This window comes from Azolla caroliniana, unplaced genomic scaffold (genome assembly GCF_043228905.1).
Source record: "Azolla caroliniana isolate FFs.n. ecotype wild unplaced genomic scaffold, voAzoCaro1.0.p SCAF_11, whole genome shotgun sequence".
NCBI classification, from domain to species: Eukaryota; Viridiplantae; Streptophyta; class Polypodiopsida; order Salviniales; family Salviniaceae; genus Azolla; species Azolla caroliniana.
The window spans coordinates 3771735-3843624 of NW_028230446.1; the positions used below are offsets into that span (position 1 = coordinate 3771735).

Here is a 71890-nt window from a genome sequence, read left to right on the forward strand (position 1 = left end):
ACATGGTATCAGCATACCACGCGTTGAAGGTGATGCTACCACAGGCTCCGGTTGTGCAACCTTCGGATTGGACCAAGGATTTTCATGTGTTCGTGGACGCGTCCGATGTAGCAATCGGTAGCGTTCTGATGTAGCTAACTGAACCTAGGTGGTACCGGCCGATGTACTATGCCAGCCGGAAACTCTTGAAGGCTGAACGAAACTACTCTACGACGGAGAGAGAAGACCTAGGGATGATTTATAGTGTAACAAAGTACTTCGACTACCTCCTAGGACAAAAAATTTCGTTCCATATGGATCATTCGGCGCTGCTAGCTTGGTCTCGAAGCATCCTTAACCGGGAAACAAGCACGATAGACATTGTTACTACAGGAGTTTGAATTTTAGATATACCACCGGCCAGGAGTGCAACATGCAGTAGCCAACTATTTGAGCCGGTTAAAGTCCGGTGAAGTAAGAGACGGAGTCCGAAACGAGTTTCCGGATGCGTAGCTATTTAGGGTGACCGCGGAAAACACAGTAGACAAAACGGTGCCCGGTGACGATAAATGGCTCACTAACATGCAGCAGTTCCTGAGCACCGAACTACCTCTAGATGAATTGAACCGGGACAAACGGAAATGGTCAGCAGTCGAAAGCCGTCATTTTTTTGTATTACAAGACACGTTGTACCACGAGGGAGCCGACAGGATATGGCAACGTGCGGTCTGGAGCGACGAAAAGGACGCAATCTTATGGGAAGCCCATTGCGGAGTGGCGGGAGGCGCCACTATGTCGGGGACGCTACAGCACGACAAATTTGGAGAAGTGGATTATGGTGGCCAACAACCCTGAAAGACGTGATCCGGTATGCAAAGGAATGTGATCTCTGTCAACAGTTAGGCCAACCCACAGAACAAGCACGGATGCCGCACCAACCGGTATTGTCATTGGATCCTTTTTAGAGATGGGGTTTGGATTTTGTAAGACCATTCAAGCCACCGGCAATGCGAACCGACAACCGGTATATTATTGTCGCGACCGATTATTGTACAAAGTGGGTAGAAGCCAAAGCTCTTCAAAACAACACCACAGCATCAATAGCAAAATTTCTATATGAATACATTTGGTGTAGATACGGTTGCCCGATCGAGCTTATCAATGATCAGGGTGGTCATTTCCTCGGCCAGGTAGTGGAAAGCTTGACACCGTTCCACGTGGTTGTGCATAAACGGAGCACATTGTACTATCCACAGGCCAACGGGCCAGCGGAATCCACCAATAAGACACCACAAAATATTCTCTGGAAGATTGTCAATGAAAACCGGACCTACTGGGACACAAAGTTACAAAGCGCGTTATGGGAATACTGGACGGCGTACAAAACGAGTATTCGAACAACCCCGTTGTCGCGTTGTTACGCCCGCGCGTGGAGAAAGGCGGGACCACAGGGGGTCTTGGACTAGGGAGTGATGGAGCGTAGGAAGTCGTGCTTCACTGTTTCTGGGGTATCCCGGGGACACCTCGGAAGCAACCGAAGAGAGAGAGAGAGAGAGAGAGAGAGAGAGAGTGTGCTTAACACCGACTCACGCACACACACGCACACACACGCACACACAGCCCGACCCGACTCACGCCCTTATGTACAGGAAACGCAGGAAAGGGGGAGCACCCGGCACCAACATAGACCCGAATATACACAGACAGACCGAAACATATATATATATGTATAAACAGAAGAATACAATCCCGGCTTCGACCCGAACTGGGGTAGGTTACAGTAGTTGTCTGTTGCCAAGCCGCTGTCGGGGAGCTCTCAGCTCGTCGCGCCGAGCGGGGTCTTGCACAGGAGGCCGAACCAAGCAAACCCTAAGCAAACACGCAGAAGGAGAAGAAGAAGAACCTAACTCTAAACCTAACGGTATACCCTCTAATGCAAAATGGGCAACCCCCTCACAAAGGCCGCTCCCTTCCTTTTATAGAACAAGGAGAGGGATGCGTTACAATGTGGGATAAAATCCCGACTTACATGGGATCGCCTGTCCCGACTTACATATTCTTCAGCACCATAAAGGCGCCCTCGATATTCACACTAAATGTACATGGGTGCGTACACACGTTGCACCCCGCCGATGTAGCCAATGTTTCCCGGGTTTCGCCACTGGCCGAAATTCTTCACGACACCGTTCCAGTTAGCGTTCGAGTTGGAAGCGGTAATGCCGATGGAATTCCAAATTCCCAGCTTAAGGATACAGGTTTGGGAACGGTTAAGCGACAAAAAATCGGAGAAAATCCGCCTGGCAACGTTGTGCAAGTGGGAAGAGCATCGGATAGCAAGTATCTTACAATTAGAACTTGAGCAACGACGAAGAAAAACTTTCGTGGACCGGCATAGACGAGCGAATGAGAACGACTTTGGGATAGGCAAGCCCGTCTTAGTATTCCAGACCTGGATGGGCAAAATGTCGGGAAAGCTACGGTTCCGATGGACCGGCCCATATTGGATAACAAGAGAATTCAAGGGCTCATACCAACTGGCACGCTAGCTGGTGAAGTGTTGGACAAGTGGGTGAACGGTTTCCAGTTAAAACTATACCGATGCCGGAAAATCCGTTCGAGCAACCAAGCCCAAATGGGGAAGAAGTAACTGTGGAACCTGCGTCGATAACGGAGTCGGTACCTTTAGCTATGATGAACCAGTAGCCAGTTAAAGTAATAAAAAAATCCAAAAAATTATGAAGGGCCACCACGAAAAGTTGTGACATGAGCCATTTAAAACACACCATGCAGCGTACACACATTATTATGGTAAACGACATGCATGCGCAGAAATCAAGAAAAGGCGGTTGTATAGAATGGAGGCACAAAACATCCGGTTAACAAAAGCACTGTCATTTCGTGGAAACAAGATATTCAAAGAGCAGAGGCATGTACAAGTTTTCAAAAGAGCACAGGCGAGCACTAGCGGCAAGGAACTTCACCAGAGCAAAGAAAGCGAAGAAGAAGACACAAGACCAATGGCTCTCTCCGACGCGGCGAAAGATTGGCTCAATAGATATGGATTGGAGGGATTCCTCCAGATAGCAGAGGCGCCACTGCATGCAAAACCGGAGAAGGTCGCGTTACAAATCAACCTCGAGGAGATCACAAAGGCCATGGTGTAGTCCCTTACCGGCCTACCAGAAGGAGGCCTCTACTCCATCGAGAACCCCTCCACTGAGACACTGACGGAGTACTTTGGCAAGTACTCCATAGCCAACAAAGCATATCGCACACAAGGCGGCGATGACCCTCTTTTTTGGGAGGTGGCACGGGTGTTAATCGAATACGGATTTGTGCATCCTCGCCCATCGGCTATGCCTAAAAACAGAGCCGGTTTTATCATTGCAATGTACGAAGACGTGAAGGTGGACTAGCCGGTTATGGTGGCAAATTTCTTGCGGGCTTCCATTCACTCGGTTGTGGATGGGAAGAAGGCTTGGACCGCGGTGGCACAATGGCTCACCCTGCTGGTACCACCGCCACTAGCCATTCAAGCAAGAAAACGGGGTCGATCGGCAGAAACAACACCGGATAAACCGACGAAACGGCAGCAGCTCCTCGCCAAGCACAACCCCGGTTAGACAAAAGCGGGCTCGTCTCAACAGGAAACAAAGCAATTGGGCCAGAAAAAGCCGGTGGAGAAAGTTGTGCCGGTAGAAAAGCTAGTGGAAAAGTTGGCCAAGCCCATCAAGATCAAGTTGCGCTGGCAAGACCGGGAGACAGACACCTTGGCCCAATGATTGAGTCTCAATCTGGCCAAATGTGCATTTGGCGTAACAAGCGGCGCATTACTGGGAGATATAGTAAGCCAAGATGGAATAGGTCAATATACTACGCGAGTCGGAAACTCTCCACCGTGGAAAGAAACTACTCGACAACCGAGCGGGAGGCTCTTGGCATGATTTACAACATCAATAAATTCTAGCACTACCTATTGGGTCAGAAATTTCCATTTCACATCGACCATTCAACGTTACTATATTTAATGACATAACAGGAACTCACAAGCAAATTGGCAAGATTGACATTGTTGCTTCAGGAATTCGAATTCGATATTCTTCATAGACCAAGGGTGCAGCATGTAATAGTCGATTACCTCAGTCGATTGGAGTCAGGGGAGGACCGAACTGGAGTTAAGGATGATTTTCCCGATGCTCAAATTTTTCGGGTCAACACAGTAGCAACCACAGAGATGGGTGAGGATATGGCGGATGCATGGATTACAAAAATAACAATTTTTCTTAGTACGGGGCTACCACCCAATAATATGTCACTTGATGAAAGGAAGCGATTAGTTGTACGAAGCCGGAAATTCTGTCTCCTAAACGACACACTATACCACAAAGGCATTGATGGCATATGGCGGCGTACGGTTCGGCAGTTTGAGAAGGAATTTTACTGGAAACCCATTGCGGTATAGTTGGTGGACATTATGCAGGAGAAGCTACGGCCAAGAAAATATGGAACAGTGGCTTGTGGTGGCCAACAACCACTAAGGATGCAGTCGAATATTGTAGGCAATGCGACTTGTGTCAACAAATCGAGCAACCGTCAGAAAAGGACAGGATACCTTTTCAACCAATATTACCCATAGTTCTAGCCATACGTCCCAAACATGCCATACTCATACGTGAATATTCATATCATAATCATACGTGAAATGGCTCCAAGTATGATTGGAATCCATTCGTCTATATTTATATTATTATTTTATTACTCTAAAAAAAATTTAAATATGGAAAATAAAAAATAAACAAGATTTTTATAGATAGAAGTCAAGAGTCAAGACCATAAATTCATTGAAAACTAACAAAGTAGCATCCAAAGTTCTAAACATGAAAAAAAATTTATCCAAAGTTCAAACATGAACATTAATCTAGAAAGTAGCTCTAAATTCATAGTACTAATAGTTAATCTCATCTCCCTGCTCTTGAGTTGCATTGTCAATGTTAACATCTTGCCCATCATCATCATGATCTTCAAAATCCTCATTAACCATAGTTGCATGTTGTCTTTGCAATAGCAAAAGGCTATAACAAAACATAAGAAAACTACAATTACATTAATTTAATAAAACTACAATCACATAGTTGGTATGACGAGCACTTGATTCATTGTTCTTGATTTCAGTTATTTCCTTTTGAAGTGCTTTTCCTTCTCGGAGTTTATTAAGTTCTATTCGATTGCGCGCAACCTTGATTCAATGTAATTCATTTCTATGTCACTTTCTATGTTACTTTCTATCTTATGTTTCAAATTTCAATATCAAGAATTTCTATGGCGGAATGCCAAAAGGTTCAAGGGTGGTGGATTTACATCAACACAACAGCTCATGTTTTTAATCCTCCTCAAGGCATATATTTAGATGAAAAACGTGAACAACTAGTTAAATTCTCTACATTATTACAAATTCTATACAGCCAAGAGGTATCACTTTTCAGCACATTAAGACCTTCTCAATACCATGCAAGACAAACCTAAGACAAATATGCATCATGCAAACTGTTGTTTCTCTTCCTCTTTCAATTATTCAATTAAAAAAACCGAAAAAATGGGTAGGGAAGGGGCGGGGAAGGGCGGCATGTCTGGTTTTCTTATCCCTTCCCTTGCATCCATTATTTCATGCATTTGCAGTATATACAGCCTCACATTAAAGCTTATTTGCGCATACATACATCCATAATTCCATAATCCATTTAGTGTTTTATGAGTTCTTCGATTTTTGTTAGGATTTTGAGGGTTTTTTTCCCAAAAATGGGTTTTAGGGTTTTGATCTCATGTTATCATTGATCAATGGACATTGGAAACACACGATTTAACAGTTGTATAGACATTAGAAATACATGAATTTAACAACAATTTACCTGGTAAGGCGGCAGGCTATAGGCGGGTGAGCACTGAGCACTGAGGAATTAGGAATTGAGAATCAGTTGTTCATTTCCTCCTTCACAAAAATCTGATTCTCACGAATTTCTCCTCACTACTCACTCTCAATTCTCAACTCTCAGACTCTCCGTTATGAACAGTCATGAAAACCAGTCTTCAAAAAAAAAAAAACCAAAAAGAAAAAAAAAACAAACGAATATCGTGTACGTTCGCATACGACCACTAAATTGGACATACACAAATATTAGGAACTATGGTATTACCTTTAGAACCTTTCCAAAAATGGGGCTTGGACTTTGTCGGTCCATTTAAGCCAGTTGTTATCAAGACCGGAAATCGTTATATTATAGTAGCTACAAACTATTGTACAAAATGGGTCGAAGCTAAACCCTTACGGGATAACACGGCAGCGTCAACAGCAAAATTTCTGTACGAAAACATATGATGTCAGTTCAACTGTCCGATCAAATTAGTTAGTGATCAAGGTACTCATGTCATAAATAATATATGAATTATCTACATATTATGCAGTAGTACACAAAAAGAGCACTCTGTACTACCCTCAGCCCAATGGATTGGTAGAATCAACGAACAAAACCTTACATAGATTTTCAGAAAGATAGTGAATGAAAACAGAACTTATTGGGATCAGAAATTAAATAGTGTGTTCTGGGCCTATCCAACTTTATGTAAAACGGTCATCAAATCAACTCCATTCATAATAGTTTCAGGTTAGAAGTTGTAATGCCAATAGAATTTCAGGTTCTGCCATTACGAGTACAAGTCACCAAAAGACTAGACGAAGAATAGTTGAAAAGAGTTCGGAAAGAACAACTGCTCGTTTTGGAAGAAAGTAGGTTGCAGGCTATGTGTGCACTTGACCAGAAACAACGCCAAAGAACGGCGTTCGTAGACAAACACCAGAAAGAAAAAGAAAAGATGTTCGTGATTGGTAAGCCAGTACTAGTCTTTCAAACGAAGATGAGTTTTATGCCCAGAAAACTCCGATTTTGGTAGACAAGTCCATTTTGCATAGTCGACAACAAGAATGGCACATATCAGGTCGGCGCACTCTTAGGTGAAATTATGCCGAAATGGGTAAATGGTTTTCGGTTAAAACCCTACAGAGGATTAATGCTGAAAAACCCATTTCAAGTAGTGGACGATTCCGACACACCGCGACGTGGCACGGTCACGAATGTAAATAGTATTATAAAAAATAAAAACAAAAATAAAACTTTAACAGAAAATTAGTCTTGGCAAAGCTATAACAGAAAAAAACATCATGACTTCTTGGTGTCGTCTTTTTCAAACTATATATGGACAAGCCACAAAATCATGCATTATTAATTACAAGTGGTGGAGCTATTATTACTATATCTGTACTAGCACTATCATAAATAGAATATTGTCATAAATAGTATATTCTCTTTGCCTCAAAAAAATGAACCGTCTATTCCCTCAAAACCCTACCTCTTCACTTTCTCTGTCACAACAGCAGAAAAAGTTTCGAGAGCCCAAATTTTCTTCGTCTTCTCTCTACACACAAAAATCAGAAGTTCCATCGCTCACTAGTTCCGACTTATATCAAGAAGACAACATGTTGGTTCAAGTATCAGACGAACTGCGACAGTGGCTGCGCAACAAGAGATTGGACGGATACCTAGAGGTTGCAAATTCCAAACCCCACCCACGCGCCACATAAATCATCCAACAAATCAACATAACTAAGATAACCAACAAATAGGTACGTCGAATTCTTAATTTGAGGAGAGAAGGGTTTGATGCTCACCGATCTAGCCCATGTTGAGCTTGCTCCTCAACACTCCCCATCAACCTCAACTTGAGGTTCCTCTTGCTCTACCGGTTCTATCTTCTGGCTCCTCCTGGCCTCTTCACGCCTTGCTCACGCTCCTCGTCCGATCTAGTCTCGCGTTCCACGACTCTTTTGGTCGCTTCTTGACCCATCTAATTCCACACTCCTCAACGCCTACGGTCAACTTGTCCGCCCTTTAGGCCCTTCTTTGCTCCCTCGTTGTCGTGGCATTGGCCCCCCTTCGCCCATCCGCTCCTTTGTTTCGGTGTCAGCTTCGACCACCCTCTTATTCGCCTGACCTTCATATGATTCGGCTCTCCCAAATCAAACTTCTCGACTGAATCGGTTGTCTCTGATTCGTCTTCTATCTTGCCTTTGACCACATCTACCCACGTCCTGGTCCTAGCCTTCTCCTTTCAGTTAGCTCTATTCTTCTTGACTCTAGTGCCTCCACCGGCTCTTCCGGATGTTTCGACTTCTTCAGTCAATTCGGCATCTTCTTCAACTCTCTCCTTACCTTCGGCTTTAACTAGTTGGTTACTTTTGTTCTCCTCTCCAATTGTTCCACCTGTTGTTCTCCCCATCAAGTGTGGCACATCAAGATGTTGTAGCCCAAACAACTCTGAAAAGTGCTGCAACTTGTCCAGTCCAAGAGCCTTGGTGAAAATGTCAGCAACCTGCCGATCGGTGTGAATATACCAGAGTTCGACTTCACCACTTAGGACCCGCTTGCGCACAAAGTGGTAATGCACTTCTATGTGCTTCGTACGAGCATGGAATATCGGGTTCTTCGCTAGTCGCATGCTATTGAGGTTGTCACAATAGATCAGAATTGGAGTGGGAACTTCGATTTTCAAATCTTGCAGCAGCTGCTTGAGCCATATAGCCTCACATGTTGCGATAGTGGCTCCTCTATACTCAGCTTTGACGCTTGACAAGGTGTCGTGACTTGAGAGTAGGAGAGAGAAAGATAAAAAGATGATGATAGAAGGTATAGAGAGAGAGCAAGAGAAAGAACAGTAGGAACGGAAAAGAGTTTATATTATAAGAGAACAAAGGTTACAAAGAGTAGGCTAAGGGGTTGAAGATTGGTGTTGAACCAAATGAGTTGTAATGAATGAATAGACACCTATTTATAGGTCCTTATGGAGTATTCTAGAATTTTCTAGAATATTTTAGATATTTATGATATTTAATATAATCATGGAATATTCTAGAATGGTCCAGAATACTCTAAATTATAATTATTATGACTATACATCATATGCATGTTATTGTAATGATTAAAGGTCTAACACATAGACCAAGATGTTGTGGGTTTGAATCCTTATAAGCCAAAATGTATGTCTTCATGACATTATCCCCCCCTTTTTACGACGAGTTCCACAAATCGAAAGACAAGATTTTGGACTTGGCTTTATGGGGATATTTGTTGTGAAATGAAACAACCATGTCGAAGGCATTAGCAAGATTCTTGGGAGGCTCCCATGTCAGTTTTCTTGTTTTCTATCTACTCTCTCTCTCTCTCTCTCTCTCTCTCTCTCTCTCTCTTACATACTCATACACATATCTATTCCACTACACTGAATCACCTATCTGATTCTTACAAAAAGCATCCATTCGCGATTACCATGCCAAATCAAAGTTGTTCAAAGAATTTTCGATTGCAAATTTGGGTCCTCCATCTTATTTTCGAGGTTTACAAATTACATGTAATCATAATCTAGGAGCCCTTAATATTCATCAAAATAAATTCATTCATAAAATTTTGAACTAATTTGCTAGGTTAAACATTAAGCCTCATTGATCTACTATTGATTTTTCTTTTATCATGTTAGGAGCAACAATCACATGCTATAAAAAATAACATTAATTTGTGACATCCTTCTACAAACGCTGACATTATAGCATTACCATTGGCCATTGAGGGATCACGATTGCAAACTCTACTAAAGGAACTCGAAATATGCAAACCACTACAATCAAAGAACATCTATGATAATATATTGCGTATCTTGAATACAAAGCACTTCATAATACAATTGATCAAAGGAATCAAGTAGAGTTTACGCTAGAGTTTACATCTACAAATCATGTGTGTTGATTAGGGTGTGTTGGTTAGGAACCGAGTAGTCTCTACATTGCGACAAGTTTGAAGCCTATTGTGAAAATTTACATATCCAATTATTAACAAACTAATTAGGTTATGGGGGGGTTTTGAAATAAACCAATTCAAATTAAAATATAAATATGAAATGCACACCACCAATGATAATGTTCAACCACGACATATTAATAACCATCTTAAAACTAGACCTTATGAGACAATAAATATTCTCTCTCTCTCTCTCTCTAAATGAGATTCCTTTGTCAATGAGGTTTTTTTGCAACGCCAATGTATCATGACATGAGAGAAGTGTGGTGTCTCACCCTTCACACATTGTATTAAACATGTTGAACCTAATTACAAAACTATACTCTTCGCCAAACAAGGAAACCATACACATCGATACATGTTAGAGCCCATCCCTTTGTCTACCATTTGAACCATTGCTTTCATATGACTTAGTTCACACGCATTGCGATGTGCGACAAGGCGTTGGGGCACAAGTGATGAGTGGTCTCTGTCGCACAATTTGCTCAAAACGAGTTCGGGAGTCTGAGTATCACACTTTGATATAGTGCTTTGCCTTTGATCATATTCGACTATGTCCACACATCTTCAAGAAAACCAAATCCTTGCACAAATTTCTCTAACAATCACAATGTGCACTCTCATCCCTTTGTCTACCATTTGAACCATTGCTTTCATATGACTTAGTTCACACGCATTGCGATGTGCGACAAGGCGTTGGGGCACAAGTGATGAGTGGTCTCTGTCGCACAATTTGCTCAAAACGAGTTCGGGAGTCTGAGTATCACACTTTGATATAGTGCTTTGCCTTTGATCATATTCGACTATGTCCACACATCTTCAAGAAAACCAAATCCTTGCACAAATTTCTCTAACAATCACAATGTGCACTCTCAATTGCAACATTCATCTGTATGTAAAGTTCTTTAATGAGTATCACTACTCACTTTCACATGTATTACTTGAAATGTAATGTTTTCGATCACATAGGTCATATTTGACCTCCAAAAACAGCAATAGAATCTCTTCCATATTTCCATCAAAGAAAAATTTCAACTATAATCTATGCCTTCTTATCACGATTGCTTCTTTTTTATGGTAAACCCATTTACACCCAATAGTCTTTCTTCTTTTACTTTCGTTCCATCAGTGCCATATATGTCTCTTTCACCATCACTAATTACTACTTGTCAAAGTTGGCTAATAGAGTAGCCTCTACAAACCTGATGTAGTTTTGCCATCATGAATTAAGCGAAAGGTACCATACTACAGGGTATCTTTGGTTCTCTAAAGTCTTTCTCTACCTATGGCCATAAAAGTAAGGCTCTTCTTCATGCTTTTGTTCAGCTCGAGCTTGACCTATTCAAGTGTGCATCTCTATGAACTCCATCTTAATGGCTGACCTAATTACTTCATCATGGCTGGCCTAAGTGCTTGATCCAAAATCTGCTCATACGCTTCTTTCTCCAACGTTTTATCTTCATTAAATGCAACATCATAACTCATAAACTTCGATGATCCCAAATTCCGGAAACACATACAATTTTAAACATTTGAGGTATTTAGGGAAGGTGCATTGTTTGAACTTTGCATGTACTAAACTCCAAACCTGAAAATGTGAAATCTGGTATAATCAACTGACTAACCTTCATCTCTAAGGCTAAACAATATGCAACATTACCCACACATGTGAGAGATGGCACTTGCTCACACAAACACACTATAATCACTCCCCATGGTCAGCACTAAATTTTAGAATTGCTTAGGTTCAGACATGAAGGTTATCCTGTCGACCAACTATTGTCTACATTCAATCAACTTACCATAGACCTCTTGACAAATTGTTCTCTTGCCCTAAAGCTCTCTAATTACTCTCTTAAGGCTTGCCTCTAATTATTCTACATAACATCTCCTATTAAACCCTACAAATCTCCCTGTAAACCTCCCCCCATTTATATGCATTATGTAGTTTGCATTCCAATTTAGATTTTTATTTTTTCAAGTTGTGTTAGCTGCAAATTCCATCAAAAGAAACAAATCCCTATATACAATTTACAAATAATATGTTCAGACTAAAGCTTAAAGTGTAACAGTAGCTACATTCAACACCTTGTTCACACAGAGGCAAGTTTTTGTCACTCATTTCAATTAGGAAATTATATTAGGGAGGACGATCAAGGGAAGTGAACACGAACTAGGCATGTACAAGGAGGTAAAAGAATCAAACCGATCAGAGGCCTCCTTACGTCCATTTTGCCGATCGATCCTCCATGTCCTGGTGTTTAGAGTAATATGCAGTTGTGACGGTATCCACAGAAACCTGGCCTTCAATACAAATATTCATCGAGAACATTTCCCTCATTTGTAGTACTTCGTTTCAAAAAACAGTGCAAAATGTTTGCAAGTGAATCTTTGATTAAATAATTAACTAACAAAAACATTATATCTACATATACACACAAACAAATGCATCATTGGCAAGGAAAAATAGTACACAATATTGAGCAATAGTATGTATTATATATATATATATATATATATATATATCCAGATTATGATAATGCCTAAAGCCTGGTGCAACATCACCAATACCAATTCCTTACAAAATGGCTAAGAAAATGAATTTATGTATTCAAAGTGGGAACCTGTAGTATTATAAAACCTCCGGTGTAAGTGGATAGAACATATCCAAGAAAAACAGTCAGACCTCAATAAAGGCTTCCACGGCAATCCTTGGCACCACAGTGACATTGAGAGCCTTTCCCTACTAATAGCTTACAACGGTAGTCATATCCCAGCTCCTCGCCAATTTGTATCTAGAAAGAAACTCCAATGTTTGGATTAAGAATAGAAAATATCACAAACATTTTCAATATGATGGTCAGAAAATTTTATTACTGATTGAATGTTTTGGTCTATAACATTAACTAATTCAAGCCCCCAACCTGGGATTTGCCTATTTAGTGTAACCCTAGACAAAATAGGAATCTAGACAAACTAAAAGTCACACCCTAATAATTAACTCAAAAGTTGGAGGCTCTCACATTATTTAGAATCTACTCTTCAAGGGCTTCCATTTATATGAGACAAGTTGAGGTCCTCTTGAGAGAATTTTGGTAAATATAAGGGAGATTACTTTTATACCAAGCAAGAATCTGTTTAGACAGATTCCTTGGCACAGAAGAGATCTCCTTATGTTGATCCCCCACCATGTCCTACATTGATGGTAGATTCTTAGAATACGTTTACACCAAGTAAGAATCTGTTGGGATAGATTCTTGGCACATAAGAGATCTCCTTATGTTGATCCCCCACCATGTCCTACATTGATGGTAGATTCTTAGAGTAGATTCTAAAATATCCAAAATATTGCATCTTGTAACTTTCTTCCCCAAGTCCAAATTGCCCCATTCGTATATGATCAGTGTTCTCAAATCAATAATTAATGTTACAAAAACGTTTAACATCAACATATATCATAAACTTTGCATGAATGAATGAAAAGATTCCCCTTACATCATGATTTCTGGAGTAGAAACAAAGCATGTCAAATGACACATAACTAGCTAATTCCCCTACAGGCAATAACCACTTTTCTACTTACATCATGTGTTGCATATAGACCAACATGTGCAAGTCGACAGTCCATGCCCTCCACCAACACTTGATAGTTCACCAAATTTGGAGAGCAGCTACGGAGAAAATGAGACCCACAAGATTGAAATTAAAACATAAATAGAACTATAAAGAGAGATCCATTTCTCTATCATGCAGACAAAGTATAATTTTCCGATGCAATTACCTGTGATTGATAAACCGAGCTACATTGCCAAATTTTGTTGCATCGATGACAAACGGTTTTGGCTTGCCGAGATGGCCAACGTCAATATGAGTTTTGATATCATATACATAACTGCATCGTTCTTTATCATATCTTGTTTGTACCAAAAAATATTTCCAGATAAGTACATAGTTTCATAGTTATGATAGAGTGGGATAGTCAACATGATTTTCACATGAACAAAAAAATTCCATAAATTTAGTTTGTGCCAAGTTCATTGATTTGTTAAGCAAAACAAATATTTGACAAAAATATTGTTTCAACATTTAATGATTATCATCGTTTTCTTAGTTGTTTGTCATATATATGTACCATCTTGCACACAATTTTTCAGAAATTTGGTCTGTGCCCAAAACGAATGTATACATTGATATGCTGCACAACCAAATCGTTAACTGAAAATGGTGTTTGCGTATATAAAGATTTTGATCATTTTCTAAGTTTTTCGTGCTAGAGAAACAAAATATCATAACGAGGCTAAACGATACCTCTCTTGTCTTCTATTTTCCTCAGAATCATCAAGAACCTCCCCGACGTATTCACAAACAAAAGTTCCCCGTGGAATATGCTGTGCAGCTCTCACTGCCCACCCCTAAAGACAACAAGAGAGAAAAAGACTAAGATTTAATTTCAAAAGGAAACGTACTCTGCAAGTAGGATTAAGGAAATTACAGTACCTTGTGCCTTGTCTTATAGACTTCCAATTTCACTTGGACACCCTTCTGTAATACTCGGTTCCCACAATCTGCACTACATCTACATAAGGAGTTGCATTCATAGACAAGATGGCCTTCCTGCAATCAAGAATTACAACAAAAAATGAATTGATAACAACTTCTATGAATACGTAACAGAACTGCTAAACCAACCCCACCTCTAGGATCAGGCATCCTCTATCATCATAAGGGAATCTTGCAGTCATGGATTTCCCATGTACATCCTCTGCATCAGAATTTTCATTGTCAGCAAGGTATACATGTTCACATTTAGTGGGCAAACATTGGTGTTCTTGGCAGCTACACCCTGAGCGTGAAGTCTGCACTGGTAAAAAATCATACTTAATCATCTTGGTCAAATAAAACATAAGGGAAGGTTGTAAAAATATGTATACCTCTGTATCAAGTCCCAAAGAAGGATCTACTGTCCTTTTGGTGATATAAGAAAATTGAAGCCATGGTGTGAGTGTCTCAAAGTGGCTATTTGGATTATCAACACATACAGAACAAGTGCATTTCCCCATCACGTTGCTATCTAGGATACATGGGATTGGCACTCGTTCCTTTCCAAAACTTAGATCCTCACAAAGGATCATTTTATGACAAGATTTCTCTTCTACACATGTGAATGTTGTATGTTTTTCATCTAGGATAAAATGTTGGTTTTTCAAACTTTGATTACTAGGGAAACCTTCAAACTTTGTGCCATTATATCCTTCTAACTTTGCCATGCTCCAGTTCCTCTCATCTTTATTGTCTGTCTGTACTTCAGTATTAGCTTTACAGAATTCAGTATTCGCTTTTCCACTAGGAGGAGCCCTTCGTATATTAAGTTTTTGGGGCTTTCTCTTTTCCTTTTCCAATCCTATAATTGGTTTCACGTCTTCTGATATCCCTGTGAATAAAGACTCTTCATTAATGTTCTTTGATATCGTAGCTTGGACAGGCTTGTGTTCAGCTTGATGATGTCGTCCTAAGTCTGGAAGAAGACGAAACCGAAGACCACAAATTTTGCACTTGAATTTGTGTTCACTTTCGGGGTCACAAGAAGGCTGTTTCACCATTTCTTCAAGAATAGAAGGCTGTTTTGCTTTTTCACCAGTGAAGTTATTCACTCTATCACCAATCACTTTATCGGCAATCCCTTTCTCGACAATCCCTTTCTCAGAAATCCCCTTCTCGGCAATCACTTCATCAACAATCACTTTATTGGCAATCACTTTATCCGCAATCACGTCATCGGCAATCACTTTATCGGCAATCACATTATCGGCAATCACTTCATCGGCAATCACTTCATTGGCAATCACTTCATCAGCAATCACTTCATCAGCAATCACTTTATCGGCAATCACTTCATCAGCAATCACTTTATTGGCAATCACTTCATCAGCAATAACTTTATTGGCAATCACTTCATCGGCAATCACTTTATCAGCAATCTCAGTGTCTTGCTGAAGTTCTACATTGGTCACAAACTTTTCACCAGAGTGAAATTTCTTGTCTACATCAGCAATTTCCAATCCAAATGGTTGCCATTGGAAGAACCCATTTATCGAACCTACAGAAGGATCTGTCACAGGCCAGAAGGCAAAGAGCTGTTCAGGGTGATTGCAAATCACATGTTTCCATAGGCTCTCAAACTTTCCAAACTGTCCATTGCAAATTATACAAGTGGCTATAAGGGAAGACTTGGTTTGAGATACCATCTCCGAATGGTGTATCTTCCTATGCCTATACAGGCCTTTCTTATTTCTGAAAGGTTCATTACAATACTGGCAACTATACCCTCTAAAATACTGCTGAGCTTCTCTATTGTGACACTCTCTCCAATGTTCACCTAACACAATAAGATCAATAAAGTCTTGTGTACAAAGCTTGCATCTATACCTTGCCAAGTGTCCATTACGTGCTGAACTCACTTGCTTCAATAACTCAATATTTGAGAGGTGTTCTATGGACTTTACTTCACCTAGAAAAGGGACAAGAGAATTCTGCACTTGTGACAGATCTTTCTCTTTGACACAATTCTCTTCAACTATGGTTTTTAACGAGCTGTCAGCATGGTCGATCGCTACAATAAGAGAAGGAACAAGGGAATTCTGCACTTGTGGGAGGTCTTCCTCTTCCACAAATTCCTCTTCACCTATGATCACCTTAGAGCTCGTAGTATGGTCAACAGATCCTGTCAAACAAGGATCAAGAAAATTCTGAACCTGTGAGATATCTTTCTCATCAACACATTGTTTCAATTCTTCCATTTCAGTAGTTACAAGGTCATACAATGCTTCTGATGCTTTTAAATTTCCAGAAACTTCTTTGAGAACCATGTTAATCATTTGCTCACTGCTCTGAGCCTCCGTGTTAGATAGTCGAACCCTCATGTAGTCATGGGTTATGTTCTTGAGCTGTGATATATTAACTTCCTGCTTGCGATTTGGAGTTTTGCCGGAAATTTCTTTACAGTGTGCTCTTTCCTGACCCCTTTGAGAATATGGAGATGAACCTGGTATGTGTTTCTCACAGTATGAGAAACCGAGTCTTGCACGATGAGAACATTGAGCACCACTACCACACCACCCAATGCACTGGACTGTATTCCTATTCCGGCGTGTAGACTTTGTTATACTTTTTGAAGTTTCCTGGATTAATGAATTAACTTGTACATGCGTTTGTTCTATTATTCCTTTCAGTTCAGCGATGCTTGGTTCTGCTGACATGCCAATGTTAGACTTTGCAAGGCAAGTTTCAGATGAAGGTATTACAGATTTCTCTGTAGCTTCCTTTTTACCACACTTTTCCAAGTCATGTAGTGTATGCGTCGAACAGAAGACAGAACCATCCTTTGCTTTATGACGGCATCTTCTTCCATACTTTGTTGTCCCGTTACAAATGCCTACATCTCCATTAAACTCACCTATGTTGGATATGGGAAGCTTACCCTTCTCTACATTAGTAGAACTCGCTGAGGGTCCTTCATTGCAGCTGGAGGGAATATGCTTGTAACAATATAAAGCTCCTCCTTTAGCATACCTGTTGCATTGCCTTTTCCTTCTCTTAGAGAAAGCTAAACACCGGGATGATTTACTTTGTGGGTTAACCTCAACATCCCCTTTGTAATTATTTGACTTCAAACCCGAGTTTGGGGTCTTATTAATGGCATCCAAAGGACATGCTATGTCAACGTTTTTTATCATTTCAAGATCCATTGAAATTCCTTTGTACAACTCTGGTGAATCTGAAATGGTTTCTTGTGCCAGTTTCAATCGCTTGTGATCTTGTTCTGATTCCGTATTACCTCCATTTCCTGACCCACCATTCCCCTCACTCTCTTCAGGGGAATTAACCGATGCATCAAAGGTTCTTCGTCTAAAAGAAGAACATCGTGACTTGTCTTGATAAGAAGGATCATGGGAGAACCTTTTTTTCCATGATTGCCACTCCGAACCTAGGTTTTCTTGCTCATATTCACTCCAAAGTTTGTCCACTTCATCCCAACATACTGCACTCTTCAATTCCTATTTCCAAAACAGCATAAATTACTAGAATGCTAATTGTAACATAACAAAATTCCCATCTCGTGATATAACAGAGCATTTCTCACCTTGACAAGCATCTCTAAAGACCTTGCTGACTCTGCATTCCTGCATTCATGTTCCCATTCTAGAACACGAGTATTAATCCAGGTTTCTTGGATTACGGAAGATAAAATCATCTGAGAATTCCAAATTGCCAAAAATTAGTCCTGGAAAGGACTGCCAGAAAGATACACATCTCAGATGTGCTAACATCAAGACTCATAAGGTCACATAATATGTGAATTGCAATTGATCGCTCGAGAAACAGGTGCTGATTGATTGAAATGGAATAGATATAGATTTTAATTCCGAGGGAAGTTTGTTTACAGTTACTAATAGCTTCCATCAATAACGATCCTCCGCCAAATCATACATAGCAATAGAAGATATTTTACTCCCAAATAAAGGAAGTACAGAGGAAAGACCAGAAAAGGTAGATCAAGAGTTAGCCACCCCCAATGCACATTTGCCACAAGAGGGATAATGGACAGCACTTAAGAAATAACCTTACATACAAACTTTAGGCTGTTCTGAATTTCATTCAAACAAGTTTTGTTCCGATTTAAACATGTTTTTCAATGATGTGAAGGTTTCATATTGTCTAGCAATGTACTGCCATCTCACACTCATGTCATCAAGGCCCAAGGATGATCAGAAAGATGAGACAAAGGAAAGTGAAAGAAGATCAATTGAAAAAATGGAGGATGAAATCGCAGTCACATGGACTGTGGTCTCATGAGAATCTATTCAAATAAAAAATTTGAAGGAAATTCACAGTTGATGGAGATGTGGCAAGGGGGTGTGAGAAAGTGGAAAGTTCCATATAGGTTTTGGCCAAGGCTAAAGTGGATGATCACACTTGAAAATGACCAACCTACAAATAGGTGCACAAAGTAGGTTAGACAAGTCATGGAGAGAAACTCAAACAACTAGTTAAAAAACTGAAATTTCCTGAATAGATCCTGCATTGGAGAGATCAGTGCAGAAAACCAGAAGTGTCTGCTAGATGAAGTCTCAAACAAAACATGCACCCAAAGTTATAAACTATTTCAACAGTAGAGTTAAGAGGAATCGAGGGTTTATCAAGTAGTTCACATCAACAAACTTACAGTTTTAAGTTTCACCAACATAGTTCCTAATTCTTGATATGTAGAAGTTTTCGCTGCTTCATTTGCAACATCCTTCCAAAATCTCACATCCCGAGCACAATCCTCGACAGCCTGAATAAAAGCACTTCAGTAAGATTGAAAGCTGGAGCTTTTGCAAAGGAAAACTGGAGGTTTTTACTTCAGTAAGATTGAAAAGTGGAGCTTTTTAAAATTTCTGCATTGTTTCCAATATCTTAACTGTTACAGGAAGCTGATCGCTAATGTCCAGCATTGAGGTGGAAATTTTGCGTAGCATGAATGTTTTTGCTATATTTAAGTCAACAACTGAGTTCCGACCACTTTTGTGTGACCCGAAAGACAGCGGTTGAGGATTCTCTGAAATACAACAAGTTAGCTGCCAATCTGTCCATACAAAAGAATGATTCTTCGGGAAGAAAACCAAGATGTAGGACTTCCTTCCATATGTGGGCATTGCCTGAACAGTTTGGGCAGGACAGTCTTCAAGGCTGCATTGTACACCTGCCCGCCACTTCCCCCTCCACTGTAATATAGCAAAACATAAATGAATGATGTACGAATACAAGAACCATAAACCAGCTACACCGCAATCTAAGTTCAAAAGATATTTAGCTTCCTACTACTAATGATTAGAATTTTGTTAATACAGACACAACACAAGAGTTACCCATACATATATTTCTATATTACTACAATTACTGTCTCTGTGTGTGTGTCAAGATTGGATTTCTACAGCATTTGATAAATTTTCTTACTTCTGTTACTTATATGGCATAATAATTATGCATCATGTACCTGCCCAATTTAACATCAGAACAAGACATAAAAGGAGGTCAAAGCTCACAAATTTGATCACCTTGTAACTTGTCAAAGTCCCACTTAAAAGGTTTTCATACACAAACCCAAGCCCTAATAAGAGTACAAAGTTTAGAAGTTAAATTTTTCACCCATGTTTGTTGTACCAGTGTGGTCAGAGAACTGTGCATTCAATGCAGGGAGATTACCTTGAGGTTGATTTCCAATGCATTTGCCAATAAATATGAATGCGTCAGGAATACTGTGGGTTTTCAACTTCCCTATGAGAGGAATTCTAACATGTAATCTTGTGTAACTTGGGCTCATTGCACAAAGTATGTCAAACAAAGGAAGGTAAGGCCCTTTCTCCACAGAAAATGACCTGTGACATACTGATTCTTTATTGGTTAAAAAAGGGTGCAAGTGGGAGTCTAAGCTTTGTTCCAGACTAGATTTCAGAGAAACAAATTATACGCAGTAATAATCTTAAGCCTTCATTCTCAAGTAACCCCAACGCCGGCTACATTATCAATGGAGAACAAGAAGAAGGCATAGATTAAGCAAACTGACCATATAAAACCATGTCGAAGACAAGTTTCAAGCAAAGAGTAGTTTCAGAGAATTATAAGCTAGCACAAATTCTTATGCATGGTATGAAACATCAATGATACAATTCTCATGTCCCCCTGAACCATGTATATTTGACCTTAATTAGCCATAATTCAAGATAATCGGCCGCAGTGAAACATAATTAAACATATGATAATCGCATGTCTGCATCACTGGGTAGGTGCCAGGAATACCTTGACCCACAAAGGAGCTTTTCCTTCTTCAACACCTCGGAATACTGAGATCTCTTCAGCATTGATGCTGGATGAATCATGTGCTGTGCCAGAAGAGAGCGGACCATCTTCTTCTGAGTTTCCGATGGTTTGATTTTCTACATCCATCTCTACTACATCTGGAATCCTTACTATCAGTTTTGTATCAGGATCGCCTCGGACAACATCCCCATTAGCAGTGTCTATTCCATCAACAATCATGCCTTTTCCATCAACCACCATGTCTTTCCCATCAACAACCATATCTTTTCCATCAACAATAATGTCTTTCGCATCATCAACAACGCCTATTTCACTGACGACAATGTCTTTTCCATTAACAATAATGTCGTTTCCATCAACAACACTGCGAACCATATCCATATTTTCTGCAGAAGATGAACAAGAAGACATCTATGAGTTCTTCTTTGACCCTGCCCTTCAGCTTTCACCCATGGCTGGATGCCTGAAAACAACAGAATTGGATGATTAACGCGAGGAATCTGAGCGACCCACATGAGGGAATTGCAGATTAGAGAGCCCAATTGATTCATATTTGAAAGAAACAGAAAAAACATCATTTGGATATATGTATGTACATATATATATACATATATATGCGAGGAATAGTGTCATAAAAATGAAAAAGAAAAAAAAAAGGAAAAGGAGAGTAGGAAGCAGGGGAGGCAGGAAAACCCAAAAGAAGAAACCAAAACAGAACCAGATTGGGTTGAAGGGTTTAGGGGGACTTACACAAACAAAGGTATGTTTAGAGAGGCAGGGGAGGAGAACAAAATTTGTTGGGAAAGACTATTATGGTAAATGTCTTCTGGGGGGGGGGGGGGGGGGGGGGGAGAGGAGAGTATTGGTGTTATTGGGTTGGGATGGGGTGGGGGGGGGTCCTTGGGAGAGACAAAGAAAGCACAGAACAACAAAAAGAAACAAAAAAAATAGAGGGGAAGGTGCAAATCTTGTGACCTTCTTCTTCTTCTTCTTCTTCTTCTTCTTCTTCTTCAAGGCTAGCTATGGTTATGGTGATAATACAACAAACACACTCCTCCCCCAAAGCCCCCCCCCCTCCCCCCTTCCTTCTTCCTTTCACTAAAAGAAAAGAGAATTATAACAAAGCAGCACAAAAAATACCCTCACATTCTTCTTTTTCCCCACTTCCAAAGAAAAGAAAAGAAAAGAACACATTAGTCTCTTGTCCTTCCTTAACACACACAAAAAAAGAAACTCTTCTCTGGTTTTATATGCGTAACATATTCGCGATTGGCCCCTCGCATTGTCCACGGGATCTCTTGCCATCTTCAGATGACGCCTGCACACCCCACCATGTAAGACTGTGGTGGATGGGCAGAGATTGTGAGAGATCTTTGATCTGCAAACATATGGGATGCATGGTTTGATGTAAGTTGTTAGATGTGACGCTATGAGTAGAAACATGGGGATGCACCATATAAATAAGGCAACATGCTTAAGAGAGGAACATGTAACATGATCTCATTTGAGTTATCTAGCATACCCCTTGAAGCAAATGATGGGAGTTTGACATGATTATCATTGCTTCAAAGAAGAACCAAATATTATAATTCGGTGTCAAATATCTTAAGTTAGAATGTGGCCACACTATCAACCTTTATTTCCATTTCCATTTCCATTTACCAATGGTTATTGGATGATATGGCATGCCATGAATGACATTCAGTCCATGGGGGCATTAGTGGCTACAACTAAACGCAGATCGATTCCACAAATGCTGAGGAGACAACAATTATCTCAAGATGGGTATATATATATTAGCCCATTATTTCCGTGAAATGGTTGTTTTTCTTAGGGAAAAGGACTAATGGCATTGTCTATTGCATACGCTATGGAACATCAGGGATATAGCTATTCCATGGCAAACATTGATGTGCATGCAATGCCTTCCTCTTGCCAATGAAAGGTGAGCATTGACACGAGGTTTATTGGTTTACATTTAATCTTATGCGAATCTTCCATGTTTCAACTATCCAAACTAGTCAAAGGGATTATGTGACATTGGCACAAGTAGTTCTAGTGCACAAACTCATATCCCAAAATGGTTCCTATGATGTGTATGCTAGTTTGGAACCATCATCTATCCAAAAGAACTCCTCTGGTGATGAAAGAGAAGGCGTCCTAATGAACTAAAATGTCCAAAATTCCCCAACCAAGCAATACACAATTCATGTTGATCACATGGTTGCACACCCCAAATTTGCAACATGCATTGGTGAACCACACATTGATAATCAAGTCAAGAGAAAAAGCAAATGGAGTCATGAAGGATTTTCTAGTTGTCGAGGCCACAATCATTTTCCTTTGGGATAAATTACATTGAACAAAAGGCCTCACAACTACACCAATATAGGATTCCTATCTCAAGATTTTGAGTGCCCACATATTGAACCTACAACTTAGGAATGTATAATTCTCAATGACACAATCCTCGTTTGCAATTAGTTGCATGTTCTACACGAAATACGTCTCATAGGTCCTACAAGAAGAGCATTGGCTTCACCATTATGATTGGTGAGAAAACTGGACATGATAACTACAACAAAGTTTGCGATATTAAGTCTAGGCATGGAAGGAAGCAATGTTCCAATTTGATTGCCAATGAATCATGAGTAATATGGTGCACATGCCTTAACAATGTAATAGCACTTACGAAGAAGCATCAAGTCTTCAAGAAGATCGATGCATACATGCACTAATTTCTAGATAAATTAATGCTAGTGAACTTGATAATCCACTAGATTGTCCACATTCAACATTTTGTAACATAATGTGATTTGTAACATTGTTAGTTGAAATCGTGTTGAGGGAAAGCACAATCAAATCCATTTGACTATAATCGTTACTCACGGTTAGCCCACTAAGAATAGTGTCGCACCATGAGATTTTCAAAGCATTTACTGTGACATTTATCCAAACACAAACTTAAATAGCAATCACTCAGATAAAATGATCACCAACGACCGTTCATGCATTAGAACCAAATATCCCTATAGTTCATCAGGTAACCACACTCTCGAACATAAAGATGAAATGTGATCTCTCTTCTTGCCTCAAGTGTAATGAGGCAAATGAGATAGGGATCACTTCTTATACATGTTATATGTAACCAAAGTTTCATGTTTCATACACATCCATGCCTAAATGCTAGATATCCATTGTGAGAGGTCAAACACATCACCATCATTATCTTGGCATCCAACATTAAACCCTTCCTCATGGACAAAACAATGTACAAATATTTGATCCTGTACAAGTATGCGATTTTGACAACAAAAAATAGCATATATATCACTTTGCTTGCCCGTATAGTACCAAAATGACAAGGGATATGATGTGCAAAAATGGGGTACATTGCCCACAGCTAGGGTCACTAAAGACACAAAAGCCATGTGCAGTAACCTACAAAATACATTATATGTTTCGAAATTTCTGATCTTGAATATAGCTTCAATGCCACTAGATACCAGAATTGTCTCAAATCATTATCACATCATGTAGAAAAACAAATTTAAAGAAGAAGAAGATATGACATGACACCTGCCAATCTTCTAGGAAACAGATTTCATTCTGCAGGCTAAATCATAATTTACCAGAGACCATCAAATGTACACAAAGTATAATACAAATGTAAATCTTTCTTACCACTTTCATGGTGAAAGAAGTAAACTAAATGTTGTTCATACACATATATACTGATGTCTAGGTTATGAGGTCCAGGTTGAATGTCCTTAATTTGATGCGTATAGATCCATATCCATTGACATTGCAAGTCTATCCACAAAGACTAGGCCCTTTTACGCTGCTTCATTCTTGGAGCACACTCAGGGCAGTACCATTTCCCTTTCGGTCGAGCTATAATGCCCACACACTCATAATGAAACCATTCAATTTTGCACTGCAAACATGTGGATCCAGTGATTAGATAGCAAAACAAAATATATGACTAGATATGAATGCACATTTACCATCATAATAATTAATACCACTGAAGAGAAACATTCATACTAGTACATTTTATCATACAATATTACTATTCCATACACTATTCAAATCCTCATTATTACATGTGACCATTTCATTGATTTTTCTTTAACACACTCCGACACATACATCCATGATGAATTCTTTACGTTTTCTACTGACATCATTATCATTACTAAATTTTTGTTCTACAATAATGCATTCTGATTCAAGACATATATCTATCCATACATGAACGTCATACAGCTTCCTGATATGGTGTTAAAAGCAAGGATTTTCTACTCACACTATCATTATCGCATGCGACCATTTCACCAAATGAGACTCTATTACAGAGGCAGTATGTTGGTTCATTTGGATCCACAGGTAGATCGAGGTCCATGCTTACTGGTGGTTCTACCACCTGATGACACCTAAATAATTGTAAATCAGACAAATCAATCAACTCATAGATATAATTATCTGTATGAAGAAGTCTTTCAAATTGCAAAGATCAGAAAAAGCAAATACTTTTTATTATCAGCTCCAATCTCACCAATAACACCTCCCTTCCCAGTTGTTTTATGCACCTCAAAGCTTGGTTCAAAGATGGATGGAAACATCGGCTCACTCTCTGTCATCACAGAATGACCTTAATGTCATGTGCCTCTATGGAGTCCTTGCTAATCATTCATATAGAACATGAAAGAACACAAACTATGCTGACTGAATTTCTTCAAATACTTGTCCAGCCGACGAATGTGTCCATCCACCTATCAAAAAGGCCACAAATTATCAGAGTCCAAACTAACAAGTATAAAAGAAACCACTAAGACTGATCACAGATTTCGGTAGGGAAAATTCCAAGATACCCCAAAGGTTTTGCTAGTTTCCTCAAATGCCCTGGTCAAACCCCTCTTGAGCAATTATATGTGCTATTTCCTCTTTGGTTGGTTTGGTGATTTATACCATAACATCAAAGTCATAAAACTGAGAACCAAAGTTCACTTTCCCTGGTCTCCACCCTGTCCCAAAGATGGTATTGGGTTTCTCATAGCCGTTCATAACTTCTCTGTCTCTCTACTAATATCAATCTTTACTTTGGTTCTATGGATCATGTTCCCCCCGGCATTAATATATTATCATCATCTTTGGGGGTTGATAACAGGCATCAAGGAAATAACAAAAAACTTTGGGGCATTGGGGGAAATAAAGAAAATTAAAAGATACTTCAGAATCTTTGCATTGCTTATTTTTTTGATAACATAGAGCTTTATGTTAATAAAATTCTAGTGGCTTAGCTCTGATTACAAAAGGAAAATTGCTATATACATACGGCACTAAGTTTCAAATATTGACAATGGTGAATAATAGTAATTAATGGATTCCTTACTCTCATGTAGGCTTCAGTTGCTAGCTCTATCTTCTTATCAGCAATTGCCTTGCAAATTTCAGTTGAATTTGTAATTTCGTTTGAAAACTGTGACACTTGTGCTGCACCATCAGACACAAACGCCTTCTTTGCATCTTCTAATTCCTGTTCAAACCGATCTTCCAATTGCTTCTGGCATTCTAAACAAAAATGGTCATGTTTTAGAAGGATAAAAACTGGTCTTTGAACGTTCATGAAAATTGTATAATAAAAGGTAAAAGACAAAAAGAATCTCTAACTACCCTGCATAAGCCCCTTTAAGGGAAACATGCAAGTTAATAGTCAAATTCCAAATCAATTCCTGATAAAAATCTGACCTACCTTGGAAATGCTTATCCAGCTTCCCTATTTCAGTGCAACTGTCACAGAGTTCTGAAGGAAGTGATGCAATACCTATTCAACATGATGAAATTGCCAACATCAAAACAATGTAGATTCCAGACATTAACATTCATTGCAGCATAGGTAATCTTTAACTCAATTTAATTACATGAATATCCGAAACAATAAAATATTTTCTGAGATTATATCATCCTGTATCATCAAACATATGTTTTGTTAGAAGGGCCGTATCTGGAATACCATGAATTTCCTTTATTTCCCAAATGCCCTGTGTTTGCGTTACTACCCTAAAGTCCCCAAAAGAGACAAAAAAGATGGGATTAATTGGTCATATAATTGGTCAAATACTGCATATAACTGAGGGAAAAGGGATTAGCTAGCCATGTAGTTGATCAAACAGCACATTGAATTTGTCTTTCAAGGTTTGGCCTAGGGCATTTGGAGAAATAACGAAAGTATAGGGAAATTTGAGGAGACAAAGAGAAACTCGGAGATATCTGAAATTTGGGGGTTCTTTCCTAGAAAAAAAATTAGCTTTCCTTTACAACACATGTTAAGTTGGCTCTCTTGATGAATCAAATGTTTCACATTAATCATCTCTAACAGAAATTAGCTGACATCAATCCACGGAGTTCAATTATCTGAGAATGAAACGCTATTTCACAATCCATATTCTGTGATGCAAAACACTGGATTCCGATTACAAAACACTGCAAATTTGCACAACGAATACATGTTTTTATAATGTTCAAACAACCTTCTATAGGTTAAATGCGTGTATATACACAAGTACCATACATGCATAAACCTAAAAAAGGAAACCCTGATCGCAGAGAATGGAGCAGCAAAAGAGAGATATCGAGAAGAAGGAGCGTACTCTTGATGAATTCATCGAGGTATGGCATGGCGGTGGATGGAGAACCTCAGCATAAAAAGCCCTAAAAAAGGAAACCTTGTTCTCTAATCACTGTCTCCTCCTCCTCCTTCTTCTTCTTCTTCTTTCTTCTTCTTCTTCTTCTTCTTTCTTCTTCTCTGTTGCAAGATAATGATAGTAAAAGCCTATCTATGGAAATAGCCCTCCTTTTATAACTAAATTACAAAAATAGCCCCACTCATTTTCCTCAAGACTTCAATTCTAGGAAAGCTTCTTCTACTATAGCCATTCAAACAAAGAAACACATAAAAGAACACAATCACTTGTAATATGATCATTAGCATTATTGATGTTCGCTCATAACACATCAAAATCCGTATCATTAGCATTAATGATGTCTGCTCGCTGGATCTTTGTGTACGATCACTGTCTCGGTGATTTCTTTGTCGTTATGTGTTTACCGTATTATTGTGCTACTATTGGGCTATATCCAAACTTAATGTGTTTACCGTATCCAAACTTAAGGTATGATCCATGGTTGTTCTCGGTGGTATGAAACATTGACGGGGGATTGGGATCCATCTCTCACATTCGTTAGGAAGTGGTCAGGTGGACTAACACCTTTCTTCCTTATTTAATTTCTTAATTTTGCTTAAAGTTATTAACATTCTATTAGTCGGTATGAGTAACAACAGGTCGCGATGAACTGTTGTAACGGGTCGCATTGGCCTACAACATGTCACCTTCTATGCTAGTAAAGTGCTACAAGACGCAACCTCACGAGGCTGGCCCTTGTGTGGGCGCCCATAACTTGGTTGCAAGGTGTCTAAAAAATAAATAAACACACATGCACACACAATTACCTGGTGTTGTGTGTATTTACCCTCGATTTGGGATGTGCTTTTATCCTGATCTAGGATGTTATTTTTTTCTTTCCACTCTAATTTTGATCGTGCATATTTTTATCTTTATTTATTTATTTATTTTCAAGTATATTTTAATGTTGACCTAAATGATGTATATATATTATGAAATGCACATAAAGAGACTCCAAACCAACTTGCTTAGCTTCTTACTTCTTGCTCAATTTATAGTCGATAGAAAGGTACCCATTTGGGTTGTCTTAGCTTAGTTATATGCATCCTAAAAAGGGTGTGCTAAAAGGGTGGCCCAAAGGACCACATGTACACGACAACATGAAGGCATGCGTGCTAAAAACGGTGTGCTAAAAGGGGGCACAAAGGAACACATGCACACCACAACATGAAGGCATGCACTTGCAACAAAGGGATACCACATTTCCCCCTAAGAGAAACAAGGAGTTTTATGACATGGAGAAAGTACGGGTGCTAGAAGATGGGCCTAGGGTGGCATAGGGCTTGATGGGGGCAACATGGGCAGAGGTGAATCTCGTTAGAGCAAGTAAGTAGTGGATTTGATAGCGTGAACTATGGTGAAGGGGCCGATCCATCGGTGCATGAGGGATTCATTGAGACTGCGCCGATAGACCGGGAAGTAAACACGGACTTTGGTGCCATATACATAATCCGGGGTAATTCAACCCACGTCGTAGTGCCGCTTTTGGCGCTGTTGTGTGATTTGTAGGTTTCGAGAGCTGGCTTGTCGAAGGAGGGGGAGCATCTGTTGGAGATAAAGCCCCCAAGTGGCGTTATCCATGTTGGTAGGTTTGGAATGGATGATTCAGGTGGGAAGCGAGAGTCGCACCCATAGAGTGCTCGAAAAGGGTTGCTTTGTGTTGACGCATGTATGGATGTATTGTACACGTGGGTGACGAAAGGCAAGATTTGATCCCAGGATTGGTGGCATGGATTGATGTACGTGGCAATCTCTTGCTTGAGGGTCTTGTTGAGGCATTCGATGAGGTCATTTGTCTACGAATGGTATGGGGACGTAAACACCGCAACGACATTGAGGACATCCCCATGGAACTAACGACATTGTTGAGCGGCAAGCTCAATTGGAGCCGGATCGGCTGAATAAGCCTGAGCCGGCAAGCGAGACGGATTGGTAAGCCGGCAAACAACAGAGACGGTGAGCTGGGGAGCCAATTAGCCGGATCCAATGGGTAACCGGAAGCCTAGTATTAGTTTAGACTACTAGGCAATTATAGTCTCGTAGTAAGTGTCAGATGCTCGTGTGAGCATTAAAGTACGCGGTACTTCTGTCAGTCCCACGAGGACTTGTATAAATAGTGCTACTGAGCACAGTTGTAATGACAAAGTAATTATATCGTTTTTGAATATAGCTTTTACGTTCTGCTCTCTTTGTCTCTCACGCGTACTCTGTGTATTCCCTACTTTTCTCTGTTTCTAACGCTTCCGCAAGTAATCGTTTACATGGTATTAGAGCGCAAGGGTTGAGAACCTCCTCTACACCCGAAAAATGCCTGAAAGCAAACCCTAACAGGTCATAAAATAGCAGACAGAGAAGTGATGGATAAAGGGATGGCTAGCTCGCTCCATGTGGAGAAACTCGACAGATCCAACTATGCATCTTGGTCGTATAAGATGCACTAGTACCTGCTTGGGCATAGCTACTGGAGTTTCGTCGAAGGAGCCAACGTAACAGCACCTGATGCGGCACATAAGGACTTCCCAATGTGGGAACAATCGGCAAGCAGAATGATGTACTGCTTCGCGTCTAGTGTCGGAGACCAGCTGTTGAGCCACATTCGAGATGCCAAGACGCCGAAAGAGGCTTGGGGGAACCTGAAGAAGGTGTTCGCCGCGAGCACAACAACCCGGAAGCTGCAACTCCGACAGGAGTTGAGCAATGTCCGATAGAAGGACATGTCGGTGGCGGATTACACGGCCCGGATCAAAGAGATCTGTGACTCGCTTGCCTCTATCAACGTTACCATAGAGGAAGACGAGATGGTACAGGTCTGTCTGGGGGGCCTGACGTCGAAGTTCAGAGCGTTCCGAACGACGGTGTGTACAAGGGAGAATACGCCATCATTTTTTGACTTACAGTCGATGCTCCTTGTAGAGGAGAACCACGCCGGAGCATCAACTAGCACACCCACTGACAACCGGATGTTATACACAGAGGCGGATCGGTCCCGTGGGCGTGGTGGACGAGGCGGGTCGACACGTAATGGAGGCAGCCGGCAAGAGCAAGAATGAAGGCACAGAGAACGTGCCGACAGCAGTTCCGGGACTTCCACAGGCAAAGGGAGTCATGGCGACACCGGAAGACGGCAAGAGAAGTCTGCAACGGAATGTTGGTACTGTGGCAAAAAGGGCCACAAAGAAAGCGAGTGCTGGAGAAAACGGGCCGATACAGACAAATCCGGATCCGGCAAGGCCGGCAAGGATGGTTGGCAAAGCTCACACTACGCGAAGGGATCGGGAGGATCCAAGAACGGTAATGGGCCAACCTTGGTGATGAAGCACGAGGCGAACTCGATGAAGAAGACCACTTCCAAATCGGAGGAAGTCTGGTATGTTGACTCCGGTGCGTCGAACCACATGGCGAGCCACAAAGAGTGGTTCTCCTATTTGGAAAAACCGGATCAACCAGGAGTAGTCGAAACCGGAGACGACACTCTTCACCCAATCGTGCACGTCAGAGAAGTCCCTTTGAGCCACGTTGGACAGAAGGGGAAGCTGATGAATGTATTACATGTTTCGACAATCATGAAGAACCTGGTGTCAGTTGGATAGATCGTTGACCAGGGGATGCAGTTGCGGTTTACGCACCTCGGGTGCTTCATCGAGGAAGAGGGCCAGATTATTGCGCAAGGGCGCAGAGATGGGAGGATGTTTATCCTTGACACCAATGACATCGGCACCGCTTTGTTTGCAAAAGGACAATTAGGGTTTATGGCTTCCGTAAGGAAAATTAGGGTTTATGGCCTAATTTTCTGACCGATAACGATCATTGTATCTTGGCCGATCATCGTCCCGAGACCGGTGCATCGTGAGGTTGTATCTATCTTACTGGAGTTGTGACTTTGTTTAGCAAATTATATTCTCACTAGTCAATCGTATGTGCCTTTGAATGACAGATCAGACAATGTGTGCATAATGTGCATTCCACTTTAGAATCTCACCCCATCAACAATGAAAGTCTATAGTATTGTTGTTGTGTATGTGCAAATGTGCTTGAGACTAAGTGTAAGTGTGAGTATATGCGTAATTGTATGAACACATGCACATGTGTGTGCATGAGGGTAGATAGGAAAGGTGTGAGATAATTGTGTGTGTGAATGGATGGAGGGGTATGCACCCCTATGTATCCAACCCTCATTGTACTATTTGTTGAGAATCAAGCTCAACTTGGTCTAGTGTGTGAACTCACCTTGAGAGTGAAGAGACACTCCAACGGTCAAGAGTCACCATTATGTCACCACTTTGTATTCTAGCATGATTCTATGACACATAACTTATGAGCTTTCACATTCCCCATGCTCCATGAGCCTTGTAGTTAATGAAGAGAGAGGGTGACTACATAAAGCACCCTCCTCCCACCTTGTAAAATGTTGACTCTTTCTCCTTTGCTAATATACTTAACCTTGCATATACTCTGTGTGTGTGTCTCTCTCTCTATCTCATACACACATACACACATAGTTCACACCTATTCCGCTTCACAAGAATCCATCTCTTGATTCTTTACACTATTTAACCCCCTTGTGGGGCATGAATGGAATATGAAGAATCTTCCTCTCAATTTCCCTCTCTCTCTTTGACGTCTCTCTCCCTCTCTCACCCTCACTTAACCCCCTTGGGAGGGGGGTGGAGCCATTCTAGATTCCACCCCCTACCCCATCAACACATTTCCACATCGGTTGGCCAAACTCACACTTCACAACCAACTAAGACACACATAATCTCATCAAATAACTGAGTGCATATTGTGGACGACGCTCGATATTGATTTCGAACATTGAGCATGACCACTCCCATTGTATGGTACAATGTCTCACTCTAATGCTCATTTGTGATTGTCAAGACTTGCAAGTAAATGTAAGCATTTGCTTGCCATTTGGATGATCATCAAGAGACATATGGCATCACTATGCGGATCATTACCATTATAGGTCATGCAACTCAAACGTGAATGGATGATGCCAAAATGGATACAGAACTAGAGTTGACACAAGAAGCAGAAGTCAAGATGAATGTAGAAATTGACGAAAAGGAAGAAATGAAGTTAGAAGCGTGCACATCAAACTATGGAAGCATTTTAACTGCTCGAGCAACGATGGGAAGCAATGAACAGTGCGGTTATTGAGAGTTGTTGGCAACTCATGGTAGATTTTAAAAAGGAGTTGCTCATATCTATGGGTGCACCTACAACAACCATTATGGCATCGAGAGGTTCATTAAGTCGGAAGCAACAAATTGGTGCGAAAAGAGGAGCCATACCCAACATTTCACAAGAGCTTATTGGCAGCTCCCCAAACACAACCAAAACACCCACTGGTAGACTACAAAGAGGTGCTCGTTGTGCTAAGAGCCGGTTCCTAATATGTGAGACTAAGAAGGTTCGGTGCTTGCAGTGTGATGGTTTGACATTGAATTCAAGAGACTCTAATGCAAATTGTTGCAAAAATTGTGGGTGTAATCTTGCCATCCTCTTAACAAGAGCCTTGATATTTTAATTTTTTTATTACATTACATCATGTGATTTTTTAGGTTTGTGATTTCTAGAGTTTGTATATATACAACTCCAAGATTTTGATCTTTGAACATGTATAGTTCAATTGGTGGCTAAAATTGTTGATATTTTGTTTAAATTCAGTGTTGGACAAAAGTTTTGGTGAGTTTTTATATTTAAAATGCTGAAAATTTGTTTTTTTGAAAATGTTTTTGATATTTTGGGGTAATCTTAGCATTGTTTTAAACAATGGTCTCTTCAAAAATTTCAGCCGGGTTAGGTTAGGCACATGTACTCGGGTTAGGTTCATGTACCCCGGTTAGGTTTAGGTGTGACAGAAAAGCTTGTCAGAGTCGGGTAATCATTGTAACGATCATCTCGTTGATAATCATCTCGCCGATTTTGATTTGATCAATAACAATCATCGTATCTTGGCCGATCATCGTCTTGAAACCGGTGCACCTACCAAATCCTATCATGTTATTGGTCACCATAAGGTTGTATCTGTCTTACTAGAGTTGCAACTTTGTTTAGCAAATTATATTCTCACTAGTCAATCGTATGTGCCTTTGAATGACAAATCAGACAATGTGTGCATAATGTGCATTCCACTTTAGAATCTCTCCCCATCAACAATGAAAGTCTATAGTATTGTTGTTGTGTATGTGCAAATGTGCTTGAGACTAAGTGTAAGTGTGAGTATATGCGTAATTGTATGAACACATGCACATGTGTGTGCATGAGGGTAGATAGGAAAGGTGTGAGATAATTGTGTGTGAATGGATGGAGGGGTATGCACCCCTATGTATCTAACCCTCATTGCACTATTTAACCCCCTTATGGGGCATGAATGGAATATGAAGAATCTTCCTCTCAATTTCCCTCTCTCTTTGACGTCTCTCTCCCTCTCTCACCCTCACTTAACTCCCTTGGGAGGGGGGTGGAGCCATTCTAGGTTCCACCCCCTACCCCATCAACACATTTCCACATCGGTTGGCCAAACTCACACTTCACAACCAAGTAAGACACACATAATCTCATCAAATAACTGAGTGCATATTGTGGACGGCGCTCGATATTGATTTCGAACATTGAGCATGACCACTCCCATTGTATGGTACAATGTCTCACTCTAATGCTCATTTGTGATTGTCAAGACTTGCAAGTAAATGTAAGCATTTGCTTGCCATTTGGATGATCATCGAGAGGCATATGCCATCATATGCAGATCATTACCATTATAGGTCATGCGGTTCAAATGTGAATGGATGATGCCACAATGGATACAGAACTAGAGTTGACACAAGAAGCAGAAGTCAAGATGAATGTAGAAGTTGATGAAAGGGAAGAAATGAAGTTAGAAGCGTGCACATCAAACTATGGAAGCATTTCAACTGCTCGAGCAACGATGGGAAGCAATGAACAGTGCGGATATTGAGAGTTGTTGCCAACTCATGGTAGATTTTCGAAAGGAGTTGCTCATATCTATGGGTGCACCTACAACAACCATTATGGCATTGGGAGGTTCATTAAGTCGGAAGCAACAAATTGGTGCGAAAAGAGGAGCCATACCCAACATTTCACAAGAGCTTATTGGTAGCTCCCCAAACACGACCAAAACACCCACTGGCAGACTACAAAGAGGTGCTCGTTGTGCTAAGAGCCGGTTCCTAATATGTGAGACTAAGAAGGTTTGGTGCTTGCATTGTGATGGTTTGACATTGAATTCAAGAAACTCTAATGCAAATTGTTGCAAAAATTGTGGGTGTAATCTTGCCATCCTCTTAACAAGAGCCTTGATATTTGATTTTTTATTTATTACATTACATCATGTGAGTTTTTAGGTTTGTGGTGTCTAGAGTTTGTATATATACAACTCCAAGATTTTGATCTCTGAACATGTATAGTTCAATTGGTGGCTAAAATTGTTGATATTTTGTTTAAATTCAGTGTTGGACGAAAGTTTTGGTGAGTTTTTATATTTAAAATGCTGAAAATTTGTTTTTTTGAAAATGTTTTTGATATTTTGGGGTAATCTTAGCATTGTTTTAAACAATGGTCTCTTCAAAAATTTCAGCCGGGTTAGGTTAGGCACATGTACTCGGGTTAGGTTCAGGTACCCGGGTTAGGTTCATGTACCCCGGTTAGGTTTAGGTGTGACAGAAAAGCTTGTCAAAGTCGGGTTAGACGTGACAGATTTGATGGTCAGAGCCGGGTCAAATGGTGACAGAGGCTCATTAGAGCCGGGTTGGGTTTTAGGTGTGCGCTTTTTTGTGGATAGGGATCGAACGGTGCAGATCGCACGCACCATTTGAGACATGTCCTGCACCGTGCGTGACCCGGACCTGCCGGTTTCCTCACCAAAGCCTAATAATTATGATTTGGTTGCAAACCGAAACTAGCGGATGGATGGGGTAGAATGTACTTAGTTGTATGCTTATGTGGACATATGTGAGAGAGAGAGAGAGAGAGAGAGAGAGAGAGATGGCAATGGCAATCTCTCCTTTATCTCTTCCCTTCTCCTCCCCCAACCACCCAACAACAGTTGGGTGTTCCTCACATACCCAAATCAGGAAAACATGTATGCCAAGGATCAGCAACAGAACCCACTTCTCCAATCAGTCCAAAACCCTAACTCTAACCCTAGCCTCCTCTTCTTCTCCTTCGTTACCTTCGGCCTCCGCCGCCGCGGCCGAGTGTCCTGGGATTACAGAGACAGGTAACTTCACAATCAGTGATGAAACCCTATCCTCTAAAGGATTCAAATTCCACACTACCCTAGAAGGAATAGATCTGGATAGCCTCAACACTCTGTTTGTGAAGGTGGGTTTCCCTCGCCGCGAAAAAGGGAAGCTCGAGATGGCCCTCCAGAACACCCCATCCCTGCTTTGGCTACAGGAGGTCAGGTCACAAAACCTTGTTGCCTTTGCTAGAGCTACTGGAGATGATGTTTTCAATGCTATCATTTGGGATGTAGTTGTTGACCCTTCTTACCAAGGCCTTGGTCTTGGTAAAGCTCTCATGGAGAGGCTTATGTTTGCTCTCTTACAGAAGGGTATCACTAACATTTGCCTCTTCGCAGAGCCCAATGTTGTGAGTTTCTATAAACCCCTTGGCTACATCTCTGATCCTCAAGGCATCAGAGCTATGTCGATCTCGAAGAAAGGGAAATAAGGACCGAGAAATAAGGACGTTTCGAGACAGGAGACTGCCTTTGTTGTATAAGTACATTATATAATTGGAGTTCCTTTTAAGCACTGCTCATATGTGTTTTGTATGAGTGACTTGAGATTATATGAGATTTGATGCCATATTTACTTGCCATGGACGTGAAGGTTTTGTTTGGAATATCTTGGAGTCCTATCGCAGTTTCTAGAATATGAGGATGCCATAGGTCTCCGGAAGATCTTGGAATTCTGTAAAAGGAGCTATTTTCTAGTTATGCATCATATCATCATTCTAACATGTTGCAGAAATTTCCCTTGAAAGCTGGCCAAGAATCAAAGATATCGGCAGCATCCAATTCATTCTCATGCATTTCAATGTTTCTAAGCTAAGGTTTTCATGTCCATGAAAGAAATGGTGTATTGACACCAACAAAATGACTTACAGGCTCAATGTTGCGACCATTGCCAGATAAGAAACACTTTAGGGTGCATTTGTGCATGCTGACATGATAACAAATGCATAATGGAAATCTAAGCAGCATTGGATGATAACGAGACAATTGACCTTGAGGAGAAGCTGACAAACGAAACAAATACATGACATGCATGCAAGGAAACTATGAATGCATTATCATGAGCTGCATGAATGAATTAATCCTAATGATAATGTCTTTTGTTACCCTCCTACCCGAAGGCTTATACATTGCTTTCTTTAGAGCACCATCCAGATCGAGATGAAGGTTTCTTTTGAAAAATGAAGGTTGATTCACATGCATTTGCAAGGCATATCTATATGGGATGGTGATTCACAAAGACTCGATCAAACCGTGATACATATTAACAACGATGCAGATTTTGAGACATAAGTTATTCTTATATATATGTATGATATAAGATTATGAAAGGCAAGTACAGGAATTGGCCCGTCACTTTATTTCTTCTTTCTTGTTTATATTATATAACAAACCTCAACAATTCAAAATTTAATAATATGGTAAACAAGAGTGAACAAATGTGCATTACAGGAAGAGAGCCTTAACCATCTAATAATTTAAGCCATCTACAATAATGCCCTCTTACATATGTAGCACTTTTGTATCTGGGAGGAGACTTTCCAATGACCTTTTCATGTTTCCTAGTGGTTAATGAGTTTTACATGCTTATCTAGGTCATCTTGGATTATCCTACACCACAAGGTTCCATAATAAAACAAATCCTCAAGATTCATAATTCATACGTTTCAGAATGGTTGACAGCTATACACTCGAATCCAAAAATTGGGCAGTTCCATGTCTGCTATGTCACGCACAACTCCCCCGTTATCCTACTCTATTATCAATTAATGCGAGTTGACGCATAGACATAACTCGATACCAGCTGAGAAATTCATAAGGAGAATCTAAAAACATTTGTCGGTAGAGTGATTGACTATCCTGGTGGTGAATCCAAGTGAAGGTCGACATTTTTGCGAAGAAAAAACAAACAATGTACTTCATTAACTTTGTCCTATAGCAATAATACTGCTGGCTCCTAAATTTCATCCATGAAAATGACTGCAGAAAAGTTGTGGGAAATTAGAATACGAAAAAAAAAAATACAGCATTGAAGGTTTCCATTATGCTCATACCTCTTAAACGTGGAAAAGTCAAAGGAGAACCCAAAATAATGGAAATTTCATAGTTTAAGCTAAGAGTTGTTCAATTTGTTTACAAGAATCAGAACTAGGCCTATGATTAATTTGGTAGTTTAGAGTGGGTATCAAAAGTAAGGGCTCACGGTCAAAGTAGTGTAGATTTAAGAATGTATAAAGAAATGGGTTAATTGTCTAGTCTAATGCTTCCGTCTTCATTTCTGAGGTTCTAAGAGCCTCGTATACCTGAAGTTTGTAATGTGCATCTATTAACTCCTGCTCCAGTTTCATAATCTACACAAAAAAACTGAATGTATGAGTGGCTTTTTTATATCTTCTCCTAATAACTAAACGCCATAATACAATATTGCTCGTTTAGATGTTTCAACATTTCTTGAATTAATAATCAAGTAGAAAAAGACATAGCATGTAGTTACCTGCACACACATGCATATCTACAAGGAGAAACAATTATTGCATGCCATCGTAAGGCTCAACATTTGGTCATATCGTACCTCTCAAATAACCCTCACACATACACCAGTGTTGTGATCCATATCATACCATACATTTAAAACACACATTAACATCTTAGGTTTTGAAGTGAGCTAAATGTAATTTAATTTATTGGAAATCTTAATATGAGATAATAAAAAACGAGCAAATTATAGTTATAATAAAGGGCTCAGGGTCAAATATATGTAATTCAATATCCTGTTAAGCATAACAAGAAGATGCAAGTATTGACCATATGTACATATTTTCCATGGTATATATAACAAGATGCATACTTTTCGTGAATAAACACTCAACACACAAGGTGTTTTACTGCCTTAGGAAATCTCTCCATCTCTGACCAGCCTATGTTGGGGATCTAGGAATGCACAGTATTCTACTGGTCAGTTCTCCAGAATATCTGCATCATTATGTCAAGGGAGTAGGAATGCCCATGGAAACAGTCATGATGATAATCAGGGTCCTTAGACTGCCAATTCATTTCTCAAGTTGCTCACTGATATCATCTCACATTGTGAAGTGCCAGCCTTCTCTAGATGTTGATATAAGTTTCTTTCAAAGGAGGATCTAGCTGAGCTGTGGGCATATGTTCTATCCTAATGTTGTCAACCCCTCATCCTATTCTTAAGTTCACCTATTCCTAAATCATAATGATTGTCCTAATGCACTGTGTAATACAACTCTTTGATAGATTCACATCATGATTGTATTTGACTTGGAGAGTAAATTCATCTAGTTGGTTGATGAGTCATAACGATTGCGAGCAGTGCGGAATTAAAAACTTTGGAAGTAACGCAGTTAAATGTTATTGTCTAGAATTAAATCAAATTTAAGCTTTTCAGGCTTACCTTCAATTCAAGCTTTTGTTTTTCCCTTTGATGTTGTGTACATCTAAAATTAATGAAAATTCATGAGAAGGAATTTCAATGCATAGATGTTAAAAGCTATAGCATCAGCACATTTGACAGTTTACATTATACCTTGATTTTAACTGCTCCAGTTCCTCCAGAACATCTGAAGTGCAATGTAAGGCAGAAACATTGCAAGTACCCATCGCTAAACATCCGATTGGCTGGAACATGTGAAGGAGAAATATTGTAAAATAGAGCAAAAAAACTGTTTGCTGATATATGTGCAATAAAGAAGCAAGAACCTGTATCTCAGAAACACTTGAGGAAGTCACATGTATGTCAAAAGAAGCCTTGCGCTTCATTGCTTGATCTGTAGTCTGTACATTAGCTTCTGTGGCCAGTCTTTTCCCTACAACACCCAGGCCCACTATATTGTCGTGATTTCCATCAGTATTAATACTGCGTTGTATATGTACACTACTTTCAGCGCCATCACTTTGAAAAGAAGTTCCAACATTACTGCACCGATCTGATGCTGTTTCAGCATGCTTCCAAGGTACCTCTGCATCGGGACCCAATTGAGGTGTTGGAACCTTGAAAGAGTTCTTAACGCTTGCATCACCTACCGACAGATTGTGGCACCTGGAACCTGCATTCATTCAAGAAGAATTTATCATACATCAGTTCGTTTAAAACAAGGTAAACTTTACAGGTTTTGGTTGAAAATTAATGAACTATCTGACCTACACAGTTTGTGGTCCACGACGAAGTCTGCAAGTCAAAAAGGTTCTCATTTCTGAGAGCACTGGATTGAGGAGCACTGGATTGCGGGAATGTCGAAGATCGTCCGGGTTGAATTTTCTGCTGATTATTTACATCTTGACCTGAATTGTACCCACCAGGAGTTGGAGTGATGGTGCTTACTCCTTGTCTTCGTAAATGTCTAGGAGGCTGATACCCAATGAGATCACAGTGGAGGTTCCTAAATCAATACAAGTTGTTAAGGCAATGTCCTTCATGCTATACAAACTCAATAATTGAGAGCAAGTCATAAATTTTTAGTCAATAAGCTTCTTTTGTATTATATCAATCAGCAATTGCTAATCTGGTTCAATTCTGTTCTTTAACCTGGTGTTTTTAACCTTGGAAATGGTAGGCCTGAACCTCTACACTAGAACTGAAATGTCCTAACATCTTCAATCCAAAGTGACCTATGAAGTTACACACATTTGAATCTTATATAGTTGTACATAAGCTTCATAGCTTGCCTATGTAGCTAGGTTGTGATCAAAATACAATGATATCCACTTGCATGCTAAAAGTAATGCAGAGTATACGACATGTGTGAGGTAGACCATGAATGGATCAGCCCAAGTTGGCTCTTATAGACGACAATCCCCCCTAGATTGTGATAAAATACAATGATATCCACTTGCATAGGTACATGTAATGCAGAGCATACAACATATGTGACATAGAACGTGAGTGGTTCAGCCAAAGTTGGCTCTCATAGATGAGATGCCATAGGACATCAATGTCGCTTGGGAGCTCATGGTCAATCTGAGGCAATGAAAGTACCCTTCGATGCATACTACATATTCTATGTCGTAGTCCAGAATCTAGCGAGAGGCAAATGAACTTCTCAGTCAAACAATATCCCTCTACAAGGTACTGATTGTGCTTGCTCTGAGGTCATTTGGCACAATCTTTTAAAGAAGCCCTGATGGCAGTCTAATCCACCATATATATTCTACATCCACACATCTCTAATATCTCTGATCATAGTGAAGGCATCCTTAGATCTCACAGTAAACATACATGGCGACCTTCAGACTTGGGGGCTCTATATGGCATAACAGACACATCTTTCACGAACCTATGATCGTCACAATATCCTCTGCTTGTGAGGTACATGGTATACCTACATCTATCTCCAACTGATGTGATGAGGTGCAGATCTGTTCAATGGTACATCTCAATCCATGAGACAGATGGATAACGATATATCTATGGTGTAGTATAAATTCATCCTCAGTGAGGTGGGGAACATGGCCTTGATAGAAGGCAATCAGTAACTTCTGCACAGATTTGGTTGACCTTGTCTAACTGATGTTTTCTGATGACTTCACGAATCTCAGAGTGACTTAGAGTGAGAGATGGTGTATTCAAGGAGTACTGCGATGCAAGTAGCCTATTAATGCTGAAACCATGGCACCAAACCATGATGCTATTGAGTAATACCAACATGAAGTGTTGCCCTCCGTCACCCGCACCTCTATGACCATTGGTGGTGCAGCCATCTCAGCCCAGATAATATTGTGGGAAGCAAATACCAAAGCAATCTAGGGATCAAGATCTCTCCAGACCTTGTTAGAGATACCTCCACATCTGCAAAGATGGTCCAAAGTAGACCTGTAAATCTTCAGTCCATAAAGAATTGTTGGGGTAACAAGGGTATCAATAGTCCTCCTAGGGATAACAAGTTGAGTCTATGCAGCTTGTCACATGGAGAAGTCAAGTCCTGTGAAAACACGCCAAGCCACCTCATCATCCACTGAGGGTATCCTGTTTTAAACAAGGTTTGCCAAGAGTCTACTATCCTGTGCAATACTGTCCAAGTGAAGCCCTCTGGAGAGTCTTTCATAAGCACAATATAACCTGCAAACAGTCATAAAACACCAAGACCTTGGTTTTTCAAGCTTCGCAGAGAGCCCACTATTGTTTGCAAAGGAATATATAGTATCCTATGGACAGTCTGATATGAACACAACAGGAGGGTTTCCGAGTATCTACCAACGGAACACCTCTATCTTCTCAAAAGAGAAATCACCAGCTGTAAATTTCATTTGTGAGATGAGTAAAAAAAATCAAAAGTATCAAAACAAATCAGGCACCTCAACAAGGAAATCCAAACAAGTCTCAGTTTCCAAAATATTTATGCTTCATATCTCCACAATACATTGCACTAAAATACATGCAATGAAATATGACAAATGCCTAATCTATCAACATGAACACTCCCATAAGAAGATTATCATTTGGTGGTTTAAAACAAATAGATTATTAGAGTTGATTCAAACAAAAAGAGCATTGAAAGAGATGACTCTGAACCCACTCTAAGAAGGGATTATGCGGGAAGAGATTTCATTTCAGAAGTACAAGGGGTATCTTGAATCCATCTCTGCAAAGAGGATGCTGTAGAGGTCTCTAATCTCTTCACATGCTGAATAGAAACGTGTAACGTGATTGCCTAACTAGAAAATGGCATCATACAGTCTCACCAATACTCGATTGTCATGGATCTTAAGCGTCCTTCCAAGCGTTGAAGTACAGGTGTTCTTTCAAAATCTTGTTTGTCGTGTGCAGGTTCCACGAAGTTAGCTTCTAAAACACCTACAAATAGGGTACAAGTCATTAATTAATAGCACATATCTGACTTCAATAAGGAAGCATAAGGGAATGATCATTAGAATGTCCAATTTTACCTACAACACCTTTACCACGACTACTATTTTCATGGAACACTTTCCAAAAAGGCTGCAAAATATATGCAAGTATTAAAAAATATTAGCAGATATATGAGAAAACAGAAGGATGATATATCGATTTAAAGAGAAGAAGAAATATCATAGATATGCCAAGCGAACAGGTTGGAGTGCACCACTATCAGCCCGCTAGGACTGTTATATGAAAATCTTCTCACCATAATTAAGCGATTCTTATGATAGACGTTGAACCCATGGACATCGATAATGGGTGCTTCCTTCACAAATCCTATGGTGGTTATTACAGACATCTGAACAATGATAACTGGAAATCAGTGAATGGGCTAAAAGACATAATTAACATCGAGAAAGCAAATGGTATATCTAAAAATTTGCATGTAATCCACGAAGAGTTAAAAGTTACTCGAAAAGAAACTAGTACCATAAAGTTGCATAGCCAATGTCGTCTGGGAAATAAGATCCTAGATAAGATTGATTATAAACCAATGAACAAATAACCCATCAATAAATTTGTGCAAGAATCCACCTACACATCCCTAGCAATGATTAAAAAGTCATGAATCAAGGAGATTAACTGCAGCCCCCTTACACTTCCCTAGCAATACCACTTCCTCTGTAATCACCTCCTTTTCTTTCACCCACAAATTTGATTCCTGTTGCTGTTAATTCCATTCTTTTAAACTATAGCAATCATATTTCTTCTGTTCTGCACAAATTTTACTTGCTCAAATCTTTTCCATGTGACATATCCAATTTTTCATCTCTTCAAAGAAAACCCACCATCATAACAATCTTTGCCACCAAGGAGGGTCATCGTTCTCTGTTCTTTTATGACACCATTTAATTACTTTGCTTTTATTTTATATTTTACTTGCCCCCGGGAAATTTTGAAATCAGGCAAGAAGATGGTCTTGACAGCATGAGTGTACAAAGAAAGATATATATATTAATGTCTTTTAAGAAGCCAAAATGGCCTACAAGACCAAACAAGAGATTACATCTTAAGTGTTATCTTGTCTTTGAGAACAACAAATCAAAATAAAATGAATATTACTACGTTAATATAAAAGTAAATTAGATAAAAAGAAACTAAAGAATCTGGTGTTCGGCACATGTGAGACTAAAGTAGAGGATATGCAAAGTTATACCTAATATACTTTATGTTGGATCCTACATAACGTCACTTAAATGTTTTCACTGAGTGGGCAAAGTTTTTGTTTGAAGAGGTGATACATAGCAGCATGGGCAATGCATGCCATATTCAAACAAACCTCTTTTGATGTATACCTCCAAATTCAGCTCTAGTGCTAAAGGATAGTGATTTTAGAATACTGAAATCTGTAGGTCTCATAACTGATTTGCTCTCTTTTCCACAATACTCAGTTTAGAGTATCTTGAAAGCTCTGATGCAAAGTTTTGGTTTCTGAAAAGGCTTAAACTTCTGGCTGTGTTTTAGAGTTTGGTGTCTCCCTTACTGCATCCTCCCCTATTTATTATTGAAAAAGAATACCAAGACAGGAACCATTCTTTACTCAGGAGCAATCTAGGTTCGTAGATATGAAATGACGTCTTAACGACTCCAAAATCTTGAGATGCTTCTTCATTTACATAAGATTTCTAAAAAGGTGAAATTTTAGCTGAATTAGTGCTTCAATTGATGTTTGAAGGCTGGTCATAATCTTCATTGTCCTCCAGATTGATCTATGCTAGAGATCTTTTGAAGAAAAAAATTCAAGTATATCTGACTTGAGAATCTTACACATACCAATAACAAGATTCTTTGTCACTTTTTATCTTATTTACTTAGCAACATTTATTTTCATTTGTTGTTATCAAAGACAAGACAACACTTACAATGTAATCTCTTGTTTGGTCTTAGGGGTCATTTTGGCCTCTTAAAAGACATTAATATAACTTTCTTTCTTTTTATGCTAATATTTTCCATCTCTAACTGCTGGTTCTTCCCTATCTTAATACGCTGCTTATCCATCTCTGTTACAGATAAATCTATCATATACTAACAAGAAGAGTGAATCTAGAAAAGCAATTGTCGCTTGATTCTATGGTTCTCAAAGAGAGTTAGTTGCCTATATATCCATCCTCTCAAACTTGGACTTCTCTAAAGAGGCACAAATGGCCTATAGACACAGCATAAATGTAAAAAATATTCCAAGTAAGATAGTGCAATTTAAAATGTGTACTATCTCATAAAGTATGTCACGGCAGTAATTGTCATGCGACCATTTCAGGTTGTATCGTAGGCTTGCTTGTCCTACCAATCTTAGGACATATCTTTATATACATGAGACCATTTTGAGTTGTCCAGAGGCATCGTAAGGTAGCTTGCTTGTCCTACCAACCTTAGGATATGCCTTTATATACTCCTCACAACAATTATGGCCTTAAATGTTAATTAACTTAAGTAGCCACACAAGCCCACAAATCCAAGATACTAGAGAATGTGTGGACAAACAGTACAAATCCTGGAGATTTCGAAAATAGAAAACAGTTACTAGCTGGAATGTTACCTCTCTTCCATGATGATCCTTCATGTTTCCAGCATGAGGTTTGTATAAGATGTGCTCTGGAAACTTCAAGTCAGCTGCAATACTGAAGTGTTGGACAGGCTCTCCCCGCAAAATTATTTGAAACCTTTCTGGCATGTGCAAATAAAGTATCGAGGAATATGCCTGCAGATAATCGCAGAGTTCATTACACAACAACCCTTACTGAAAATCTTTTGATTAGAAATAGAAGTCATTAGAATGACAAAATACTCTTAAAGAATGCCGAATCCTGCTCGAAATGTGGTCATTCTTGAATTGTTTCTGCATTGATATTGATTTATTGTTCTTGAAGCAGCTCTGTAATTGAATGTCCTGCAAACACCTCAAATATATATATATGTTGTGAAAATGGCCACACATAAACAAGAAATGTGGTCTTCCACTCAATAATTGACATAAAATCTTTATTTGAGTCTTTAGGTCAGATGTATATATCACATGGATCATAATATTCACATTCTTCTGCTCAAACATTCGTTTTCATACGTTTGCAAACAAATGTGTGTGTTATGAAAACATACTTATGTTTTTTTTGACATTTTTATTTATTTATTGTTCTCTTTTTTACTTTAAAAAAAGTTTTACATTATAGTAAATAATGAATACAAAAGTATGGTGTTTCCCATACTTTGAGGGTGTTTACCATGCTTGAATGATCGAAACATACTCAAATGCGAATGCATGTATGGTATGTATGGTTCATACTGTGTATCACACTGTCAAGGTAGAAACAATTGTGTTGGATAGGAGTAGGCCAAGCAAATGAATGATGCTTATGGCATGAATGGAGTTTACTAAATGACAGGCTAACATCATTGCAGAGAATATGCAAGCATAGCTACCTTTCTATCAGATCATTCAGTGTGGCTGCCCATGCACTATGATTAGGTGGAAGAGAGTTGCGTATTTGAGAAGTGGCATCCAAGTGTTACAACACAACGAAGTGTTTCATATGAAACCAAACTTTTTGCCGAGTCATGAAACCTTGAAGAGTAACCTAGATGAGCTCACAAGGAGCACATCCTGACAGGTTTTGTAATCCTCTTTGGTAATATACTTACTGCTTTCCCCCACATGTCTAACATGTTCTCGGAATTTCTTCCTCTCCAAGCCGATACCCTTGAGACATTTTGCTAACATGGCACCCATAAAATCAAGATTCACAACCTATGAGGTCATTTACATAAAGCAAGGATATTAAACTATCCATCATGCCCTAGAACCAAGATATCATATATGAGTACTATATGCTGCAAGAAAGCTCTACAATAGCTACAGGGTCCAATAGATAGATCATTTAGCTTCACGAATTTTATCTACTCAATGTATGGTATCAATTTTAAGATTCACAAACTGTACTGTAATCTCATGTTGTCCTGCATCCCTTGAAGAAGTCACTCATGGGTTGTCAAAGTCAGTGCATTTTGCAGCCACTCCCCACACCACCATCTGCAATGCAGCCATAAGTGATAGAACCAAACAAAATAGTCGTCATAACACAAGGTAAGAGCAGCAGCCTACTAATGCCTTATGAGGAAGAAAAAGAGATAATATTTGTATAAATCTAAGGCAGAGTCATACAGGTTGAGCCTATGAGAAGAAAGTAAAAGTAAAGAGCATGGAAATTGTTTAATAAGAGGCAACCTAACACACAACTAGCTTCATCTGAGCCTTGGCATGAATATGCAAGGGCACTATAAAATTCCAGAGCAGCCCATCCCACACCCATGTGAATCCACCATTTTTACTCCAGAAAAGGTGAGATACATCATTGGTTGTCTACAATTTGGAAAGGTCCTAGATCATGATGGATTGGTGTATGAGCCCTTTATCTATGCCCATGACACCTTGGTTCCACTCTTTGAACACATCTTTAATAGAGGCATGTGTGAAGATTCCCTACTACTTGCACAGAACATACCATTATAACAATTGTCCAAAGCAGAATTGCATGATACCTAGCAACTATATGATTCATGATGCACCTATATGATGCATGATCATCCATAACTTGGCCAAACTATATGGCTGAATCCTAGAGTTAACTTGAGTGTATTTGGAGAGAAAAATGACTGCCATTCAGCAGAACAAGTAGGTTTTTAAAACAGGTTTACCTCTTGGATTACATATTGACCTTTTGACTCTTGTTGAGGCAAGAAGTGCCCATAAAAAGAGAATCTATAGTTGCTTTGTGGATTTATGGAAAGCCTTCAACATTTTACTGCATGTTCAGCTCATGCAGCGACTAGAAACCCTCCGGGTCTTCATAGACATGCAATGTAAGAAAAAGTATCCACTTCTAATGGATTTTCACAAGTTATGTCTAGCACAATTGGAGTGAAACAAGGATGTCTACTATTGCCCACTCTCATTGTTGGTATGCTGAAACACATCAATGGTTCAAGCCGCGTGCATAAGAAAAAAATGCACTACAGCCATTCCAATGTAGCTTGATTGTCCCCATCATAACATGACCAAAGTGTAAAAGAATGGATCTGAACTGATATTATCAACTTGGATAACACAGGAACATGGATCAGCCCCACAATACCTCTTTGCGAACTTCTTTATATCAATTAGAGATTGAGGTAGGCAAAGATGCATGAATACCTCTAGAAGAAAGAATTTGCCAATAGCGCCATCAGCGAATGGAATCTGAAGAGCACTATGTTTTGACATTGTGTTGTTTTTTATGAAATAAAAGGGAGATACCATTGCCTCTTTAAGTTAAACTTCAGCCCACTATGCAATGATGCTTGGGGCTTTTCTTGCTAGAACTCAAGAGACACAAGGAGAAGTTGTTGGAAGACAACAACATAGCCACACAAGCTCCTCAAGAAAGAACAATCCCAGCTTTCTTTAGCCCCTTCACTCCTACTCATGCTACAAGTCAATCAACGGCTACACAAATGGGCTCCCAAACAGGACATGCAAAGGCATTACAGTAGATCAGGCAATAACAATTTGTTATGTGTGTAGGCCCAGGCCTCATGGATGATAATCTCACCACCGTTGTCATTGACAAATAAAGGCCATTATCTCTTGCCAGAGTAGGTGGTTCCTCGCTTCGGAGACCTCCCCATTTTGTATGTATAGAGATGGTGGGAGTGAGTTACTTCGCTTAAAGGAGCCTCCTTGGTCCTTTAAGTGGGAGGTTGTTGGGATAAAGGTCCCACGGAATCTCCTTTTTGTATATTTTGACCCCTCCATGTGAAAGCTCCTTTCGAGAGCTTTCTAAACACATCTTTACTATATTCTTGGCCCCAATTTGGGGGTTTATATGCATTTACATTATCTTTATAACTTTTGGTCATTGGCCAAGTGCGAACATGTCCAAATGACCTAAAAGTTACTTATCAATAAGATTTGGTCCCAAATCTCTCATAACAAAGGAATTTTTGTGGCTAGGATTTCATGTCCATTTTCTGCACAGTTTTCTCTACTTTCTTTCTCCTCACACAGCACACACTCCCTTGGATTTTTGGATCTGACAACACCATCACATCATCATCTCTTTGATGTCCTCTCTTGTTTGGTCTTATAGGACATTTTGGCCTCCTCAAAGAATTAGCAAATTATTCTTTACTCATGTCTTAAAAGACGTTAATATATTTGTCTTTCTTTCTTTCTTTTCTTTCTTTCTACAGGTTAGAAACTGGAGACCAAGTCTCCATTGGGAACAGCCACATAACTAGGCAGACTTGAAGAGACCCTTAGTCCTGATTATTGCCCTCATGATAACGAGCAATGTATCAGTGCCCCAATATATAATCTGGCCAGAGACGGAACCAGCCTCAATAGTTACTGAGGCACTACTCAGATCAGTTACCCATATTTGGAGGATTTTGGATCTCGCTAAGAAAAGATACTCAAGGTTGGCACTTATGTCATCAAAAATGCTGATAATTGTAGCGGTTATTTGTTGATGAGCTGTTGTGGTTGTATGGTTATTGTTCACCCTTAACCTTGGCGTTGTCCCACTTGCAAATCAATGGAATATGAGGACAAATGATACCTGGGGCTGTTCTTGGTAGAAGTCAAGAGATATAAGGAGAAGTTGTAAAGGACAACAATACAACCACATAAGCTCATCAACAAAGAGCAATCACAACTTTCTGTAGCCCCATCACACCTACTCATGATACAAGTCAATCAAGGTCTACAAAAGTGGGATACCAACCAGGACAGTGCAAAGGGGATACAAAAGATCCCGCAATAGCAATTTGTCATGCACGTAGTCCCCTGTCTCATGGACCACAATCACACCCACCCTTGTCATCAACAAAAGCCATTATCTCCCTCCATAATAGATACATCCCGAGCGTCGGAGATTTCTCCATTCTAGATCAACTTATGGTGGAGATCTTTTGAAGAAGAAAAAATTACAATATATCTAAATTGAGAATTTACATGTGTAGATGACGACGAGATTCTGTCATCACGTTTTATTCTATTTCTATTAACTTTTTACTTAGTTGCATTTATTTTGGTTGGTTGTTCTCAAAAACAAGACAGCATTTTACAATGTAATCTCTTTTGTGGTCTTATAAGACATTTTGGCCTCTTAAAATATGTTGATATAATCTTCTTTCTTCCTGCTATATGCAAGGTAAAAATCCAACATTGTGTACACTGTACACCATGATGTGAGTAAAAGTGAGCCTAGTGGTATTGTCTCTTCAAATTTGTGATAAGAATTTCTCATATATTTGCTATAATAGTTAACTAAATCACTGAAATTGCCAACAAACAAGTATTCGAATATATCTTTTTATTTGCATTAATGAGAATAAAATACAAATGATTTAAAACGCTTTTCTTTCAAGGAAAAAGATTTGCCCACACTTTAATATCAGTATCAAAATCCAACTCGAGCTCGCCATCATCATTCAGCCATAAGTTGTACACGATAACTTTTGTGCCATGTGAATGAAGATCTGCAAACTATAAATGAAGTTAGCAACTAATTGCACGTTATATCATCTGCTCATGTAAACATGGCATTAGCAGAAACTAGCAAATAATAATTTGACCAAAATGCTTTCTAATATGGTTACTTGAATTAATAAACTATTTGTCCTTTCATGGTTAGACTTTATTGAAACATTTAAGCCACCATCAACAATCAGCAGCCAAAATCATCATGTCGGTAGAGATTTCGAATTGCGGAACCAACTTAAACCGTTGAAATACGATGTGTATGCAAGCTCATTCCCACTCATATAGATGAGCAGCATATTCAGAAGCTATCTATAAGAGAGTGACATAAGTTTGTTTTTTGAAATGATTGGACATAATGGTCAACATGTTTATGTAAAAAAACTGCAGGTTTAGCCACATTCCCTGCAATATAAAATGGAATGTGTTCCTTTCAAGGAACATTACAGGGGATGTTTCTTTTTAAAGCACAAATTTTTCAACCAGTAAAATTTGGGATATGCCCATGTCGGGACCCCATTCTCCTATAAGAAAGCTGGGAATCGTGAAAAAATGCAACAAAGAACAGTTTAAAATTATTTCAAGAGTGAGATAATACTTTTAAGTTATTTTCTAGAATAAGATGATGCTTCAAAGTTATTTTTAAGTGTAAAAGGAAAAATAGCTACAGATGTTTTCTCCAGAGAGGATTATCAAATTTCTAACTTATATGCATATATGTTGTTATTGACATTGCCAAAGAAATGAAATATTACGTTAATGTCTTAGAACGCCAAGTTGACCTATGAGACCGAATGTTAAGACTCATGTGAATCTTGTAAAAGTTTGGTAAAATAAAGCAAAATAGAGCATGATTAACTAACTTGATCGAGAAGCTCGGATTTTGTTTTATATGGAGACCATTGCAAAATCATATAGAAATTTTCGAGCCAGTCATCTTTTGCAGCCCGTAGAAGAATATTTCTTGTTCGACCATCCGGTGAAAGCTCAAAGTCAACCTGCACATATAAGACCATTGTACCAAGAAAAAAGAGAAATCTGGAATCAATTCCAATGCAGGTCAGTAGTTTCATAGAATATGATTGAACTTTATTAATTCAATTACCATGGGAACAATAATGTCCTCCTTCCCAGTTGCACGGAGAAAGGTATACGAAAGCAGCCCAATACTCTCAGTTGTACAACTGGATATCACATGACAAGATTATTATATACTATTCCAACACCTAGTTTATAAGGAGTGTGATTCACTATGATTGCAGCAATAAAGGATTCAGCAATCATAACAAAGTGAAAACAAGAACATCCTTAAAAAACACTATAATAAAATATTCCTAAATTAAATAAACCAAAGAGACGCAGACAAGTGCAATCTCAATATTTTGAGTGCACAATGAATGAGATCAAGTTCACAAGTGAGTAGAATTAATCATTGACCTACTCATGTAAATGTGTATGATGAGAAGCCTAACCCTAAGAATTCAAAATACATCCACAAAGTCATGAGGGAAGGGGAGAAGATGTGCTTAGAGAAAAGAAAGGAAATACCCATTCCGTGTGCATCGACTGAAAACTATAACATCTGCACCCAATCGCATTGTGCTTGTCTTGAAACCATTGCCATCTGTAGAGTTGGAGAGTCATAAAACATAATAACAAACAAAAATAATAGAAATATAAATATAATTACACTACATCATACACTGCCCAATAGTCTTATTGTTTGTCTTCTGTGAGTATCCTAAGCTCATGCACTGTCTCAATGATTCTGGATCCATACCCCCACCATCATCTTCAGTCAAGGTAAACATTTCAAAAATATCATCAATAGGAAGTGTAAGTAACTTCAGTTTTTAGAGAGTAAAAAGGTATTGCTCTACTTTCTTTAGACAATATAGGAACCTAGGTGTACCTTGCACCAAAAGCATAGTACTTCTATCATGAGGACTTTCTATAGCATCGACCTTCACATATGTTGCACCATTTTGAACCTGTTTATGATCAATGAATAGACTAAAATAAGAGACTCTCGTATAACCAATGAGAATAAAAATAAGGCAAATTACATCAAAGAATGCAAAAACTGTTGGATGACCAATGCTACATAATGTTTCTTACCTCATCAATGGCATTGTCAAGAAGCTCCGCTATTGCTAAAAAAGAAATAACATGTTAAGATATGCATAATTAGAGTACAGTCTGTGTTGAATGTGATTAGTTTTCATGAAAACTATGCTTGTATTATTGTTAAAAGTTCATACACTGTATACATACATTGCATTTAGTATGACCCGCTCTCTTATATGCACCTGACCATTAATAAAATACAAAATATTCTGACACAATAACTAGTATGTACAATAAGTTATTTCATCTATGTTCAGAATGTTGACTGCTTAGAATACAAGATTTGTGGTACTCTCGGCAGTTTTACTAATTCAGACAAGACAACATTCAGCAATTCAGACTGAAGAAAATCTGCTAAAATCAGATAATTACGGTGTATGGATGTGAAGAAGTTCAAATTGGAAATTTCATAACCCAGTTTTTAAACCCATCATAATGAAGTGCACATTGAAAACATCAATCAGCTTTCAGATGCAACCAAGTACCTGGACCCAATGTTTACATATAAGGGATGTTTAGATATATTCATAAAATTCAAAAGGAGCTTCACTTTTCTTAGTTGGTTTTAGAAACACATGTTCCATGCCCCTATGCATCCAAGAAACCCGCAAATTTACCAATAACAGGTTGAATGTCTTCAAAAAACAAAGCATAAAAATGAAGTGCCCAAATGGACTGGCTAAATCTTATCCACATGGCCTACTAGACTTTCCTCACAAGTTTTGACAATCATCGTAATTCATTCTCAAAAGTCTTAACAACCATGGTTCATGTGTGCACTCCCATGCATGATGTCATACTCTACACAAAACAAGGATTTCTTTTCTCAACTACATAAGTTTCAAGATCCACAATTTACAATATTTTGCAATGATTCAGTAACCACAGTTCTTGAGTAGTCAAGAAGGCTACTTCTACTACTTTGTGTAATAGTAAAGTCTATTATGGACAATGTTTCTTATCCATCATAAGCTTGAATCTCCTCCTCCATTACCAGGTCCTACCTATCATACAGCAACATTATACATATGAAACCATAGGTGTTGAGAGACATACCGCCAAATGCCCATTTATGCGAAGTAGCATTCGAATGAAGAAATTTTGGGTGCACTCGAACATGATCTATACCACCTGAACATATACAAAAATGTGAAGAAGAAAGAGAAACCTGTTTTAATATTTTGAAAAACCATTATCAGTGAAAAGAAATGCACAACATGAACAGGAATAGATAGATAGATAGATAGATAGGTGGAGAGTGAGAGATAGAAAGAAAGAAGGGAAGAAAGATATATTAACATCTTTTAAGAGGTCAAAATGGCCTATAAGACCAAACAAGAGATTACATCTGAAGTGTTGACTCGTCTTTGAGAACAAATTAAAATAACAAATATAAATGTTACTTAGTAAACATAAAAGTAAATAGGATAAAAGAGACTACAAAATCTTGTTATCTACACATGTAAAATTCTCAACTTAGATATATTGTAACTTTTTTCTTTGAAAGATCTCTAGCATAGGTTGATCCAGAATGGAGAGGTCTTCTAAGGGAGAGAAGCACCTGCGATGGCGGGACATAATAACTTCATCTATCGATGACAAGGATGGTGAGCTTGTTGTCCATGGGGCCGTGGCCTGCGTGTACGAGAAATTGCTATTGCTCAATCTATTGTAACTTCTTTGTTATGTCCTAATCTGGAACTCATTTGTGTAGCCCTTAATTGACTTGTAACATTAGTAGGAGTGATGGGGCTAAAGAAAGTTGTCATCATTCTTTGTGGATGAGCTTGTGTGGTTCTACAGTTGTCCTTCAACAACTTTCTCTTGTGTCTCGTGTGTTCCAACAAGAAAAGTCCTAGGCTCCATTGGTCCTCATATTCCATTATATTGCATAGTGGGCCAAAGCCTTGTTTAACGAGGCAATGGTATCTATCCCTTATTTCATAAAAGAGACTACAATGACAAACATAGTGCTCTTCGGATTCCACTCCTTGATGACACAATTGGCAAATTGTTTCTTCCAGAGGTAATCATGCATATCTACCTACCTCAATCTCTAACTGATGTGGTAAAGTCCGCAGCCACCCTATCACACTGTGCAGCACATAGGATAGGTGTATGTCCATATAAGGTGGCATGATGACGAATCCATCCTTCAATGTGTGTAAAAAGTGTCTTCTAGTGGGCCATCTTCGTACCAAGTGATATTTTGGGGCTGATCCATGATATCTTGTTTCCCAAGTTAATAATATCAATTCGGATCACTCTATTCTTTTCCACTTTGGTCATGTTTAGATGGGGGCAGTTCAAGCTATATTGCAACAAGGGCAGTCCATTTATGCTTATGCCATGTGACTCGAACCATTGCTGCATTTCAGTATACCAACAATGAATGTCTCCATGTTCAGTCAGCTAACTTGATGACATAAATGCCAAACTTGAGTACCTTACTTTAGGGAGCTCCCAAAGAGGTTGAATACAAGCCACCGATCGGAATAATGCCTTGGTGATTATAGGGGCTTCTCCCATTTATGCCCAGATTATATCATGGGGCACCAATGCTTTCCTCTTTATCATGCAGGCAACCATTAACACTAAAGGTCTCTATAAATTTTTCCAGTGATTTGCCTTGTTAAGACGCGGTTCCCACGTCTCTACTCCATAGAGAAGAGTTGGTGTGACAAGTGCCTCAAATAACACAGCTTAGCCTATGGTTCTTGGAACTACAAATGTGCACATTGTCTCTCGAGAGCACCAAGGGCTGCATATTCATGAGAAAATCGGGCACAAGCAGCCTCCCGTAAGGAGAACCAAGGCCCTGTAAATGTTACTCCTAGGTATGTGTAGGAGCGTGTGTATTCCACCTTTTCCTCTCCCAAGAAAAATTCCGGTTCTGATCTTGTTACCCATGCTTGAATGTTGTTAAACACTGTCACTTTAGCTTTATCCATGTTTATTGACAAACCTTTGTTCATACAAAATAGTTTTACGACATTTAGATGCCTTTGTAGTCCCTCCAAAGAGTCAAAAATCAACACAATATCATTAGCATATAGTAATATTTGATAGCTATACCCTGCTAGGCATGCTCCCAAACTCCCGAATCTCTCTATGTAAAGTGATACCTCAGCTATATAGAGACCGAAGAGAGTGGGTGATAGTGGGCATCCTCTTCGTTGGAAGAGAGAGAAAAAAAGAAAGAAACAAAGATATATTAACGTCTTTTAAGAGGCCAAAATGGCCTATAAGACCAAACAAGAGATTACATCTTAAGTGTTGACTCGTCTTTGAGAACAAATCAAAATAAAATAAATATTGATACTCGGATTGTGATTAAAGAACAAATTACAGGAATGAAAGAACATATTCAAAAACAATATTGTGCATATACATATAAAAAAGAAAAGTAATCTGAAGATTCATACTTTAGCTTGGAAAGAACGCAGAAAACAGTCTGCTGTTTGTTTGAATGATCTAACTAAACCAATCAATGTACTCCATGATATAACTAAACCAGTCGACCTACTGACATTAACATTTTGATGCATAAATAAGATGACTATATGGAAGATCCTAATTATTCTAAATATGTGGCATCAAATAAGAAGGCATTTCATATGCAATGTTTAGATGATATTAGATTTTCCTATCAGCTATCTATGTTGACCAATAACTGAAACAATGATGAACAACATGGTCTATTTTATGAAAGGTAAATTTTCTGTAAGATAAGCTCACGTAATATAAGGGGGATCAAATTGACTACCTTTCCGCAAGTTCACAAGCAATCTACCTACATTGTAACGTCAAGCATTTGGAAGCTAGCAAGATAGTCCCATGAGAATGCATTCCTGTTAAGTTAATGAACAAAATGTGCATCCCCTAGGGAACTCGCTCAAAGAACGCACAAGCTGAAATACGGTTATCTCATATCCCATGTGATTATGGCTAAAATCATTCTGTAGAGATAAATACGTGTATTTTGTTTTTCATTAGCGAGTTTCAAGATAACCCAAAGACATTACACTTGGACTAATCAGACAAATTCAAATGCTTAAATACATAATGAGCAGGTACCCCGAGGTTCTCTGGACTGCACAACTGACGATGCAGCATAGTCACCAGCCTTCCAAAACTTCTTCGATATGTGAACCTGAGGAATACCATTATGGACAACAGTATGTGGAAGATTCTGATCAGTGTAAACCTCAGAACGTATGTGGGTTAGAGAGTCATTCCAACAATTATACTCTTCCTTCACAGCTATACTATCCTGACTCTCTAAATCTCTGTTAGGATCAACCGCAGCGGCTGGATGTGGTAATGTATGTGTCTGCTGAGTGTAGCTTAACTCTTTAGTTCGATCACCGATATCTGTGTTGGAAATATCATCTTGCAGTGGTTCATCATCGTCGCTGCATAGATCTATCACATCCTCACATTTTCTATCTTCACATTTGCTATCACTATGCATCATCACTGCCCAACAACAAACAAAAAGAACCAAAACAGAGAGCAACATTATAATACACTGTGATCGGTATAACACTCCTTCGCAACCATTTTGAACCTAGTGGACAACGATAAAATATTCAATATGCCTGCTTGTGTTTTATATATGTTTGTGTATGCACCTTGGAACAGCAGAAAAACTGAATATATATCCCAATTTAAGAAGCAAGAAGTCTTGATGAGTTGTGTGCCAGGCATAGTAAAAGATTCAGTAACATATATATTCATGCCATACAGTCCAATTATTCATAGAAAGTTATTCAAAATGGCCTAACTCATAAGTTCTCTGCCTTTCTCTCATACTGGAATTCTGCATTTTTTTGGTTACAATCTTGAATTGTCAGTCACATTAATATGCAAAATCAGTGTTTGGATTATCAATGTTCTTTAGATACTTTCCTTTTCCCTTAACAGCCTTAGGTTATTGACCTTGAACTATTGGTCACAGTAGTAAACGTATGTAGGGTTTGGCTATCCATCACCTTGTGCAAATATTTTAGGGTTTTGGTTGAATTTACATGATCCCACTTTTCGTTTCCTTCTCACTGAAGTATCAGACACATGAATATATCGATTTAGTGTTTTGTTTAAATTTACATGCTCTCTTTTTTCCCTCCCAGTGAAATATCAGACGCATGAATATACAAATTTAAGGTTGAGGAGGTTAGCTTCATATGTTCTTTCTTTTCCGTTTCACTGTCTGCGAGAGAATTCATAATTGAAGGTGTTAAGAGGCAAATGTATATCATCTCTCTCCTGAACAGACAATTCTTTGGTGGGAACAATATAGAGCTAAGAAGAAGAAGAAGAGGAGGAGGAGGAAAGAAAAAAAGCGGGAAGAGATTAGATTCACACACCGTTTTGACGAAGAAATCCATTGAAACCAGGGAAACTTTGAATCGAATGAAGAAGGGGGGGGGTTAAGGAGTGGGGAGCAGAGGATTCAGCAAATGTGTGTGCTCTCTTCTCTGTATGATGATACGTAAAGAGACAGAGAAAGACAAATGGAGCAAAAGATGAATATGTTGAGAAGAAGTGTGTGTGTGTGTGTGAAGCTTTAGTTCACCTACAATTCTCTGTCTCTGTCTCTGTCTCTGTCTCTGTCTCTGTCTCTGTCATGTGTGTCTCTCTGTTCCCACTGAAGAATGAATATGGCACCTCAGAAGAGAATGAATGAATGAATGAATGGCAGGGTCCCACACCTTTCATATTTCTTTGGCACTCCAAATGAGTGACTCAGGAAAGAGAGATATGTATAGATGAGTGACTCTCGGGAAAGAGAGATATAGACACCAGAGACGCTAATCGAGAGACCTTGCTACCGGAGACCCTAATCGAGACACCCTGATACACAGGAGACTCTAAACCCTAATCAAGAGACCTTGTGCTTCATCCGTATACCAATCAAGAGATATCATCGATAAGAGAGATACTTGATCTATGATCACGACGGAAAGACCCTCGATGAGTTTTTGTCGAGGACCCCCTCCCTGTCCGCAATGTTCCATGGCGAAACACCGCACCGAAGTCGTGTGGGAGATAGATACATAGATAGATTGGGTTTTGTTAATGTCTTCGGAGGTCAGCTATGACCTATGACACCAAAAGTATACCATTTTCACGTAATACATGTGAAAATGAGTAGCGACTCTAATTGTGTTCAAGAACTTTGCTAATGAATGTCGCAGTCGAGAGTGCACATTGCGACTCTGAGATAGATCAATATATTCACATCCACAAATTGCCAATTGTGATTCATGAGATAGGGCCTAGCCCATGGTGAGGATGGAATTTGGGTTCTCTGGATTTTATGACTTTTGATGCTGCAACGTAAACCACCAAGCCAATAGTTATTCGAAAAGTGATAACTTGGAGCAATACTAGGATTTGGCAACGGTTGGGCTCACGCCTAAATTGAGCCGTTAAACCGGCCTAAAACGGTTTAGCGGCTCCGCTAAGGCTTGAGCATGCTTAAACAATTTGAGCTTTGTTCGGTTCAGCTTGAGCCTTACCAAACCGGTTGAGGTAGTTAGGTCATTTAAACTTGTTTACCAATGTTGGTTTAATAACTAGGTCATTTTTACTATCAGTTAGAAGTTGAGTGTCGACACAAACATGAGAGAGAGAGGGAGTGAAAGAAAGAGTTGGAGCCTCCTACGACGCCTTCTATGTAGCAAGTTGCAACGGGGACCCCCTTTTGTTGAGCTTAGAGCACCTCACGCAGCATGCACACCTTCTTATAACAAGGGATTTGACGGAGATTACTGATTAGGGATGAGGATTTGAAGAAGATAAATGCCTAGTAACGAGGATCAGAAGAACATTAGAGATTAGAGGTTTCGAATTAAGAGGAAGATTACAGATTAGAAGAACGAGAAAGTTAGTGATCATTGATTAAGAACTGGGATTACAAGAAGATTATGTAGAAAATGAGATAGGGAAGGGACTGAAATTAATTATTATTTAAAAGAAATATATGTTTGTATGAACATATTCAAATGGAGAAAGAAAAGCCGAACAAACTCTAGCAATGTCAATTAATTAATTAATTAATGATGTGAAGTAGAGGGAATTTGGGCAGAATCTAATAGATGAAAACAAGCCTAAAAAACAAATAAATACGTATATCAATTAATTAAGTCATATTTGTTTAATTAATAATCTAGCAGGAAGGGACGAGATGAGAAAAAAATAAAAACAAAAAGAAGGTGAAGAAGAAGGAGAAAGAAGAGACAAAAGGAAACGACAATTTAATGGTGATTTGGATATGAAGAGCTAGAAGAGAAAAAAGCTCATGGCTACTTCATCCAATATCCAAATTTCAAAAGAAAGGTTAATAAGAAAGCTGACAAGGAGAGCTTTCCAAACATATCCTGCTTTTTAAATTTGAGATTACAAAAGAGAAATAGTTATAAATAAATTAAAACGCCTCACATAGGCAAGCTTATTTTTAGGGAAAAAAAACAAGCAACAAAAAACCTATAAATAAGAGTGTATTCTTAGCAAGAAAGGGGGGAGAAAAAAAAGCATGTAACAAAATAGGTCCCTCAAAAAGGGGGATTAGATTGATGAATGGAGGAAGATAATTTTTCATGTTTCCTCTCTCATACTTTAAGCTTTGCTTATGCATAAATATAATTAAGCATTATTTGATCTCTCATACTCGCATACTTTAAGCTTTACTTGCGTATAAGTATAATTAAGAATGATTTGAGGAAAAACTCTTGTTTTTTTATCGTTAAGCCCAAATTCCTTTTGATCCAAAACCCCGACGGTTTCGCCTCATGATCCACACTCACTTGCAGATTTTTCACGACACTGGTTTGTCTTGGATAAGGTAAACCGGTAAAGCCTAAACTAAACCATTGCCCATTCCTAATAAATAGATTAATGTGTTGTCGCTATCGTGTGCGTGTTGCTCGAGCGGGATCACAGGGGCCTTGGACCGAGGAGTCTGAAAGGGCGAGGAAGTTGGAGATTCACACCCACAAAATAATAGGCCCCTTGTTGAGTACGAGGCTCGTCAGGCTTAGGAGCTTGTCAACGAAGTTAGGGTTTTAGACACGATCAATGCAATGACTTGTGTGAAGTTTAACACTTGGTTAAGGGATTAAAAACACAAGATTAAGAAAAAATCATGGGGAAAATATACATAAGTTATGATACAAAATCGTCATCCTTGTAACTAGCAATGGGCCCGGTTCGGTTTCGGTTCGGTTCGGTTTTTTGGCCTTGAAACCAAACCACTTTTTAAGGAAAAAAACCAAACCAAACCGTTGTCGTGCCTTTCGGCTCCGGATCGTTGCGTGAGTCGGGTGGGAACCACAGAGGTCTTGGACTAGGAGGAAGAAGCTCGTAAGATAGAGATTAATTATGAGTAAATAGCAAAGAGAAAGATAAGAAACTCGTGAATCACACGAGTATACTATATTAATTGGTACTTAGGGTGTTAAGAGAGAAGTAGATGTATAAATCGTGAATCCCACGAATAATTTTTGTATTGATTAATACTTAATCCAAATAATCAACAACCCTTTACATATTTCTCTCCTCCTTATATAAGGAAAGAAGAGCTAAGCATGGCTTCATGCTTCTTCTTTTTTTTTTTACAAAAAGTGTTCATGTCCACTAAATGTGCATGTGATGCTTTTTTTTATTTCCTAAGTATAGTGCTCATGCACGCTAGATGTGCATGAGTTATTTTTAGTGTCTCGTGTTTTTTCTTTTTCATATATTAAAAAAATACACGATTTACCTTTTAATAAAGGTATGCATAAATAAAGGTCTTATACGTATTAAATCTATATTTAAAACACTTAAGATAAGTTAATGTAATGGTAAGGTTGGGGTTTGTCAACGTGGAGGTGCAGAGTTCGAATCACGCCTTGCGCAGTAGTGAGTATTTCCTTTTTTTGTACATTTATGTCTCTTTATCCGGCTCTTCCTTGCCGGTATGCCGTTTTCCTCCTTACCGGTATGCCGTTTTCTTCCGGTTCTCACCGAGCACTCTATTCTCTATCTGGAGGGACAAAAATATAATTTCCCCATAGTGTGCAACCTACACTACGACACCGTTTCTACATTTTGAAGCCATTTAAACCAAACCGTTTTGAGCTGAACCGTTTAAACCAAACCGTTTAAGAAGTATGAGAAACCAAACCATTTAAGCCAAACCGTTTAGGACCAATTTAGAACCAAACCAAACCGTTTGTACAAAAATCAGAACCAAACCAAACCATTTATGAAAAAACCAAAACCAAACCAATCCAAACCAGAGCAAGAAAAACAGAAATTTAGACATTTTAAATGTTTTTTGAAGAAGAATACCATAATAAACAGAAATTTTCTGACATTAAAGTTTTGTGGAGAATATATAGATAATACACAAAAAACTAAAATCCCAGAGCTTATGACCATCAATCGATCATATACAGTTCACGTCAGCATTTAAGTTTGTATCCACCATTTACAACAAAGCCAAAAATATAAGATAAATGTGAAAAACTTCTACATAAACCAATGTTCCTCTTTTAGTTTCCAATGTTTACTTTCAGCTTGAATTACCGATTCCTGGAAGTATAAAATATGTAAAAGAAGTAATTAGTAATAAAATAATAAAATAAAAACAAATTCGTAAAAGTATGCACTAAGAAATTACAATGTCTTCGAGGATCTCCAATTGCAACTTGCATTTCATGGACTTGTGAAAAAGTATCATAATTCCTGTTCCATGCACATATAAAAAACATCAAATAAGTGAAAAACTAGTAATGAAAAATAAACTTAAAGAATGAATTAAAAGGTATGCACACCTTATCTCCCATGATTATCACGTAACATGTAATCTATTACCTCGTCTTCACGAGCAAGATCATCTAGATTAAATTTAAGTTCTTCATAAGCCATGTGAAAGTTATCTGTTATTTGAATATTCGATTCTCGCAAAACTTGCAGCCATGATCGAATACACATTTCAGCCTTGAATGTGCATGAATGTAGTTTGATCCTATCATCAAAGGTCATTTTTACTACTGAATTTGCCTCTTCCGCAGGTACTGATGATGCTGGTATAGCAAGGTAATCACATGCCATCCTATACAATTTTGGCATTGCAGATTTATTATCATGCCACCATTGTAAAGGATCCTTATCTGTGCTAGCTAAAGGAAGTCTTATAAACTGCTCAATTTCAGATCGTGAATAAGAAATAAGACTTTTATTCTGTAAACCCATTAACCTCCAAATTTTAGAGTTATTATCAATAGGTTGTATTGTGGTTGAAGGTGGCTCAACACCACTCGAGAATGAGTGGTAATGGGACTCAATCATGCCTTCAACCAACTTAAGATCTAACTCTTTTTCGATATGGTCATTTGAAATAGGCAATCTAAAAAGGAATGAAAAATATTATTAAACTCAAATAACATATTAGAAAGCATGAAGACAATTGTAAATCTTAAAGGAAAGTATTACCTGGGATCAAGAAACATTGCAATGCGCGATGGAATAGACTTTAACGATTCTTGATACTTAATTAAATATTGTAAGCAGTTCTCAGACGCATTTTGAAGCACCGCTTGTGTGAATCTAGATGATCCCGGAGGTGAAGAATCTAAAAACTGATTACAATGATTAAGTAAACAATTATACGCTAGTGATGCTAGTGATAATGTAGAATATCTTGATCCTCCTAGAAAGGTAGAAACCTCTGCAGGTGTTTCTAACCATTCCTCCATAGCATGTATGTGACTCCAATCTTCTACAGTCAAGGCATAACCATTGAAATCACTTGAAATTGTTAGATCTGAAATTGTAAAGTTCAATGAATCTCTATCCTTGATAGCTTGCCTAAACATCTCTAAAGTAGAATTCCATCTTGTAACAACATCAAGCCTTGGAGGTTCCTTTTCACGATGTTCAACCATCTTAGCATACTTCCTAAACACTTCCCTTCGAACCTTGCTAGATCTAATAATTTGGAGCACTGTTCTCAACTTTTCTGTTGAGGGTGAGATAATCTCTAATGCTGACTTGATGCCCAATTGAAAAGTGTGCACCATACACCTTAACATGTGTGAGGGAGCTAAAATTTCCTTACCATGCTCATTTTGTAACAGCATGCTCAATTCCTTTGTAGCCATTTGTGCATCACTAGCTCCATAAAAAATTGTAGCTAATAATCGACTTGAAATATTAAAAGATCCAAGTCGACAAAAGAGGGCATGTGCACAACGTTTCCCTGATCCAGCACCTGGAAATACATGCACAAAATCCAATAGCATGGACCTTGATCTTGTTGTCTTGTGACATGCCCAATGAAGTGTCACTGAGTAGAAGCCCTTTAGACTACTATTTGACCAACCATCAAAAGTAATAGAAAATCTTGATTGACTTTTTGATAATAAATCTATCACTTGATGGCGCAACACCACATACATTTCTAAGATGAAACGTTTAATTGTGCGCCTTGTCTTCATCTGATATCCAGGTACAAGGTCGTGTACAAACTCTTTAAATGCATCTGATTCCACATGTGCATGGGGCAAAGTTCCCTTGACAATATACCTCGTGACGAAACAATCAATTTTCTTCTCTAAAAAACGAGATACTTTAGTAGACTCTATAGAAGATTGAATAATCTTCGAAATACCTGAATTTTGATTTGGCTCGTCTGATAGATGATGTTTTTCCGTTAAATGCTTAGCTATAGTACCTGTGGATGTTTTTGAAGACCAACAAACATGACAATGATGGCATCGTCGTCGAGGTGCGCCATTATCCGTATAAGATATGATGTGAGCATCTGTCCATGATGAACGTTGCCTTTTTCTTGACATGCTTGTTTGCCCATGGCTAACATTAATTGACGATGAGCCCATCACTGCATGAGTTTGAGAAGATGATTCCATTTAATGTTGTCCCTATAAAACATAAAAAAAGAAAGCATAGTTATGTATATAATACATATATTTTGTCCATAAGATAGTAACTACCATGACTATGACTCATATATGCATGGTTGCATCCTCTTATTAATTAAAATGGTCATATTGCATACACACATGTACCACATAATCTTTATCACACCCTATAAGCCATGTGCATGCATGTTCATATCAAATTGGGAAGTGATGAATTTGTTTAGTGCTGAAAATTAGCAACATAACATAATAGGAATACATGGTTCAAATAATCAAAATAGACGATCTCCTTTGAGGCCTTAGAGCAAGGAAGAAAAGTATATGCTCATGTTATATACTTTGGTTTCAACATAGATGTGTACATGGGCAGTAATCTGTTAGATTTTCCGATGCACCAGCTATGTTAAGGTATAATATATTTGGTCTTTTTGACCTTATTTATAAAAGTTTCTTGATGATATACTAAAAAGAAGGAAAGAAGTATATATTAACATCCCTAAAAGACCATAATGGCCATTGAGATCTAACAAAGATTACTTCTCTTTGTTTTTCAGAATTTTGCTCCCATTTCAAAACATTTCTTGTAATTTATAGGTAGAAGAGCTAGGACGATTTGTTTTTAATCTTTCTCTGGTTGTTCCTGAAGGAATGGTTATTTTTTTGCCATCATTTGAGTACGAACAACAGTTTCACTCGGCATGGAAAGTCTCAGGAATCCTTGATAAGATACAAAGGAAGAAAGTTCTATTTCGAGAGCCCAGAGATGCTGCATCTCTTGATACAACACTACGTAAGTACAAAGAAGCTGTAACAGATACTCAGAATCTGGATTCAGGAAGGACAGGAGCTATCATTCTGTGTGTCATAGGAGGAAAATGTCTGAAGGTATCAACTTTAGTGATGGTATGGGTAGATGTGTGGTCATGGTTGGATTGCCATACCCAAGCCTTTCAGATCCAGAACTTGTAGAACGCATGAAGTATGTTGATATGATTCTGTCAGTGCCAACAGAGAGGATGTCTAAGGGTTGTGAGTTGGAAAACACACCATTGAGGAGCTATAATGGCAGAACTTATTATGAGAACCTATGCATGAAGGCAGTAAACCAGTCTATAGGTAATGCTCAAACACTTTTTGACTGCTCTTTTATGTTATGTTTGCATATGTTTCCAAAGCCACTCAGTGTATTAATGTCTTCTTAGGTAGAGCAATCAGGCACATAAAGGATTATGCATCTATTATTCTTGTGGATACCAGATATACATCATCATCTTCTATAACATCAGGGCCAACATCAAAGCTACCCACTTGGATTAAAGAGCAGCTGATCATAGCGACAGGGAACTTTGGAGAGGCACATAAACGAATCCATCAATTCTTCAGGAAAAAACAAGACGATAACTAGGTATGCATGATTGTTTTGATGTCAATTATAAGTACTTTTTAAGTTTTTATTTCTCAAAATTCTAGTAGGAGATGGCAAGATCACTCCAACATGGTAGACTTATCCGAAGGACAGGTTGAGGCGCATCTTTTTCTAGTGTACATTTTTAAAGTGGTACACTATTATCATCAAGAGTTTGAGATATAGGCTTTTACTTCATCATGTTCAGAATACAAATATGGGTCACTAATAGCATAGAATAAGAAAGCGTAGCATTCAAAAAATTGTTCGTCAGGATTGAATCAATGTGTTTCATTATGTAACCTTACTGGGAATGAAGCTGGGAATACTTGATCAATACATACCTGTGTAACGAGATTGTAGATTGTGTCGCTGTAGTAGGAACTTTGAAGAGGACTAGGGAGTTAGGAGTTAGGAGTTAGGATGAGGACTGAGGTAGCGCAACAGAGAGTATAAGAGAGTATACAGTATGTGAATCGTGCAGAAAAGAGAGTCAGGACTCAGGAGGCAGAATATAGGATTATTATTTTTAAATCTAAAAAGTTAAAACCTAAAAACCAAACCGTTAAACCGAAACCGATAAACTGATAAGCCTTTAAACCGCTAAACCGCTAAACCGATAGCACCAAAAACCGAACCGAACCGAAACCGAACCGACTCGTATACTATGAAACCAAACCAAACTAGTTTTTAAACTTTAAACCGATAAACCATTAAGCCACGACTTAGCGGTTCGGTTCGGTTCGAGCTAAAACCGGGCCCATTGCTACTTGTAACATTCTCTATCATGGAGAAGACGATCGAGCCACCAAGTAGACCGTCACCGAAAGCTGAAGAAGCCGTTGTTTAAGAAACCCAAACCCAAAATCTTCAAAGTATGAAGAGAGTAGAAACCAAACTCACAACCCCTAAGCTCATACTAACGAAGGACCTTAAAACTCTTACAAGAAGAAAGAAACTCTAAACCTCTGAAATCCTTGTTGAGAATCAAACTCAACTTCCCTAGTGTGGGAACACACCTTAGGAGCATCCAAGTGTGTGAACACCCCACCACTTTGTATAATAACTAATGTGTCATAGAACTTAACTCCTATGACACATAGTTAGTAGGTAGTTAAGTCTCCACCTCTTTCCCAAGAGGTAGTTGTAGTAAGAGAATATAAAGAGAAGGTGACTACATAAGCACCTTCTCCTCCTCTTGTATGCGATGGTTATTTCCTTGTGAATACAGTTTCTTGTTTTTCTGTCTTGTGTTGACTCTCTCTCTCTCTCTCTCACCCACACATCTTCCTTTTGTTGCACAAAATCATACACTTGATTCTTTACATGGTGTCAGAGCGCTTGGTAGCTTGATCTAAGCCCATCAATGTGTGTTGTGTATACGCCAATGTTCACGAAGAACCGACTGATTGCTGTAGTAGCAACCTTACATAGTTCGTACCATAGAGAAGAAGAATAAGGATAACAACTCCAACCAATCAACCATCATGAATACTCAGATGAGCAGTTCTCTTCCAAGAGAAAAGTTGGATAGAAACAACTTTGTGTCTTGGGAATACAAGATGCACCAATACCTTGTCGGCCAAGGCTATTGGAGGTATATAGAAGGAGCACAAGAAACTCAACCCAACCTAAAACATGCCAACTACCCATCATGGGAGCAAGCGGCAAGCCGTGTGCTATATTGTCTGGCACCATGTGTCCATGATCACATGCTCGACTATATTCGAGAGGCAAAGAAACAGAAGGAAGCTTGGGAGAACCTTGTTACCCGTAGGAGTGTACGGGGCCGTATAAGGGTAAAATATGTTAACGGGGTTGTTGTATATGTGTAATGTATACGAGTGTGAGTGAGGAAAAATATGTGTATGAACACACATGCACAATTATGTGCATGTGTGTAACGGCCTTTTTTGTAATGGTCATATTATATAACCGTTACATTTGATGTACTATATAAACCCCCTATGGGGCATGTAATGAATATAGAACTTTCCCTCTCATTTTTGTGTCATTCTCTATTCTTTCTCCTTCTCTCTTTCTCTCACATGTAACCCCCTTGGGTGGGGGATGGAGCCGTTCTTGGCTTCACCTCCCACCCATAACACTTGGAACGCCTAAATGGCTGTCCCTCCCTTGAGAGGAAGTCTATCCCTCTCTCCCTCTCTGCATTTCTTCCCCTATGTGTGTCTAGCTCTGTATTGGAGAGTGTGGTTTTTGGCGTGGACTCTCAAAGTGAGAACTAGTCTGCAATGGCTAGGGTGTCGAGCTTTTCTTGTGAAAGTTAGAGAGAATGAAGATGCCACGCCACACCACGCCCACGACTCACTCTTATGGATCTTCTCTAATGTGGCTCAGACTGAGGTTATTGCAACATCCATCAAATCTGCGACTGCCCACCTTCTTCTTCACCCCCACCTTTGATGATGATGATGATGACGCTTCCTCTTCTACAGGAAGAACACCATGGATGTAATTGGAATTCATCGGCAAAGTTTCAATAAGATTGCAAGGATTTCTAAAGGTGGTATTTTGGTGAACATTGGAAGCAGGGCTGAAGCGTGATGTGGAGAAGTTGGCTAATCAAAATGAGAGACGGAATGCTTGGTAATATATGTGGCATATACTTCATTGATAAAGGTCATTGGTGGTAATTCCTTGATTGATATGGATGTTAAATGTGGTTGGATTGCTGAAGCTACATGATTGTTCAAGGATTTTCTAGTTAAATATGTTACAATATTCATTGTAATAGTGGACTGTTTTGTATATTGACTTTGGCCACTTTAAGTTTAATACCAATGGAGGATATTTTTTTGAAAAAAAAGAACGCCATGGATGTAATTTGTGGCTTCCTCTCGGTGCCCCTAATTCCCAGACCTACATGTGTACTGGGGCAACACAAAAGGAGTTGAAGCAAGAGGGGGAGCCATGGCGATTGCTATTGCTAGTGACCCAACAAGAGGAGCCACCCCACTGATTGCACATCCCATGACAATATACCCCATAGCCGGATCGGACGAAGAACTTGCTACTGCTCGCATTGACATGGACTGAGCACAAACACATTCTAACTCTGTTTCCTTGCTCCTTGCACCGTCACTCGACTGCTCCTTGCTATGGCGTCTTCTGTTGGGAAAGAAGAGAAAGAGAGAAGAAAGAGAGACAAAACGAAGAGAGAGAGAGAGAGAGAGAGAGAGAGAGAGAGAGAGAGAGAGAGAGAGAGAGAGAGAGAGAGAGAGAGAACACATAAATGTTTTATTATAGAAAAATGCCCTAAATAGTTACAACGTTGGTGGTGGCTTTATATAGACCACCACCAATACACTTACAGTTTCCTTCTCATGAAGGAAATCGTATTCATAATAAGTACTAACTATTAATATATATTAATATATTAATTTTTGCTTAATATTTTCCACACTCCCCCTTAAGCGAAAATTTCTAGAAGTGTAGGTTTTCATCTTTATCTTCAATTACATCAATTAATCCAACTTGCTTGCAACAAATAATGTGCTTAGAATGTTGAAGAGGTTTTGTTAGAAAATCAGCCCACATTTGATGAGTGGGAGCAAACTTTAACTCCATCTTCTTTGTTTCAATGAGATCGCGAAGAAAATGATGTTTTAAGTCCACATGACATATATTGTCACTCATCTTCGGATTGTTGGCTAACTTGATGCAAGATTGATTATCACAAAACAAAGTCACTGTTGGAATAGTAAATAGTTTACATTCTTCGAGCATAGCTTTAATCCATATGCCTTCTTTAGCCGCTAAAGCCGCGACAACATATTCAGCTTCCGTGGATGACAATGCTACAGTAGTTTGTTTCTTCGACTTCCACGAAATTGCAGCGCCGGCTAGTGTGTAAGCATATCCACCTGTTGACTTGTGATCTTCCACATATCCCCCCCAATCCAAGTCTGACCAACCAATTAGTTGGCTAGAGGGATTTGTCCATCCTTGCACAAGTGTGGTTGACTCAGACTGTGTGGCGTAGTAAGTCAATGCATAATGTTGAGTATGCTTCACGTAGCGTAATAATCCTTTGAGCGCGATCGAATGCTTCGGTCCTGGATTAGCCATGAAACCCGCGGCAAAGCAAATATCGGGATGTGAGCAACTTACTAGATATCTTATACACCCAAGGATTTGTTTATAGGGTACATCCTTCATTTCGGAAATTTCTCGTTCATTTTTTGGGGAATCATCATTTGAAAGTTTACATGGAGAGGTAAGAGGAGTACTAATAGGCTTACTATGGATCATATCAAATCTTTGGAGGATAGAATTAATATAATTTGATTGTGATAATGAGATAGTGTGATTTGTTCTATTTTGAGTTACTTTGATGCCTAGAAAATGGGTCATAGGGCCTAAATCGGTAATAGGAAAGATATATGCAAGTTCCTTCTTTGCAATAGTTAGATAAGATTTAGAGTTAGAGATCAAGGGAAAATCATCAACATAGACACCTATGATAACAAAATTGGATTTGGCTTTTCTAACATAGATATTTGGCTCATTGTTTAGACGATGATATCCAGCTTTTATAAGAAAAGAGTGTAGTTTGTGATACCATATGTGTGGAGATTGCTTAAGACCGTAAATAGATTTACGAAGTCGACAAACATGTGTCGGATGACTTGGATCTTCAAAAAATTGTGGTTGTTGTAGATAAAGTTCTACATCTAAATCTCCATGAAGAAAAGCCGTTTGTACATCCAAGTGATGCAATTCTAGATCATGTTGCACGGCAAGAGCAACGAGCATTCGAAAACCACATATTTTTAGCCTTGGACTAAATGTATCTTGAAAATCAATACCTGGTACTTGAGAAAATCCTCGAGCAACTACACGAGCCTTGAAGCGAATTGGATTGCCATTACTATCTCGCTTTATGCGTAAGACCCATTTAGAACCAATTATTTGTCGATCTTTTGGAGACTCAACGAGGGTCCACATACCATTTTTAGGTAAAGCCTTCATTTCTTCTTCCATAGCCTTTCTCCATTTGATAGAATCCGATTTGGAAAATGCATCTTTGGCCGATAGATTTGTGTCATCACTAAGGGTTGGAATATCTTCTTCTTGTATATAAGCTTCATGGTCCAAGTCCACAAAATGTGCTTCCATTTGATCAAGTTGTTCATAAATACTACTTAGAGATCTATACTTTGGAGGTGGAGAGTCTGGTGGAGAAGTTGGTGATGAGCTTGGAATGAAGGATTAGGAGAGGGAGTGGCGAAGATAACATTATTTGTATTATTTGAGGGAGTTAAACAATGTGTATTTAAAGGAGTATGAGGAAGAGAATCATCTAGAGATTGGAATGAGGGAAGATGAGAAGAAGAATTAGTTGGTTGAGTAGGATTGATCTTTGCCTTGTGAATAGATGGAAGAGCAACACAAATAGTGGAAGTAGAGGATGAGCTAATGTTGGTTCCTTCAATATGAGAGCTATTAATATTAGAGATGGTTGAGGAAGATGGTTGTAAGTGGGTAGGGGTAGGTAATAAGGGAGGTAGATTAGAAGAGAGTGAAGAAGAAACCTTTGTAGAAGGCCCATTTTCTTGGAATATCACATTACGACTAAAGAATATTCTTCATTTTTGTGGATCGTAGATCTTGTACGCCATGTATCCCGAAGCTTCTCCATATCTGATGAAAATTGATTTTGTAGCCCTTGGATCTAGCTTATTTCTTTGAACATTTGGCACAAACGCATAAGCATCACAACCAAAAATACGAAGGTTACTTAAGTTAGGTTTGTGACCATGCCATAATTCATAAGGGGTTTGGAGCCCCAAAGATCTATGAAATCCTTGATTTTGAATATAGCAAGCGGTGCCAACCGCTTCCTCCCAAAATTGAGGCGATAAGTGAGCAAATTGTAACATACTTCGAGCCATATTGAGAAGTGATCTATTCTTTCTTTCAGATACACCATTTTGTTGTGGTGTGTGTGGTGTTGATATTCTATGATGTATACCTTCATTATGATATAAACTTTGAAATTCATGAGACATATACTCACCACCACCATCGGTTTGAAGACTTTTAATCTTTGATGGTGTTTGCACTTCCACTCGAGCCTTGTATTCTTTGAATGCTTGATAAGCTTGACTTTTGTACTTGAGAAAATGCAAGATTGTAAATCGACTAAAGTAATCTATAAAGCTAATGAAATATTTGGCTCCACTAAGGGAAGGGGTTGGAAAAGGTCCACATAGA

At 38.9% G+C, this 71890-nt stretch overlaps 5 protein-coding genes across 11 annotated transcripts; 2 read left to right on the forward strand and 3 right to left on the reverse strand.

Annotated features, from left to right (window-relative positions):
• Positions 1–12376: 12376 nt before the first annotated feature.
• Positions 12377–21564, reverse strand: LOC147857609 (histone-lysine N-methyltransferase SUVR5-like). 2 transcript variants are annotated; one of them, XM_087326679.1, is made up of 12 exons: positions 21489–21564; positions 20718–21201; positions 19340–19642; positions 19102–19212; positions 18019–18129; positions 14810–17932; positions 14573–14734; positions 14376–14492; positions 14187–14290; positions 13660–13791; positions 13462–13549; positions 12377–12673 (listed from the first exon to the last, which is right to left on the reverse strand). In XM_087326679.1, the coding sequence occupies exons 2-12, from the start codon at positions 21147–21149 to the stop codon at positions 12566–12568; spliced, it is 4791 nt and encodes a 1596-aa protein (XP_087182805.1). In that variant the 5' UTR covers positions 21150–21201; positions 21489–21564; the 3' UTR covers positions 12377–12565. The 2 variants fall into 2 exon arrangements, 1 of the variants encoding a protein (XP_087182805.1); XR_015530419.1 differs by lacking the exon at positions 12377–12673 and having other exon boundaries at positions 13660–13780.
• Positions 21565–24355: 2791 nt separating this feature from the next.
• On the reverse strand, positions 24356–27536 carry LOC147857610 (PHD finger protein ING1-like). 4 transcript variants are annotated; one of them, XR_015530531.1, is made up of 7 exons: positions 27392–27536; positions 26494–26565; positions 26134–26312; positions 25468–25513; positions 25297–25374; positions 25048–25174; positions 24356–24675 (listed from the first exon to the last, which is right to left on the reverse strand). XR_015530531.1 is itself a non-coding variant. In XM_087327871.1 (7 exons), exons 1-7 carry the CDS (start codon positions 27417–27419, stop codon positions 24565–24567), a joined length of 666 nt encoding a protein of 221 aa, XP_087183997.1. In that variant the 5' UTR covers positions 27420–27535; the 3' UTR covers positions 24356–24564. The 4 variants fall into 4 exon arrangements, 2 of the variants coding, with proteins under 2 accessions (XP_087183997.1, XP_087183996.1); XR_015530530.1 differs by having other exon boundaries at positions 25459–25513; XM_087327871.1 differs by having other exon boundaries at positions 25272–25374; positions 27392–27535.
• A 7915-nt stretch (positions 27537–35451) lies between these two features.
• Positions 35452–36277, forward strand: LOC147857611 (Acyl-CoA N-acyltransferases (NAT) superfamily protein). Its single transcript, XM_087326691.1, has one exon. The coding sequence runs from the start codon at positions 35453–35455 to the stop codon at positions 36185–36187; it is 735 nt and encodes a 244-aa protein (XP_087182817.1). The 5' UTR covers position 35452; the 3' UTR covers positions 36188–36277.
• A 1474-nt stretch (positions 36278–37751) lies between these two features.
• LOC147857612 (protein MICRORCHIDIA 2-like) lies at positions 37752–57782 on the reverse strand. Of its 2 annotated transcripts, none has more exons than XM_087327759.1 (20): positions 57685–57782; positions 56393–56794; positions 53372–53446; positions 52307–52341; positions 52101–52179; positions 51891–51980; positions 51737–51812; positions 51294–51372; positions 51052–51186; positions 50096–50194; positions 45461–45562; positions 45212–45373; positions 42881–42973; positions 42663–42714; positions 42459–42570; positions 39921–40159; positions 39480–39826; positions 39307–39398; positions 39175–39217; positions 37752–38104 (listed from the first exon to the last, which is right to left on the reverse strand). In XM_087327759.1, the coding sequence occupies exons 2-20, from the start codon at positions 56790–56792 to the stop codon at positions 38006–38008; spliced, it is 2409 nt and encodes an 802-aa protein (XP_087183885.1). In that variant the 5' UTR covers positions 56793–56794; positions 57685–57782; the 3' UTR covers positions 37752–38005. The 2 variants fall into 2 exon arrangements, with proteins under 2 accessions (XP_087183885.1, XP_087183887.1); XM_087327761.1 differs by having other exon boundaries at positions 56393–56775; positions 57681–57740.
• Positions 57783–64823: 7041 nt separating this feature from the next.
• Positions 64824–65893, forward strand: LOC147857613 (uncharacterized). 2 transcript variants are annotated; one of them, XM_087327507.1, is made up of 3 exons: positions 64824–65364; positions 65451–65653; positions 65719–65893. In XM_087327507.1, the coding sequence occupies exons 1-2, from the start codon at positions 65124–65126 to the stop codon at positions 65651–65653; spliced, it is 444 nt and encodes a 147-aa protein (XP_087183633.1). In that variant the 5' UTR covers positions 64824–65123; the 3' UTR covers positions 65719–65893. The 2 variants fall into 2 exon arrangements, with proteins under 2 accessions (XP_087183633.1, XP_087183634.1); XM_087327508.1 differs by having other exon boundaries at positions 65722–65893.
• The last annotated feature ends 5997 nt before the right edge of the window (positions 65894–71890 follow it).

Excerpts from the sequence above, each read along its gene's own strand:
- LOC147857609 (XM_087326679.1), bottom strand. The coding sequence starts at position 21,149 with ATGTCTTCTTGTTCATCTTCTGCAGAAAATATGGATATGGTTCGCAGT. Across the intron at positions 17,933-18,018 it reads CTTTAGAGATGCTTGTCAAG|GAATTGAAGAGTGCAGTATG; the intron begins GTGAGAAATGCT and ends TTTTGGAAATAG. Across the intron at positions 13,792-14,186 it reads GAAAATAGAAGACAAGAGAG|ATATGATAAAGAACGATGCA; the intron begins GTATCGTTTAGC and ends GGTACAAACAAG.
- LOC147857610 (XM_087327870.1), bottom strand. The coding sequence starts at position 27,419 with ATGCCATACCTCGATGAATTCATCAAGA. Across the intron at positions 25,175-25,271 it reads ATTGGAGCTGATAATAAAAA|GTGTCATCAGGTGGTAGAAC; the intron begins GTATTTGCTTTT and ends ACAATTATTTAG. Across the intron at positions 24,676-25,047 it reads TCGCATGCGATAATGATAGT|TGCAAAATTGAATGGTTTCA; the intron begins GTGAGTAGAAAA and ends ACATGTTTGCAG.
- LOC147857611 (XM_087326691.1), top strand. The coding sequence starts at position 35,453 with ATGTGGACATATGTGAGAGAGAGAGAGAGAGAGAGAGAGAGAGAGATG.
- LOC147857612 (XM_087327759.1), bottom strand. The coding sequence starts at position 56,792 with ATGATGCATAGTGATAGCAAATGTGAAGATAGAAAATGTGAGGATGTG. Across the intron at positions 51,187-51,293 it reads AGGACATTATTGTTCCCATG|GTTGACTTTGAGCTTTCACC; the intron begins GTAATTGAATTA and ends TTATATGTGCAG. Across the intron at positions 38,105-39,174 it reads AACAAAAGCTTGAATTGAAG|ATTATGAAACTGGAGCAGGA; the intron begins GTAAGCCTGAAA and ends TTTTTTGTGTAG.
- LOC147857613 (XM_087327507.1), top strand. The coding sequence starts at position 65,124 with ATGTCTGAAGGTATCAACTTTAGTGATGGTATGGGTAGATGTGTGGTC. Across the intron at positions 65,365-65,450 it reads GGCAGTAAACCAGTCTATAG|GTAGAGCAATCAGGCACATA; the intron begins GTAATGCTCAAA and ends ATGTCTTCTTAG.